The sequence below is a fragment of the Cornus florida genome, unplaced genomic scaffold (assembly GCF_030987335.1).
Source record: "Cornus florida cultivar Cherokee Brave unplaced genomic scaffold, ASM3098733v1 CherokeeBrave_3.0.0_Hap2_Chr08, whole genome shotgun sequence".
NCBI lineage: Eukaryota > Viridiplantae > Streptophyta > Magnoliopsida > Cornales > Cornaceae > Cornus > Cornus florida.
In genome coordinates this window covers 95,045,766-95,117,854 of record NW_026775578.1, presented here as the reverse complement: position 1 = coordinate 95,117,854, position 72,089 = coordinate 95,045,766, and the positions used below count along the sequence as shown (strand labels likewise).

At 36.1% G+C, this 72,089-nt stretch overlaps 2 protein-coding genes across 2 annotated transcripts; both read right to left on the bottom strand.

Annotated features, from left to right (window-relative positions):
• Positions 1 to 31,621: 31,621 nt before the first annotated feature.
• On the bottom strand, positions 31,622 to 61,621 carry LOC132268289 (uncharacterized). Its single transcript, XM_059769120.1, has 2 exons — positions 61,402 to 61,621; positions 31,622 to 31,914 (listed from the first exon to the last, which is right to left on the bottom strand). The coding sequence occupies exons 1-2, from the start codon at positions 61,569 to 61,571 to the stop codon at positions 31,788 to 31,790; spliced, it is 297 nt and encodes a 98-aa protein (XP_059625103.1). The 5' UTR covers positions 61,572 to 61,621; the 3' UTR covers positions 31,622 to 31,787.
• Positions 61,622 to 64,628: 3,007 nt separating this feature from the next.
• LOC132268288 (ABC transporter G family member 5) lies at positions 64,629 to 66,830 on the bottom strand. Its single transcript, XM_059769119.1, has one exon. The coding sequence runs from the start codon at positions 66,713 to 66,715 to the stop codon at positions 64,763 to 64,765; it is 1,953 nt and encodes a 650-aa protein (XP_059625102.1). The 5' UTR covers positions 66,716 to 66,830; the 3' UTR covers positions 64,629 to 64,762.
• Positions 66,831 to 72,089: the final 5,259 nt, after the last annotated feature.

The following is a 72,089-nucleotide window of genomic DNA, read 5'->3' as shown; positions in this document are numbered from 1 at the left end:
GGAATGTCATAGAGATGGCGGATAATGCGAGAGAAGGAGAACAGAGCGATTCGAGTGAGTGATTAGAAATAAAATTAGAGAGATGGGGAATGGTGTGTGAAAGAGAGGGATAGGGGTTTTGGTGGGAGTAACCTGAGCTTTGCAAAAATGAAATTGAAAATAAAAATAAAAAGCACGATTCTTTTTGGCAAAGGCGGGTAATAGAAATACAAATTGGGAGGTTTAATATGTTATTAACGGGAAGCAAAATATCTTGCTAAAGGTATAGTTATTAATGAGCAACTAGATTCCCCGTTTATGTAGTAATATTATTAACAAAGAGACAATGTTGTCCGTAAATATTAATATTCATGGGGTTCTCAGCAAAATCCCCGTGAAAGCAACAACAATCACGAGGTGCACAAAAAGAACCCTGTAAATGAAGATTTTTACGAGGCAATGCATAAGTAGCTCATAAATAACGTGCTGCAAAAAATGACTTTTCTTATAATGTATTACTTTCTTCAGGTTGTCATCTGTAATTGTTAAGCTTTAAATGAGCATAACCTTGTTACATAATAAGATTACCTGTAAATAGGAATTTAATTTAGTATACTGAAACTTAGTTAAAATTCCCAAAATGTTAGGAATTGACATAACAATTATTGGTAAAATTGGACCCCAGGATTGATGTTGTGTGAACCTTAGTGCCACACCGAAATTATTGATGGGAATGGTTTAATTAATTTCATGTTATTTGTGTTATAATTGATATTTATCATACTTTGTATGGTTTGATTTAGTGGCTTGATATAAAAATAAGTCTACTATGTCTATGAGCATGTGAATGTGTTATGGAATCACCGTGGGCGGACTATTAACGCAGTCTTACAAATACCTATTGGCATGGTTGAGTTGTCGGGTACGTGGTTTGGTTGCAGGCGTGGTTGAGTTGCCTATTTCCTTATGTATTTAAATGTTGTTTTCATGTTTATGTAGATGAGGTGATCTTCTAGGGGTATTGCAGTACGTAGTAGATCACTCATTGGTATCTAGGGTTCGTGTTTTGGATTATCCGTGTTGTATCATTAAAGAAGTTGGGTTTAAGGGTTCTCTATTGGGCTGCAGTAGAGGGACCTTACTCGTGAGATTAACCCACCTTTTATTGACATTTTAGGTCCCAAATAGTTTAGCTATAGGGTTTAAGACTCAACTCACCATAGTATGGTTGTGATCATCCACTATTTTCCAATTTTGTTTCAACATAGGTCATGTAACTTTTTCAAACTTTATGGATGATGGATATTATAGATTTGGATTTAGGGGTGGTCCCTGGTTAACGATTTTCCCAAGTTGTAGTAAATAAGATTATGTATTTAAGCTTCATTGAATGATAATATTTCCTTCCACCGTTATTTATTTCATTGTTGTATATTGTATTTTGTGCTTGTTTATTACTAGATGCTTGATGTCTCCTAATTTTTATGTATAAACCTGGCCAACTTATATATAGAAAGTAGGGGGTATCACAATAAGCGATCGACTAGTTGCTTTTGTGGTTTCTAGGGTTCCAATTTAATCTCTTGTGTTGACCTTAATGATTTCATCCAAGGACAATCTAAAGGTTTTGATGATAATAAACCATTAATGGTATTTAAGGACTAATGTTTACATTGAGTGTTATAGATTATTCACATTCAAAGGATGACCTCAATGAAGCACGAAAGATCATTCCAAGTATTCCATTATTCAAGATCACATCAAAGAAAGCAATGGACACAAAGAAGACATGAAGTTGCAAAGAACCAAATGCAAAGTCCATCCAAAGATAGCTTGGACTACAACGAGCAAGAAATCAACTCAAAGAAAGGAAGAAGCGAGTCTACCTAAAAGCCTACACGATCATGGACAAAGCTTGAAGAAAGGGGTAGATAAGATGGTGAGTGTTTAGGATCAAATGTCAAAGTATTTATGAATTCATTTGAAGCTCATCTCTATAGGACCATGCATATCATATCATCATTCATATACTCCTATATCCATTAGCAATAGACTATGCACTTCATTCATATACAATTGCACATGAAGTCATTGCTAAAGAGTGAATTAGTTCAAGCTTGCATAAGCTTTGAAAGAACTCATCACTTGTGCTAGAAATGCTAAGACCATGCACTTTATCATATAATGCATATTGGTCAACAATTAAGGCATGAAAAGCCTTCATTACCATGAGTTGGTAACGGACATTAGGACCCCAGAATACGCTTCATGAAAAACTGTGTTTTTGGCTAAGTGTGAAAAATAGATTTTTGAAATAATGATTATTTCAAAATAATTTTTTCCAGTAATAACTCCTTATACTTAAACTAGCCTAAACCGATTTTATCAGAATTTTTAACCAAGTCTACATTGGTCTACATGCAGATTCATTTTTACCAGAACTGTTGGAAATCCAAATTTGTACTAAAACTGAATTTCTACATTTTGATTTAGTTGGATTTCAATTTTCTAGTATTTTTTATTGAATCCAAATGGGGGGTACTTCCTTATTTACATTGTAAACTTAAAGTAAATGGATATATAAATTCAGGACCATTCTATTTCGGACTACCGAAATAAGGAATCATGACCAACCTGAATCATTTCATTTCGGTCGACCGAAACAAGTGTGGGTTTTACTTCGGTCTACCGAAACAAGAGTACTAAAAGTGACAGCCAATCCTAAATCATTTCGGACGACCGAAACACAAGGGTGTTTCATTTCGGTCGACCGAACCTTGCCCAGATCTGAATCAAACGACTATTTCCCCTCGAGCAGTGTGTATAACAGCTCTATTTTTTGAATTGGCTGCTGAAACTCTATAAATAAAGTAAGGGGACTTCGGGATTAGTTGTTGCTACCATTGAGAAACATTATATAGCATCCAAAGAGATTTTGTTCTTAATTATCATCATACTCTCTCATCCCATATCATTCATAGAGTATTGAGCTTCAATATATTCATATATACTCTAGAGTGAGCTGAAAGTTGTGAGCTTTGTTTTGCATATCTATCTTTGAGAGATATACTTGTATGCAACAAATTTGATCTTCATTTGTAAGGGCTGGTGTGGCCCAAGAAAGAAGAAGCAAGCTAGCTTCAATTTGTAAGGGTTGGTGTGACCCAAAAGAAGACTAAGAGAGGTTGTCTCTTAGCAAGGTGAAGCAAGGTGTTGCTTCATATAAAGGTTTACTCTCCACCCGTAAGGAGAAGCCATAGTGGATTGGGAAGTCTCGAGAGGGGTCTTGAGCCGAGAAGTAGGAGTTTTCGAACCTCGCTAAAATCGCCGTGTGAATGTTTGCAATCTCTCTTCCCTTATCTCCTTTATATTTATGCTATTAATTGTTTATGTTTATATCTTAATCATAGCATAATTGTTAGAAGGGTTTAGTAGAATTTGCAAATCCGAAAAATTGGCCATTGTTTGCCGAAGACTCTATTCACCCCCCCTCTAGAGTCTATACTTGGGCAACATCTTGGAATTTGGAAAAGCAACATACTGCTGCTCGATCTAGTACGGAATCAAGATATCGTGGCCTTGCTAATCCTTCAGCTAAATTGGTGTGGTTGTAATTGTAATATCGAGAGTTCGGGTACTTTTTTTTTCCCCATTCTTCTATATTATGGTATGATAACCTTAATGGAACTTATGTAACTATCAATCCCATATTCCATGTATGTAACAAGTATGTGAAACTAATTTTCATTTTGGTTCCAAAAATGTAAGTTAAAAGGATCTTGATGTTCGATTTATTCCTTCCCAATACCAAATTGGTTTTAGTATGACAAAGTGTTTAGGTGGCAAATGATTTATTTTTCTGCATGGCAAGCTCACAATGTCGAATATACCACTGAGCTTAAGTGGCATGTTAGAAATGACAATCTTGACAAATGAGAGTTAAGGATATATGGTTGTTATATACAAAAGGTTATCAGGATTTAGTATCTTGCATATATTGAATTTTAATCTAGTGTTTAAACTTGTAACAAACTACATCCGTTATGTAACGTTGTACTTATAAATATCAAGATACATAAGTCTATGTAAAGTTTCATGTAATTGTTGTTATTATTATTTCATTAAATATTAGAATATATGATATAATTGTTGTTGTTACTATTTTTGTGACATAACACACTACAACTCAATGCTAACGCCGAAGATGAACGGGGCTAAGAGATATGCGGAAGCTGTGGGATGTAAAAATACATTGGTAGGGGAGCGTTCCGCCTAGAGGGAAGCACTTGAGTGAGCAGTGATGGACGAAATGGAAGTGAGAATGTCAGCTTGAGTGACACAAACATTGGTCCGACCGGGTTTGCCAAAACCGCTTCAGTTCAACTTATGGCTAAGTTGTTCATGAGGTGAAATTAGTAAATATAGATGGAATTATTTGATCTTAAAGGAGATCTTCTATAATTTTGCACAGGAAATAAAAATTCTACTGAGTGAGGTATAGACATATATATTAGACTCCCAAAAAATAGATATTTGAGAACTATAAGAAATCTGGCAGTTTCAAACGATAAGCACGATTCCCTACACCTTTCCAAACCTCAAAGAGGAGGCGTATTACTCTGGGCTAGTATTTATTTCCAAAAATTGAAAAGAAAATAGTGGGTTAATGAGCACGACATTGAAAACATGGACCACGACTGAGTCTTGGATTGATCATCCGCTTATATCTAATTTTATCTTATCTATCACAAGTCCAATTTAGTGGCACAAACTTTTTTTGTTTTCACACCGGAATGCTCTTAACAATATTTATGTTATGAAAGAGTGCGAAAATAATACTGTAATAAAAAAGAATTCACAGGGTTCAACAAGCAATTGATATTTCACGATCAAGGGTACAACGATCTTTCTATATTGTATTAACAATCGAGCAATATTGGGCAAAGCAAAAGGTGTCGCGAGGAAGAAAGGTTCAACGCCTACAGGAACAGGTTACCTGTTGGAATGAAAGAGCCTTTGGACATAGGGATGTGGTAAAGCTTGACACATTTCAATAATTTATGATGATCTCTCCCAACAACTGCAAGCTTATCACCAAATGTCACTTCTATTACGCTGACCGCTTAGTCGCAAAGCTTATCCAGAGGATGTTTTTTATTTGCATTCACGCCTTTTGAAAAGAGTCGTCCCATGAAGATGTTATAGGGAAAAATTGGAGTGAGACATAGGTTAACACATCTCTACTATAAGAAACCCTAGTTACCTTTGACCCAGATTAATCATGTTAGAAGATCCTCCACGATCTATGTGTGTTGGAGATAGACTTTCCTGCACCATTGACACTACATGATTGTGCCATCAACCAATTATATCTTGTAACATATGTAAAAAGTGTGTATTTTTTCTGTGATAGATTAATTAGTGAAAATTTTAAGAGTTGGATTTTAAGAACTGAAGTTTTTATGTGGTAATTAAAAATTAAAGATATTTTGATATCTTTTTTAATTTTTAGTATTCGGTGATAAGAGAGTCACTTAAAATTTTATTCTATTTTAAGTGGTGCTTACGTTTTGAGTGATTTTCAAATTGCGTTATCAAACGCACTTAATTGAATAAGTAGTTAATCTGTTCAGAATTAAGTGTTGAATTAAATTATCAAATAACTACATGTCGGTATTTGATTAGTTGGTGATATATATCACCAATACAACCGGTTGTCAGTATTTGATCGGCTGGTGATATATATCACCAATACAACCGGATGAATAAATATTTCTTTTAATTTTGAGTCAACAAACTTGATCCCACCAGTACGTTCTCATTGCTCAATCTTTGATCCATATTAATTTGCCCATTGATTTGTGGTTTGATTGACTTTGGCTCATTGCTTTGAATCTCTCAACCATACATATATTAAGGTCAAGTATAAAAAAGCACCCCTAAAATATACTTATAGTGCATATTATACCCCTCAAGTGCAAAAAATACCCCTAAAGTTTCAATTTGGTGCAAAAAGTCCCTCTGACAAATTTAAACCATAAGTTGACTAAACTACCCTAACTGAACCATTTTATAAAATATATAAAAATATATGATTTTGTAAAATGACCGGAAAGGATAATATTAGAGGATACCCCTCTCGTACAAAAAATACCTTTAAAGTTTTAATCTGGTGCAAATAAGTCCCTCTGACAAATTTAAACCTTAAATTGACTAAATTAGTCTTACTGACCAATTTTATAAAATATATAAAAAATAATAATTTTATAAAATGACCAAAAATGACACTATTGGAGGACGCCAACAATGGACAAGTAAAGATAAAAAAAAGAAAAGTATAAAAGAAAAGTAAAGATAAAAATAGAAAACAAAAAACAAAAATAAAGTGCAAACAAAATTTTTGCAAACTCTGAAAACCAATTGACGCCGATATTGGGATTTTTTTTTTTTTTTATTTTTTAAGAGTGTTAGTACTAAAAATAAAAAATAAAGAAAAAAAATTAATAGAAAAGAATAAACTGGAATCTCAAAAAATTCAAATCCTTGTTATACAAATTCTCAAAGTTTAAAAAAAAAAAAAAAAAAATTTGTTTAGAGATATATGTAGAGTAAAAAATTTCAAAATATATATATATATATATATATATATCTAAGGTAATGTGCACATAATACCCCTATATTATGAGATTAGTAACATATATACTCCCTTGGGCATATTCGGAAGAGTAAAATAGCAAAATGGGTATTATAATGGGGTAAATGCAAAAAGCACCCTTTAGTTTCAAAAATGTGCAAATAACACCCCTGTTGTTCAAACGTCACCCCTGTAATTTATAGTGCGCTTTTTGTCGGAAGGGTAGTTAAAAATACGAAAATACCCCCAATATTATTTATTTAATAATAATAAAAAATTTAGAGAAGTTGAAATTACCCTAATAGACATAGAGCTAAACTAGGTCGTTTTTGGTAATGAAGCAAAGCTAGACTATGTTGTTTGGGTAATTGGTGGCGGAGGTAATTGGGGGCGGAGGAGTTGGCGGAGAAGTTTGAAGAACCATCTGACTGTGCCACCAACAGTGTGGTTGGTGTATGTGGTTGCAGAGGTGTACGATGCAACTGCAGTGATCAATAGAGCGATGACCGTCAGGTACACCATGGTCGCCGATGCAATGGCCGGCCAACGTTTTTCTTACATAAAAAATTGGGAACTGCTTACCCTCTGCACATCGTAACAGTACACCACTGGTTACAATGTTAGAAACTCTATGGTACAAGAAAAGCTTTTCACCTAGTTCTGGGGCATTCAAGACTGGTGGTGTAATACCCCGTAATTTTAAAGAATGTATTTAAATTAATTTTGTGTTAGGTTAATTAATTTTATTTATTTGTGCATACTACATTATTATATTATGTTCATTTAATTGTGCATGTAAAGTGATTGTGTATGTTAAAATAGTAAATTTATTTATGCATGTATTATTAATAATAATTTTATTTGTTGGTTATGCTTATATTAATCATTATTAGTTAATTAAAGTATTATATTTGTGTTATATAGTATTATGATGATATAATGTATTATTTTGTAATAATAATAATTATATTAGTTTAATAATAATTATATTAGTTTAATAATAATAATAATAATAATAATATAATAATAATAATAATTATTATAAAAGTTTATTAATAATAATATTAGTAATAATAATAATAATATTTATAATAATAATAATAGTATTAAACCAAAGTCATGATGAAATTAGAGATTAGGATAGGATTGCATCAATGGTTATGGTTGGAATTAAAGCCATATAGGTAGGAATATGAGAAATGGGTGAGAAGTTATTATAAATTAGATATTTGTAATATTTATATTATATATTTTGTCTATAAATTAACTAGCTTGCCTTAGAAAAAAAAATAAAGGGAGTTAGAAGCAAAGTATAAATTCTAGAGAGCTATTTTATAAGAGTGAAAGGAAAAGAGAAAGAGAAAGAAGCTTGGACCGGTGTAGGCAATTTTACCCGACTACGCGCAGACCGGCGGATTTATTTTAAATCCAAAAAGGCAAGTTATTATCTACTTTTCCCCTTTGAATTAATAAATTAATTGTTTAGCTTATTTTTATGCATAGAGCCAAGGTTTGGGGGTTAATAAATTATTAATTTTATTTTATTAAATTAATGGAATTTTAATTATATAGGATGGTATATATTTATTTAATGTCCTATGAAATTAATAATGGCTAAAAATAATTAAATAAGACTTTAGGGATTTTTCTAGAATTTTCTAGATTTTTCCGGGCATTTTCTGCAATTTCCGGCGACCTTCCGGCGAGTTTTCCGGTCGCCGGCAGTGGGGGAGACGACCGGAGTGATCCGGTGCGACGCGGCACACCATAGGAGGGTGTACGCGCGCATCCTGGCCATTAGTGGAGTCTGATTGATCCGGTGCATCGCGGTCCATGATACCGCGGTACACCCGGATCTGTGGGCGTTGGATGGAGGGAAGATAGGGTGAGATGATCCGGTGTGACGCGAGTACGGAATCCGGATGCAGCCAACCAACCAGGAAGTGACACGTCAGCAAGGCACCCTTAGTGCGCGCGTGGCAGCGCGTGCGCGCGCGTGGGAGCGCGTGGCTGATGCCAGACGCGCGTGGAGGCGCGTGGGAGAGTGGGGAAGGTTGGGCTGCGCGTGGGGAGGCTCTGGGAGGCGCGTGAGGGCGCGTGTGGGGTCCCTACAGCTGCTGGAAATTACCAGAATACCCCTAGGGCCTGTTTTGTAAATTCCAGAACCTTAAACTTGGATTTTTAGGTACTGTGTTGGTAATTACGGGTTTAACGGGCCACGAAATTATTATTTTAACACCCGTTACTCATTTTTATGGCCGATTAATCTTTTCTAAGCATTTATTGGCTCGTTCGCAGTACGGATACTAATGTGATTTATTTAACGACATTGTTAAATATAAATAGTGTTATTATCGTATTTAATGGTATCAAACATTACTGTTAAATTAAATAAGGCCATGGTTTTAGTCAGATAAATTATCCATGATATCTTATAGGATGTTTATACTGTTAATTGATATATAAACCATGATTATTATGCTGTGTGCATTTCAGGGAATAAATGGACTGTTTATTATGTCGCATTTATATTATATGGATGTGTTGCCATATAGAACCATGTGAGCTGACTAATAAGTTTAGACTCATTTATACCTTATGCATTCGTTGCGATAGACAGATGTGTGGCTGTCGGGGTATGTGGTTTAATATTATTGGCATGTGTTGCCTAATTGACATACTCGGTATATTTATTAATATTATTGGCATGTGTTGCCTAAATTGACATTCTCGGTACATTTATTAATATTGTTGGCATGTGTTGCCTAATTTATATGCTCAGTATATTCATCAGTACTTTGCGAGGTGTTATCACTGTGTAGTTCGTTATAGTCTGTGTTGTCAGTACCGTGCACCATGTATAATAGCTGATTTCCCGGGTAGGGAAAGGCGACACTTGACCACCTAGTGTGAGTCTAAGTGATCTCCGTCTATTCTGGTTGAGGTCATGTTATACATCGGATAGTTCCCGTAGGATGTATACAGATATAGTACTCATCCGATTCATAATGATTAATTTATTTGATTCTCTGATTTGGGTCATAGTAGAGAGGACTTGCTCGTGGGGTTGACCCACCATTGTTGTTATTTCAGGATACGGTCAGTATCCGTTTCAAGGCTGAGGTTAGCAGTGTGGGACCATCATCCGAACTCATCTACTCCTACGATCCAGTGCAGGGTAGAAGTTTTATGTAGTATTTCAGTTTCAGTTTTTATCTACTTTTGACGTTGAACTCTCAGGGTTATATTTAGGGATCCCTGACGTAGGATTTCCAAGTTGTAATGAAGTACTGTATCAAATAAAGGATGGATGGATGTTGTATTATTTAATGTTTCTTTCCTGTCTAAATTCTTTTATTTCCATCATTTTGTATTCCATGCTTGTATATTGCCAATTGTTTTTGATATCCCTCGTTTTTCGTGTATAAGCCTGATCAACTTATGCGTGGGAAATGTGGGGGTGTTACAGTTGGTATCAGAGCATTCCAGGTTCGAGTGTCTTAGGGATCTGTGATTACTATACTTCCGCGTTGTGTATTCTGATAATTAGAGCCTAAGTATTAGGGTTCTTTGTATTCTTTTAGTCGGTCCATGATAATGTACTGACGTTAGATTCTTTCTGAATGTAATAGAAGGATGTCTCGGCGTGGGACAAGGAATGCGAACCGTCATCGCAGTATTTCCCCAACTCAAAATGAGAATCAGGAATTTTCTCCTCAAGTTGCTGATATCATTGCACGAGCGGTGGCAGCAGGAGTAGCATCTGCTCTACGAAACCAGCAACCTCCTCCGATAGTACCTGTTCCTGAACCAGTGGCACAGCCAATGTCATGGGACAAAGTTCGTCACTCGTTCATCCGGGGAAATCCACCGACATTTGCGGGGTCCACAGATGTCTTGTTAGCATATCAGTGGAAACAGGAGAGCGAGCGTCATCTTCGGATGGTAATCTGTACCGAAGTGCAGAAACAGATGCTGGCTACGTTTATGCTGATAGGCAATGCATTGCAGTGGTGGGAGTCTATTACTACTGTCGATGAGAGGACCAGATTGACATATGCTGAATTTCAGACTCGCTTTGACGGCAAGTATTTTCCTATGTCAGTAAGATCAGCGATGAAGACCGAATTTCTGGATCTGCAACAGGAAGATCTGACTGTGGCTGAGTATGAACAGAAGTTCATAAATTTGTCATTATTTGCACCAGAGGAGGTCAATACGGAAGAAAAGAAGAGAGACCGCTTTGTGAAGGGGTTGATATGGCCGATTAAAGTGGTGATCTTAGGTAGTCCGGCATATACTACTTATATCCAGGTGGTTAATGCCGCCTTACAGCACTGCCAGATGAGGAGTGATTACCGGAAGTCCAAGGGAGATAAGCGGACTAACCGAGACTACCAGACAGTGGAGAAAGGAAGCGGCAGTGGTGCCAAGTCCAATGATCGGGGCAGATTTCAAGGACATCAACCTTGGAAGAAAAACAAAGGAAACCTAGATGTGCAGAGGGATGGAGTCCCTAATCAGGGTAGACAAGGTGGGATACCTCAGACCGGACAGGAACAGTGGTCGGGAAATCAACAGAGAAGGCAGGCAGGTCCTTTTACGGGACGTTGTTATCACTGTAGAGAGATTGGGCATCCGGCCAAGATGTGTCCCAAAGCTAAGCAGGGACAGTATGGGCAGCCGAGACCTAATCAGCCGTTACCTCTACCGGCCCCACCGATGCCACGTGGGCAAGTTCAGAATTTTCCGGCACTTCCAGCACCACCATTTCCTCCGGGACAACCTCCACAGCAGTTGCACCATGGCAGAGTTTATAACTTCATGCCACATAATACGCAGGCTCCTCAGGCTATTGAGGGTATGTTTTCTATACATGGTAGAACTGCTCGTATACTGTTTGACACTGGTGCATCACATTCTTTTGTGTCTAGATCTTTTGTTATCTTATCTGGTATGACGACTCAGTTATGTGACCAACCTCTTAATATTTATACACCATTGGGAGTTGGCGCAATTTTACGAGAGTATAGCGGTGATATCCTTATAGATATGGGCCGACTTCGATTTCTTGCAAATTTGTTAGTGTTAGATATGCATTCGTATGATGTTATACTTGGGATGGACTGGTTATCTCAGTACCATGCTCAGGTTAACTGTTACGAAAAGTCTATTGGATTTTCTATACCAGGACAGGAGATGTATCTTCTTGTTGTACCACAACCTGATAGAGGGCCTAGCACTTATTTATTCGTTCTTGAGGAGGACTCACAGGAAGCGACTGCGGTATCTCTTGACAGCATCCCGGTAGTACAGGAATTCCAGGATGTATTCCAGGAAATTCCAGGCTTGCCACCGAGTCGAGAGATAGATTTCGTTATTGATTTAGCTCCAGGCACTACGCCTATTGCTAAGGCGCCGTACCGAATGGCACCAGTAGAGATGCGAGAGTTGAAGGATCAAATTCAGCAGCTGCTCAGCCAGGGATTTATTCGTAGGAGTACTTCACCATGGGGAGCACCAGTACTGTTTGTCAAGAAGAAGGATGGATCTCTTCGTCTTTGTATTGATTACAGAGAACTGAACAAGGTCACTATTCGCAACAAGTACCCGTTGCCCAGAATTGATGACCTGTTTGATCAGTTGAAGGGAGCTACTTACTTCTCAAAGATCGATTTGAGGTCTGGTTATCATCAGCTACGAGTCAGAGAACAAGATGTTCCAAAGACAGCATTTCTCACGAGGTACGGATCTTATGAGTTTCGTGTTATGCCTTTCGGTTTAACGAACGCTCCAGCTGTCTTTATGGACTTGATGAATAGAGTATTCAGAGAATACTTAGATCAGTTTGTCATTGTTTTCATTGATGATATTCTGGTTTACTCTAAGTCGGAGAAGGACCATGCCAGACATTTACGCACAGTATTGCAGACACTTCGAGAACATCAGTTGTTTGCGAAGTTTGAGAAGTGTGAATTTTGGCAGAAAGAGGTCAAATTTCTGGGACATGTAGTGTCAGAAGAAGGGTTAGCAGTAGATCCAGCCAAGGTTGCGGCCGTTATGGAGTGGGGACGGCCTACCTCACCGACAGACATTCGCAGTTTTCTGGGATTGGCGGGGTATTATCGCCGGTTCATCCAGGGATTTTCCAAAATTGCGGGTCCACTTACTCATCTGACTAAGAAGAATGTACCATTTGTATGGGATGATTCTTGTCAGGCTGCTTTTGCTGAATTGAAGAGTAAGTTAACTTCTGCACCTGTCTTAGCCACACCTCAGAGTGGAATCGAGTATTTAGTATTTACCGACGCTTCTCTGAAGGGTTTGGGTTGTGTGTTGATGCAAGACGAGCGACCAGTTTCTTATGGGTCTAGGAAGCTTAAGCCTCATGAGCTTAATTACCCGACTCACGACCTAGAGCTCGCCGCAGTGGTTTTTGCCTTGCGTATTTGGAGACATTATCTTTTGGGGGAGACTTTTCGATTGTTTAGCGATCATAAGAGTCTACAGTATTTGTTCACACAGAGGGAACTGAATATGAGACAGCGCAGATGGTTGGAGTTCGTGAAAGACTATCATTTCTCTATTCAGTATCATCCAGGGAAGGCGAATGTTGTAGCAGACGCACTCAGCCGCCGACCCTATGTCAGCCTTTCAGCTTTGTTTACAACAGAGTGGGATGCTTTGAAGACTGTTGATGAGTTAGTAGACGCTTTTATGGCATGTGTGGTAGTAACTCCTTCTATCATTCATCAGGTCATTCAAGCGCAACTCTCAGATCAACAGTGTATTGATCGGGTTTCGGAGTTAGCCTCCGGAGATGTTCCTTTTTATTCTATAGGGACTGATGGAGGATTGAGGTACAAGGGACGTTTAATTGTGCCTTCAGCTGATAATTTGAGAAATGTTGTGATGAGAGAGACACACACTTCTCAGTTCTCTGTACATCCAGGGGGAGACAAGATGTATCAGGACATGAAACGCCAGTTTTGGTGGGCCGGCATGAAAAGAGATATAGCTATCTTTGTCTCTAAATGTAGCACCTGTCAGATGATTAAGATTGATCATCAGAGACCGCCAGGGTCGTTACAGCCACTTCCCATACCAGAGTGGAAATGGGAAAGTATTTCCATGGACTTTATAGAGGGATTACCTACTTCACAGCACAATCACAACTCTATTTGGGTCATTGTTGATAGATTGACCAAGTCCGCTCACTTTCTGCCTGTTCGTTCAAACTTTACGTCAGAACAGTATGCTAAGCTGTATATTGCAGAAATGGTGAAACTTCATGGTGTACCATTGTCCATCGTATCAGATAGAGATCCGAAGTTTGTATCAGGATTTTGGAGGAGCTTTCAGCAGGCTTTGGGTACAGAACTATATCTTAGCACTGCTTATCATCCTCAAACAGATGGACAGACTGAGCGAGTTAATCAGATTTTAGAAGACATGTTGCGGGCATGTGTTCTTGATTTTAAGGGCAATTGGGAGGAATATTTGCCGCTTTCAGAGTTTGCTTATAACAATAGTTATCAGAAAACTATTGGTATGGCACCATTTGAGGCTTTGTACGGCAGACCGTGTAGGTCTCCTGTCTGTTGGCTTGGAGTTGGTGAGAACAACTTTCTGGGTCCTGAATTTATTAAGGACACGTCAGAAAAGATCGCTATTATTAGCGATCGGATGCGTACAGCTCAAAGCAGACAGAAAAGTTATGCTAACCGTCGAACTCGTGCTTTGGAGTTTAAGGTTGGTGATCAGGTTTTGCTTAAGGTTTCTCCTATGAAGGGAGTAATGCGGTTTGGGTCAAAGGGTAAGTTATCGCCTCGTTTTGTGGGTCCTTTTATGATTACAGATCGGATTGGGGCAGTAGCTTATCGTCTGGCTCTACCAGATAATCTTCATAGGGTACATAATGTTTTTCATGTATCTATGCTGCGAAAATTTCTACGGGATGAAGATCGATACCAACACATTGATGTGGGTGAGATTGAGTTGCAACCCGATGCAACCTATTTGGAACAACCTTACTGTATTCTCGATCGTAGGAATCAGATACTGCGCACGAAGACTATTCCATTAGTACGTGTACAGTGGAGCCATCATAGTGCTACAGAGTCTACTTGGGAACGGGAAGATATTATCCGGGCCAAGTATCCAGAACTTTTTAAGACAGGTATGTAGTGAATTTCGGGGACGAAATTCCTTTATTAGGGGGGGAGAATGTAATACCCCGTAATTTTAAAGAATGTATTTAAATTAATTTTGTGTTAGGTTAATTAATTTTATTTATTTGTGCATACTACATTATTATATTATGTTCATTTAATTGTGCATGTAAAGTGATTGTGTATGTTAAAATAGTAAATTTATTTATGCATGTATTATTAATAATAATTTTATTTGTTGGTTATGCTTATATTAATCATTATTAGTTAATTAAAGTATTATATTTGTGTTATATAGTATTATGATGATATAATGTATTATTTTGTAATAATAATAATTATATTAGTTTAATAATAATTATATTAGTTTAATAATAATAATAATAATAATAATATAATAATAATAATAATTATTATAAAAGTTTATTAATAATAATATTAGTAATAATAATAATAATATTTATAATAATAATAATAGTATTAAACCAAAGTCATGATGAAATTAGAGATTAGGATAGGATTGCATCAATGGTTATGGTTGGAATTAAAGCCATATAGGTAGGAATATGAGAAATGGGTGAGAAGTTATTATAAATTAGATATTTGTAATATTTATATTATATATTTTGTCTATAAATTAACTAGCTTGCCTTAGAAAAAAAAATAAAGGGAGTTAGAAGCAAAGTATAAATTCTAGAGAGCTATTTTATAAGAGTGAAAGGAAAAGAGAAAGAGAAAGAAGCTTGGACCGGTGTAGGCAATTTTACCCGACTACGCGCAGACCGGCGGATTTATTTTAAATCCAAAAAGGCAAGTTATTATCTACTTTTCCCCTTTGAATTAATAAATTAATTGTTTAGCTTATTTTTATGCATAGAGCCAAGGTTTGGGGGTTAATAAATTATTAATTTTATTTTATTAAATTAATGGAATTTTAATTATATAGGATGGTATATATTTATTTAATGTCCTATGAAATTAATAATGGCTAAAAATAATTAAATAAGACTTTAGGGATTTTTCTAGAATTTTCTAGATTTTTCCGGGCATTTTCTGCAATTTCCGGCGACCTTCCGGCGAGTTTTCCGGTCGCCGGCAGTGGGGGAGACGACCGGAGTGATCCGGTGCGACGCGGCACACCATAGGAGGGTGTACGCGCGCATCCTGGCCATTAGTGGAGTCTGATTGATCCGGTGCATCGCGGTCCATGATACCGCGGTACACCCGGATCTGTGGGCGTTGGATGGAGGGAAGATAGGGTGAGATGATCCGGTGTGACGCGAGTACGGAATCCGGATGCAGCCAACCAACCAGGAAGTGACACGTCAGCAAGGCACCCTTAGTGCGCGCGTGGCAGCGCGTGCGCGCGCGTGGGAGCGCGTGGCTGATGCCAGACGCGCGTGGAGGCGCGTGGGAGAGTGGGGAAGGTTGGGCTGCGCGTGGGGAGGCTCTGGGAGGCGCGTGAGGGCGCGTGTGGGGTCCCTACAGCTGCTGGAAATTACCAGAATACCCCTAGGGCCTGTTTTGTAAATTCCAGAACCTTAAACTTGGATTTTTAGGTACTGTGTTGGTAATTACGGGTTTAACGGGCCACGAAATTATTATTTTAACACCCGTTACTCATTTTTATGGCCGATTAATCTTTTCTAAGCATTTATTGGCTCGTTCGCAGTACGGATACTAATGTGATTTATTTAACGACATTGTTAAATATAAATAGTGTTATTATCGTATTTAATGGTATCAAACATTACTGTTAAATTAAATAAGGCCATGGTTTTAGTCAGATAAATTATCCATGATATCTTATAGGATGTTTATACTGTTAATTGATATATAAACCATGATTATTATGCTGTGTGCATTTCAGGGAATAAATGGACTGTTTATTATGTCGCATTTATATTATATGGATGTGTTGCCATATAGAACCATGTGAGCTGACTAATAAGTTTAGACTCATTTATACCTTATGCATTCGTTGCGATAGACAGATGTGTGGCTGTCGGGGTATGTGGTTTAATATTATTGGCATGTGTTGCCTAATTGACATACTCGGTATATTTATTAATATTATTGGCATGTGTTGCCTAAATTGACATTCTCGGTACATTTATTAATATTGTTGGCATGTGTTGCCTAATTTATATGCTCAGTATATTCATCAGTACTTTGCGAGGTGTTATCACTGTGTAGTTCGTTATAGTCTGTGTTGTCAGTACCGTGCACCATGTATAATAGCTGATTTCCCGGGTAGGGAAAGGCGACACTTGACCACCTAGTGTGAGTCTAAGTGATCTCCGTCTATTCTGGTTGAGGTCATGTTATACATCGGATAGTTCCCGTAGGATGTATACAGATATAGTACTCATCCGATTCATAATGATTAATTTATTTGATTCTCTGATTTGGGTCATAGTAGAGAGGACTTGCTCGTGGGGTTGACCCACCATTGTTGTTATTTCAGGATACGGTCAGTATCCGTTTCAAGGCTGAGGTTAGCAGTGTGGGACCATCATCCGAACTCATCTACTCCTACGATCCAGTGCAGGGTAGAAGTTTTATGTAGTATTTCAGTTTCAGTTTTTATCTACTTTTGACGTTGAACTCTCAGGGTTATATTTAGGGATCCCTGACGTAGGATTTCCAAGTTGTAATGAAGTACTGTATCAAATAAAGGATGGATGGATGTTGTATTATTTAATGTTTCTTTCCTGTCTAAATTCTTTTATTTCCATCATTTTGTATTCCATGCTTGTATATTGCCAATTGTTTTTGATATCCCTCGTTTTTCGTGTATAAGCCTGATCAACTTATGCGTGGGAAATGTGGGGGTGTTACAGGTGGGTTCCGCATATATTCTTTCAACTTGGTCAGCACTTGCCTCTATTCATCCCCCCAGGACTATTTTCTGTGACTCCTGATTGTATCAAAGAATGGCTTGCATCGGTTGGATAACTTAGAGATGAATCGACTCAGTGCCGCTATGCGTCCGATGAGAGCTTGGACTTCCTTAGCAGTGCTTGGTTCTGCATTTTTTAGCAACGCTTCTGCTTAGGCTGGGCTGACCTTAATCCCTCTGTTGTTGACCACGTGGCCAAGGAATTTCCCGGATCCCACGCCGAACAAGCACTTAGTTAGATTAAGCCTCATTTCATACCTTCGTAGTACGCCAAACACCTCCTGTAAATGCTTCAAGTGATGGTCCTTCTGTTTGCTTTTTATCACCATGTCGTCGATGTAAGCCTCCACCGTCTTGCCCATTTGATCCTTAAAAATCTTGCTAGCCAACCTTTGGTACGTAGCTCTGGCATTCTTCAGTTCGAACGGCATGACCTTGTAGCAATAGATCCCTCGTTCAGTGACAAAAGAGGTCTTTTCCTCATCGCTTGGGTCCATTGGGATTTGATTATAGCCTGAATAAGCATCTAGAAAGGTCAGTCGCTCATACCCAGTTGTTGCGTCCACCATTTGATCAATCTTTGGAAGTGGAAAACTATTCTTCAGGCAGGCTTTATTCAGATTGGTGAAATCAATGCAAACTCTCCATTTTTAGTTCTTCTTTTGCACTACAACCACGTTCGACAACCAGATCGGGTACTGTACTTCTCTGATGAACCCAGCCTCTAACAATCGATTAACTTCGTCTGTAATGATCTGGTTGAACTCCGGGGCGAACATTCTCTGTTTCTGCCTCATAAGCTTGACGCTCAAATCTACATTAAGGGAATAACAAGAGACAGAGGGATCGATCCTTGGCATGTCCGAATGGCTCCAAGCGAATACATCTGCGTTCTGGGAAAGGAAATCAATCAATTGACATTTTTCTTCCTCGATAAGCCCTGAACCTACCTTTGTGGTTCGGTCTGGCCTTAAATGATCAATTTGAACTTCAACTAGGGGTTCCTCGGTTAGCACCGGAAGCTCCTCCTCCCCGTTCGTGCTGGTGGAAGGTTTCTTTAATTACTATTGTGTGCTAACAAATCATATGGGAGCTTTTCCCTTCCCTGCAACTTTCAGAGTCACTGAGTAACATACATTTGCTGTAACCTGATCCCAATGGATGCCAATCACCTTGCTCCCGTCCGGACTCAAGCATCTCATCACTTGGTGCAGGGTCGATGGGACCCTTTGTACCCTATAAATCCACCTTCTCTCCATCAACAGATTGTAAAAGGGATGGATCTCCACCACCACAAAGCTTTCGACAAGCTCCCTTTCAGCTGCCTGGACCAACAATTCTATTGTGCCAATCAGTTCAACTCGTTTTCTATCAAATCCCAACAACGGTTTCCCAGTAGATTTGAGCTCCTCTGGCTTGATTTCCAGCCGATCGAAGGTGACTCTAGGCATGATATTGGCACTGCTCCCTGGATCAATTAGCATCCTTCGTACCAAACACTCTGCCACTGTCAAACTAATGACCAAGGGGTCTTCATGAGGAATCTAAACTCGCATCAGGTCTGTTTTATCGAATCTTATCTACGTTGATGCACTCTGCTGGTGCAGAGTGTTGACACTGCCTATTCTCCTCTTCATTTGTGCTTGGCGAAGACGCGTTCGGAGCAATTCTTCAAATTCTTCGGTCCGTTCAGGTCAACCATAAATTGTATTTATAATCCAAACGGGCTGAGAGTTATGGTGGTTCGGCTTTTGATTTCTCTTGACTTGCTCTATTGGTCGATTCTGCTTTTGTGCTGCCCTTGAACATATCTTGCAAACTCTCCCCTGATGATCAGCATCTCTACTTACCTCTTTAAGTTCCTGCATTCATTAGTCTAGTGACCAAAATCACTATGAAAAGCACAATGTTTAGATTGATCTCTCTGTTCGAGAGGTTGCCTGATTGGCAAAGGAGGGTGAAACTTATCTTTGTTTTCTTGGTCTAGCCTTGCCAGCGTAACCTTGAGTGGAGTAATCAACTCATCCACTCTGGGCCTCTTCTCTGCCTTCCAGGAGGTCTGACGCTACGACTGAGCTTATTTTTGCCGAATCTTGGCTTTGGACTTCTCTTCTGTGGAGATAATAGATGTCTTCCTAGCGTTAGTTGCTTCTTCTTCTTTCAAACGCACGAAACCGTCAGCTCTCTCGTTCAGTTCGTCCATGGTCTGTGGTGTGTTCACCACCAGGCTTGTGTGGAACGATGTTCCACGAGTCATTGCTAATTTGAACGCTTGAACTGCTGTGGAAGGATGACACTCTATCACCATGCTCTTGGTTAGGTTGAACCTGGTACGAAAGTCTTGGAGACGCTCATCCTCATGCTGCTTCATAGTGAACCAACTAGAGATGTCTTTTGCCGGGCGCTTATTCCCATAGTACTAGCTTATGAACCGATTACACAAATTACGGAAACTGTCTACTGAGCCCCTTGGCAGGTTCTTGAACCAGTTGAGCGCCGGTCCAGCTAAGCTCGTAGGAAAACACTTGCACATCAAGGGATCATTCTCCATGTTCAGTGCCATCTTCAACTGAATGTGATATATGTGATCAATCGGATTGGTTGTTCCATCGAACAAAATGAAAACAGGCATATTGTCATCCTATAGTAGTTGTGAATTTAAAGCATGTATTATGTGATTTCAACCTACTTGTGCATGAAGGTAGTTTCGTGTATTATTTAATACGCATATAAGTTGTTAACTTATTTATTTTAGAGTCACTTGGGATATTGTTACTTTGACATGGCTAGAGTTTGGCTCTGGTGAGGGAGGTATGAGTTCTCCCCATTTAAGATAGTGTGCACTAAGGTGGTCTTCCCAGTGGGTTCATGCCCGGAATAACCGTTTTGATCTTGGTTCATTCCGAGACGTGATGTTTAAGTCTTCCACTATTTGTTTTCGCATTTAATTCCAAGTTGACAACCAATGTTTAATTGTGACTTGTGATTTTGGTTATTGGCTATTTAATGTTGTTAAGTACATTTATGCATTATGATTTCTAATGAATCATTGTAGGTTTTTAATGTTATTAAGTACATTTGTGCATTATGATTTTTAAGGAATTATCGCATGTTTTTAATGTTGTTAAGTATATTTGTGCATTATGATTTTTAAGGAATCATCGCATGTTTTTAATGTTGTTAAGTACATTTGTGCATTATGGTTTTTAAGGAATCATCGCATGTTTTTAAGGTTGTTAAGTACATTATACTTTAAATGTTCAAATGTAACTTAGGAATGATCCTATAGGTTCATTTGGAACATAGACGTTAGGTGGCATGACCCACTTTAGTTGTTTTTGTATTTTAGATTTCAAGTTGATGACTTTGAGAATCAATATCTTGTTGCTTTGTGTAGCATGTTCTTATGTTGTTTGGAATTGCATGAAGGATGTGATTTATTCTAGAATTGATCTAAGGTACCTTAAGATGCTCCCTGAGTCTCACCTTTGACATAGACATTAGGTGGCATAACCTTTTGAATTGTTTCACATTAATGTGATAATCTTGTAAAATGTTAGGTCTTTGCATACTCATCTCATACGAGTAACTTTATGTTGTTCACCCCAAAGTTATCGGGGTTATTTTTCAGGTACTGGAATCAAGATTGAGATTCTCATTATGCTTGGATGATTTGTGGACTTAAAGGTTTCCATTCTTATGAAGTTTGGCTTGAAACGCCACTTGTAACCTTATATGTCAAAATATGTGTATTTGATTTTAAACATGTAATGTATGCCTAATCATACCTTTTGACATTCATTTTATATGTATGACATGAAGCCAAGGGCCATTAATTTTAAAAGTTCATAAGTATGCTTTAAACTTGTTCCGGATCATTTGGGATGCATGTATAGTCTTAAGGTTAGCCTTAAATTTGCATTATGTTTTGTCGTTCAGCTGATATTTGCATTTTGTTTTGTCGCTCTGTTGATATTTGCATTCTGTTTTGTCGTTCAGCTGTTTTCTTGCCTTCTGTTTTGTCGTTCGGCTGGGATTTGCCTTCTGTTTTGTCGTTCAGCTGATAAAACCTTCTGTTTTGTCGTTCAGCTGGTTGTTTCTTTCTGTTTCGTCGTTCGGCAGTCCGAACGCTTGACCCTTTCGTCAGAGCGCCTGACCATATAAGTCAGAATGCCTGACTATGCAAGTCCAAACGCTTGACCATTTAGTCAGAACGTTTGGCCATGTAGGTCAGAACGTCTGACCATGTAAGTCTGAATGCTTAATCCTTTTATCAGAACGTTTGACCATATTGGTCAGAACGCCTGACCATGCAAGTCCGAACGCTTCATCCTTTCGTCAGAACGTTTGGCCATGTTGGTCAGAACGCCTGACCATGCAAGTCCGAATGCTTGATCCTTTCGTCAGAACGTTTGGCCATGTAGGTCAAAACGCCTGACCTTGCAAGTCCGAACGCTTGATCCTTTCGTCAGAGCGCCTGACCATGTAGGTCAGAACGTCTAACCATGTGAGTGCCGAATGGGTACTTAGCCTTGAAGAGTGCCGAACGGGCACTCAGTGTTAAAAAGTGCCGAACGGGCGCTCAGTGCTTTAGCATTGGACAAGTGCTCGTCCATGCCTCAGAACCTTCCCTTTCTTTCATTTTGATCACCTTTTGTTTTCGCATTTCGGATCCGTTAACGGGTCATCTTTTGGTCATCACTGACGTACTGGGTTTATAAAACTTGGACCGTCACATTTGCACTATATCTATAGTATAGGGTGGTTTTTTGCACTTAATCCTGTATATATAAAATATACATATATATTATATTGTATTGAAATAAATATATATAATTTTAATAAGATCATATTACTAACCGATCAAATTACTTTTAATTTAGATTCTATTAGTTAAAATAAAAGATTATCGAATTAAAATTTATTATTTAATTTCTATTCAGATTGGATTTGAATTAAAGTTCAATTCATTGACAAATTTATCTATGTTGTCATAAAATTTGAGACATCCGATTGTTTCTCATCATGTATGTTGTTTTAGAGAGAGAGAGGATATTCAATACCTTCCTTCTCGTGCGTTTGAGAGAGCGTGTAAAACAAGATGATTAAGTAAGAAGCATTAGCATGGTCCATCCATCATTGATCGTAGAAAGTTGGTTGAGTTAGATTACTTACAATGACAGATTTGAACCTAAACTGTGGTCTACTTGCTATTTACGTGAATATGAAAAACAACCAAATTGGTGTAACGATCAAATGAAAGAAAAATATTTGTGTTGAGTATCAAATTAAGATAAAACACATGAAACAACGTGAAGACAAATTAAATGCCACGAAAGAAAGACATTTGAGATGGTACAATTTTTTTTTTTTTTTAAAATAAATAAATTGTATGGATTATAAGAAAGCAAGAACTGTCATTCACGTGGGGATGTGGGATCTAATGGGCCCACAGTGTGGTGGGCCAGCCGAGGTTAAGACAAAGCTGAAGAATTAATAGGAGTTGCTGGTACCTAATTATTTATATGCATGCATGGTGATGATGATGCTCTTTGCAGGACCAACACATCGCAACCCAACTCTGTTCCTTTGACAGCCTGACTTTTCTTTTTTTTGTTTTTTTTTTTTTATCCCTCGAACCTAACCAGAAAGTGCAAATCTCTACCACGCCAACCTACCAAGTCAAATCTTTCTAAATTGAGCAGGGCCGTATGGATGCAGGGTGCCAGCGTTTTATTCCATGTCTATATCCATATTTAACACACAAATTTAGGGTGTTTAGTAAAAGGAAAATATTTTTATTTTTCATTGTCAATTCATAAAAAAAAAGAAACAAATATAAAAATTAGGTTTAATAATTTTTTTTATTTTTTTATAATAAAAAATATTTCTCATTTTTATAAAAGAAAGAGAAAACATCAAAATAATATTTCTTATGTACTGCAGAGAAAACGTTTTCATCACTGTTTGTCTCGTTTTTTACGCACCAACTTACACTACTCCTCTTTACTATTTCATTAATCTCTTTACTCTTCCATTAATACTTTTTTCACTGTTCTCTCTTCTCTCTTCGACTCTTCATCACAGGGGCTCATTTTCTACAACCAAACAACACGTCTCTCTCTATCTCTCTCTCTCTCACTCAGAAAGTCCTTACTACTATCTCAGTCTCTCTCCTCAATTCAACAGATCTAAGATGGGTTGATAATTTGTTTAAGAATAGCATTTGTTTTCAGATGTGTTATTAATATATATCTATATATAAAATCTATTTTTATATTTTATATATATACATTATACAACTTTACGCTGGTACCTTGTCCTGTATTTTATTTTATTTTATTTTTGTTTTTCTGATTGTTGTATATGTATGGGTGAATTTTTTTTTTTTTTTTTTTTTTTCAGATTTGTTGGGATTAAAAGATTCTAGGATGGTAGTTTCTTTATTGTGATTGAAAGTTAGATTTTGATAGATGAATGAAAAAATAAACTAAAAAAAATTCCAAAAAAAAAAAAAATTTGTAACAAATGTTTTACTAAACACTTTTTGTTTTTTGTTATTAAAATTGTGGCAACAACAAATGTTACTAAATGTTATTTTTGCTTTCTGTTTTTATTTTGAAAAACAAAATTTTGTTTCTATTTCTTTGCGATTGCAAAAGTAAAAGACAAAAATGTTATTAAACGCACCCTTATGTTTGTACGTATATATAAATGTTGCGAAGTTAAAATGACTCAAGTGAGAAAACAAAATTACCGGAACTTTATAATAAAGCCGTAGAAAAATAATTTTAGAGTCAAGAAGTTGGACAAAATTTCTTAATTAAATGCTTTTAATTTGTCAAATGCATATCATGTATAACAAAGTGAGACGCTTCACTTCAATACCTATTGCATTAATGACCAATTAAATATATCCGGTCAAATAATTATGCTTAATTTTTTTAACTCTTATGCACATGTCACTCGCCTTGTAACTTCGGTAGTAATTAAGTTATAATTAACGCGAAATTTAAAAACTGCAAAAGTAAAACGAGTAAAATTCACTATAACTCTAAATATATTTATATATATAAACCTGATTTCAAATGGCTCAGACCGCGTAGTAGACGATATATATATTATAGACTACACAAAAGAGTAGAAACAAATGTTGGGCTTGATTTGTAAGCACTTATGAATGTAACTGTACACCAAACAGACCCCCACTTGCGTAAGCCGTAACTAACGTTGTCTAATTGCTGATAAGTGACAAGTCGTAACTCTCATGTCACATCTCTCTACATGTCGTTGTCTTAAATTAATAGATTAATTACAACGACACCCTATAAACTTTGACACATTAACAGTCATATATAATTTAATTATTTTTTGAACAAAGACACTTCTTGTGATAATTTTGATCCAAACAAGCCCTTAAAACGTTTGAAAAGACAAAATTGCCCGTAAAATATCAGAATTTGTGAAAAGTCAAAATTGCCCTTATATATACATTATATACATTATTACCCATATATATATATATATATATATATATATATATATATATATGTGTGTGTGTGGAAGAGCGGAGAAGAAAAGAGAGTACTAGTCGCCACCATCCTCATCGACGCCGCCCCCACTACGCTACCACACCCAATTCCACACCCTCCGCCTGCCAACTCAAACCTCCCATCATCATCTTCAAGGTTTAACAGATACTCGACCGTGGTGGTGATGAGTAGTGGTTCAGAGTGGTGGTAAGAGGAGGAGCAATCCAACGACATCAATGGTGTCATGGTGGAAGAGACCAAGAATCGACAATGTTTTCGGATCTGTCGGCAGCTTTGATGAGGGAGAGGTCGACTGTAATACCCCTAATTTTAAAAGGATAGTCTCGGTATTTATTTATTTATTTTAATTGTATTTTTAATTATTTAATTAATTATTTGACTAATTGCTTATATGTTTAATTGAATTAGGTATTACTTGATTATTTGATTATGTGTCTATGTACTATTTGTATTTGTCTATGTGTTAATTGTTTAATTAGATTATGTGCTTAAATGGTGTTTTAATTAATTATAAATTAAATGTTTTCTTTTCTTTTATTATTTTATTTTATTTTTCTTTTATAGTTATGGTTAGTAGTAATGGGCCAACCAATTAGGTCCCATGGACTATTTGGATAGGAGGTTGGATGTGTATGGATTATTACCCATGGATAGTGTATGTATATATATAGATATATATTATATACATATATAAAAGGGAAAGTAATTTATTAATTACTTTTATAGTAACTTGGGTAATAATATTTAATCTGATGTATATGTTTGATATTTAAATAATAAAAATATACATAGATTTGATACGTGTTATGTTTTAAATTACTTTATAATATTATGGTAACTTAAGTATTATTGGATAATCCATTAATAAATAATGGAATGTGTATAATTTATTTATTTAATAAACATATACATAAATTATATACGTAACATATTTTACTTACCTTTTTAATATATAAAAGGGAAAATAATTTATTAATTACTTTTATGGTAACTTGGTTAGTAATATTTAATCAGATGTATATGTTTTATATTTAAATAATAAAAGTATACATAGTTTTGATACGTGTTATGTTTTAAGTTACTTTATAATATTATGGTAACTTAAGTATTATTAAATAATCCATTAATAAATAATAGGATATGTATAATTTATTTATTTAATAAAGATATACATAAATTATATACCGGTCGCTTTCCTCGAATGAAGAGTGAACGGCAACTAGCAATGATAGGGCACAAGATAGAGCTCGCAACCATGGATATGATAGAGAAGAACAGGAATAGCTCATCCATCTGCTAACCCTATTTATTATGTATGTGGATTCATGGAACAACGGAATATCGGTCAGAAAAGGGGATTCGTAACATATTTTACTTACCTTTTTAATATTTTAATATTTATTTTTTTTTAAATTGAGTTGGATTGGGAAAAGGGTTAGGGTTATTTTATTTAGCCTATAAATATATAACTATAGGTTGTAAAAGGGGGTTAGAAATATTTACGTGATATATTCTAAAGGGAGAGAGTTAGAGAGGGAAGGAGGAAAAGGAAAGAAGGAGGAAAAAAACCTTGTAGAGAGAAGATCAAGGAATAAGAAGTTAAACTTTCGATCCGAAAGTTTAAGGCAAGTTCTTCTTCTATCTCTTTTCCTTTGATTCGTGTTTCTGTACATGCCTAGGAAATTCCAGAATTTATTAAACACATAAAATTAAATAATTATGCATGTTTAATTGGATTAAAACATAGGCTTTTATGAAATTGGTTCATATCTGTTCTTGTGTTATGAATTGATAAATGTATGATTTTGATTTGGTTTCTGGTGTGAATTTTTACATGTTTGAATTATGTATTTTTCATATCTATGGAATAATGGAACGTAGAAACATGCCTAGGATTCCTGAACATTAAATAGGGATTAGGTTTGGGTTTAAATAAATTTAAATACACTCAATCATAACGATGTTTGCTATTTGAATGGTTTAAACAAACGAATGGATTTAATCTTTTAAAATGCTTTAACAATTGAGATTAAATGTGTATGATGAATTGGATATGGAGAATGCTTATTTGACGATATAATAAAATATCATCATGTATAATATTCAGTTTGTGTAGGACATATGATATAGAAAGCTTAAATAAATAATAAGTCATTCATATTATGTGATAACTTGATATCATATTATCATAGTTATTTCTGGAATGTTTGATGTATTTCTTTAATTGTTACATCAATTGTTGGATTGTGTGGTTTAATGCACCGATATGGGACGGTGGCATTCTAGGGACGGATTAACTTATCAGTTAAGTCCTACCTATTTTATATAAGGGAATGGATTAACTAAAATGTTAAGTCCTACTTATATTCAGGTCAGTTCAGCTGAACAAGTTGAATGACTTATGGATGATTAATTTATTATATAAGGGAATGGATTAACTAAAATGTTAAGTCCTACTTATATTCAAGTCAGGTTAGCTGAACAAGTTGAATGACTTATAAAGGATTAATTTATTATATAAAGGAATGGATTAACTAAAATGTTAAGTCCTACTTATATTCAAGTCAGGTCAACTGAACAAGTTGAATGACTTATGGAGGATTAATTTATACTGGATAGGATGGTTACTAGATTATATATATATAAGTATGGTGTTATGATATGAGCTTGAGTCTCAGGATCAGTGGTTAGGGTGCGTATATCGCCAGGGATGTGTAGCTAGATATAGTGTAGTTGTATACCCTGGTAAATCTAGGTACTCATGCCCACTATATGTGCGTTTTGCATGTTGCCTACTATTCAGGTTGAGACAACCCTATAGTCTAGTGAAGTTCCTTTAGTGTGTGTATATATATATATACGGACTACTAGTTACTGTTGGATTGACTAGGATGTATACGTGTATCGGATCTCTGCTTGGACTGTAGTAGAGTAGAACTTGTTTGTGGGCCTGACCCACCATTATTTTGCAGGTGTTCGTCAGGAGTAGAGGTTGTTCGTGCTGAACGGGGATCAGTCTACTTCATTCTTTCGATGCTACATAGAAGTTCCTTTATGATTCAGTTTCCTGATTTAGACAGTTATTGTTGTTATTTGTTTAGTTTGGATTTTCTAGGGGTCCACACAGTATGGATTCCCGAGTTGTATTTTGGAGGATCAGTTGTATCAGAAGGGTTTATTAATTAATGGAAATATATTCTGAGGTTTATTATTAGATTATCATTTTAGTTTCTTGTCAGCATTTTATTTATTCTTCTTTATTCTTTTGCACTCTGTGTTCGTTTATTATCAATTTGTTTTGATATCCTCGGGTATTCGGGCGTGGGCTTGGCCAACCCGCATTCAAAAATCCGGGGGTATCACATCGACGCCGTTGTTTAGGGCATCGAGTGGTGGTGGCTGTCGGAGGAAGGTTGAGTCGTCGTCGTCGTCAAATTGGCTGACTGCTGATTCCAAGTCCAGTGAGCCGATGTAAGTTGTCGAATTTGGAGTTCTGGGTACCGAAGCGGTGACTGAGTCGCCGAAAGAAGCCGTGTTAAAGTCGAGAGAGTCGAAGAGGATGTGGAATCGCTGTCCACGAGGCTGTGCGAGACAACGATGATTTGATTTGAGAAAAAATTAAAGTGTGCCGCTGTCGATTGTGTGGGAATACAGATCCGAGTTGCTTACCACCGATTATAATAATGTGCCAGTGCAAAACTCTTGACACAATTGGTGGTTTGAAGATTCGTTGGGGTGAGGTTTTTTTTTGTTTTTCTAAAGGTTGATTTGGTGTGGGTTTCTGGTAATGTTGATGGATATGGATATGATTTTGAAGCTTTGTTACTGTGAAATTGGCATTAATGGCGGATACATTAAAAAAATGTTCAACTTGATAATTTAACTACTGAAATGAAATTGGCATTAATGGCGGATACATTAAAAAAATATACAACTTGACAATTTAACTACTGAAATTTTGTTATATGTGTGTTTGTATTATATATATATATATATATATATATATATATATATATATATTACTTTTTTGAAGAATTTTGGATTGCTTTCATTCCTGTTTTGTTGTAATTTTTTTTACGAACCCACCCAAGTTCTATAAAAAAAAAATCAAATTTGAAAAGGATATCCCATTTAGTTTGCTAAAATTTATATTTTCTCTGCTGAATCAATTTTTTTTCCCTTTGGATGCACTTGAGTAATGATGGAGATCCATTATAATTTTCTCTCTCTATGTGCGCTTATATTATACTATATGTGTGTGTGTGTGTGTATGTTGTGCTGATGAACTGTGATAATGGTGGTGGATATGGTGGTAAGGTGAAGACAGAGAGGAGGGAGAGAGAGTGAGGATTTTGGTTTTTTATGGATATTTTGGTCAATAAAAAAATAATTGTATTGGATAAATTGGTAATTGAATGTCTCAAAGGGCAATAATGTCAATTTAGGACAATTGGGTGTCTTTGTTAAATGCTTCAAACTTAAGGGGGTGCCATCGTTCAAAAATGGCCCAACTTATATATCGCTGTCATTATATCAAATCTCAGGGGTGTCGTTATAATTAACCCTAAATTAATTGTCAATTTCAAAAAATTTAATTCACTATCACCTTTTATTTTTAAATTATTTAAGATTATTTTTAATTATATTTTTTTTATATATTTATAAGTCAAATTTTTTGAAGTGGACAATTAATATAAAAATAAAGTAGTATATATAAGGATCAAATTCGGTAATTTCGTTCAATTTAATTTATGAGTTTGTTAGTGGGTTCACTATATATTACAAGAAGAACTATTATATATGACCAGAAAAATCATGAAGTGGTTAGTTACACAAGACAAATTGAACCTTCACACATTTTTTTTTTTCTTTCTAATCACATTTTTTATTTTCTAATTCTCACATGTTATATAAAATATGCTTTTCATTTATTTCATAATTGAGTTTACTTTAGTAATTAATTTTGCTAAAAGTATAACATAGATATGCTTTTTATTTATTTCATAATTGAGTTTACTTTATTAATTAATTTTGTAAAAAATATAACATCGAAGACATCCGCCATTATTAATGAATATGTTATTATTTATGTTAAATGATCTTCAAAAATTAAATAAAAATTTCTAAAGTTTATTCAAAATCCATCTCTATTAAATTATGTTATAAAATGTTTAGATACTGATCACCTTAACTGGACCCAATTCGATTACACCGTGTTAAGGCCCCAATTCTATTACACCCCAATTCTGTTACACCGTAATCGCCACCACCGCAACCACAACTGTGAACCATGCTACAAATAAAAGTTGAACATTTGTATTATACTACAATTAATATACATATATATGTTAGATGGTTCTTTTTTAGTAAATCGAAACGGAACGGTTATAAACAATTCTTTAATTTTTAGAAACCGGAACCGGACCAAACCATACAAATTTGTTCAGTCCGACGAGGTTTGTTTTGCCGATTTCAACAGTTTTTTATGCACACCGAATCACAAGCATCACAATTCATTGCACACAGAGCAAACAAGCAAGCAATGCACGCCCAAGTAAAACAACCATATTGCTCAATCCACAATATGGCAGCACATCGCTCATTTACAAGCCTAATAATAGCACTCAGTGTCAAACCACTTGTACACACAACTTAGTACCATTTGTCGATTGGATGTTGCCTCATAAGTAAAAAAACGATTGACGACACTAGGGTTACCCCATCACAGCAGTGGGTCGATACAACTTTTTGCCCAACCTATACACAAACTAAATCTTTTTGCCTAAAACTTCACCCAAACTTGAGGAACATAACTGAAAATAACTAATTTACCATATTTTTCACACACACACACATATACATATATATAAAAGGAGGAATAACCCTATACGCATGAAAATGCCAATGACATGCAACCACAAGAGTCGCAAAATATGGCACACGACATCTCTCAAACCATGACAAGCACGTGGAAGGCCAACTAGCGTGCCCCCGCGGAAGCAATTATCAGCTGAGACCTCACAACCTAGGCTCCCAACTAAGACTACAAATTACACCCTTTAGCAGCAAAGAAATGGTAAAGAAAGAAACAGAGAGGAAATTCCATATAACCTAAGACAACCAGTCATTATTTTGAGTGCTATGCATAAAATTTACCCGAGGGGATAGAGCCAGGTTTTCTATGAGTGAACATATTATTGTACCGAGGCCCAGGCACAGCAGAAATGCAGTCAATGGTAGCCAAGATAGATCGCGCAGATATAGTTTCACCGATCCATGGTGTCACTCTCACTATGATTTGATCATTCAACCACGGGACCACACAAAGCTAGAGTGGGCCCACAAATGCTTAAATCATCCTAATACTTCAATACCGGGAAAATGAAGCATCTAAAATGCATAACAAGTCCTCCAATGTTACATATAATAAACAAAAAGACTACCAATTACAAAAGAAGAAAAATATTTATATTCAGGAGAGAGTATAGTCGTATCTTTGTAAATATTTAATCTACAGTAAAGATTGAGTTGTGAAGAAGAGGAATACTTCATAAGTCATCATCATAAGAAACATGGAAACTGGTAGTGCAGCCAGATGCATCAGGCTCCTCCGCTCCACAACAATCATAGAACTTGGCAGCATAGGGAGGATCATCAGGTCCCAATTCGTAGTACCTTCAACAGGAAAAGAAAAGTTGCAAAAAGCATCAACTAGCAAAAACTCTGGTTCTGTAAATTTGTAAGAACATATCAACGAACAAGGTGCAAAAGCATCAACTAGCATAACAAGAAAGACTGGTAAAATTTTATGGTGTTATCTATGCACATAATTTCATGCTATTGTGGAACAAAGCAAACCTACCTGAATATAGTAACAGAACAAACTTCAAGGAAAATATTTTCATGAGAAAATATACAGTTTAAGATAACATCTCCAATTTCAAATTAGTTTCCAAATAAAGAACTGCACAGATGACAAATTTGTGACCTAAAATTTCATCATCTTTGTTGCAGCCATAGATAAATCTGTTAGCCGAGAAATGATAGGCTACAATCATGGCTGTAACTTATTATATTGGCCGAGATCTGATGAGCTAGAATTATGGGATTTGACTTTATTTACGCATATGTCTAGACATAGAATATGCAATAATTTGACTTTATTTACCATGTGCTCTTTTTTAGTATATAAATACCACATCTATGAATGAGTGTCTAAGCCTTATTCAAGCCTTTACATAGTATTAATCTCATTCAAGCCTTCACATATTTCTCTTTATTTCTTCTATCATGTATTTCTTCTTGGTATCGGAGTCAAGGTTGCAAATTCGGCACCAACCATTTAGGAACAGTCTAAGGAGACATTGCAAATGGCTTGTGGTCTAAGGAGACATTGGTGATTCTTCCATCTATATATTTTTTAACATGTGTATGAAGGTTAATGGTCTGAGGAGATACTATTGATTATTTATGGTCTAAGGGGACATTGATTCTTTCATCTACATATTTTAAACATGTGTATTAAGGGGAATGGTCTAAAGGAGATATTGTTTATTCTTCCATCTACATATTTCAAACATGTTTACGAAGGGAAATGGTCTGAAACAAGTAATGGTTGTTCACAGTCTGAGGAGACGTCGTTGGTTACTTGGTTGCTTGTGGTCTGAGGATACATTGTTAATGGTTTATGGTTTGAGAAGACACCGATCGATTGAGTCAGACAAGACATATCCACGGTGGTTTGGAGAAAACACCAAGGCTATGTCTTGGCTAGTCAATTTAATGCAGCTTAACATAGTCGTTGGCTATATATTTATAAGGGTTACAATCATAAAACCCCCTTCTTCTTTTCAAATATAGTCTGATAACCCTCTGTACAAAATAAACTATCATATCACCCCTATTAGTTTTCAAAAATATATCATATCACCCCATTCCATTTGTTTGGCATCTAAAACTAATAGGAGACAAGCACGTGACGGTCACGTGCAACCTTATTAACTATAATATGACCAAACTATCATTCTAATTGCTTGATGACAATTGTACGATCTCTGTGCAACCAATTTTTAAAAGGTAACCAAATGAGTGTTCTGTGTATTCTGGGTTTGATTGGGTTGTATATATATTATAACCAAATGGGTATTCTACATATATACACAAAAACATATCATTTGACAACCCATAAAAAAATAAAACTCTTTTGAAATTCTTCTCTCATAACTTCTCAACTACAATCACTACTTAAACCCAAATCAATCACAATAATTTAAAACCCAAGTCAATCACCAATTAAAAACGATCAACAAAGAATCGAAACCCCGAATTACATATAAAGATGATTCAAACTAGTATATGGTAGAAAGACTTGTTCTTTTCGATCGAATCACATAGAGATGTTGTCGGCATTGTCGGAGATTGAACTGAAAAGGGGGGGCATGGTGGGGTTGGTTTGGGTTGAAGAAGAAAGAGTGGGTTGGGGTGTGAATGGAGGTGGGGTTGAGAGAGTAGTGACACCACATGGAAGAAGAGTTGGAGATAAAAGAAAGATGGTTTTGTGTAGCTTAGTTCAGGGGGTGGCCGTGATCGGAGTCTGTCGTCGGAATCACGACAAGGACGAACAAGGTGAGAGAGAGAACCAACACACACACATATGTATCTGTTAAGGTAAATGCATGTGCAAAAATTTGTTCAACTTGGAAAAGTCAAAGAACCTTGCAATACTCTCAAGAATAAGATGATTAATGAAACAATACTAGCAGAAAAATTGCTCTTTATTGGGAGGGCTACGCCTCTATTTATAATGATTTACAGAGGTTGAATATGTGCAGGACTCGCATTGCTTGTCCCTCGAGAATATTCCTTACAGTATTTGTTTCCTTATAGTACAAGTTTGCATAAGGGGATTACAATGAATAGTACTCCTCCTATTTGAATTACACAGTGAGGATGGGCCCGGCCCATGCATGTAGGGGTTGGCCAACACTGCTGGACCCAGGTCCCTTTAGCAAGCCCAGACCGTGGCTCTTGGCGAATTAGGCCCCGACCTTCGGCTTTGATCCATGTGGGTTGTTGACTAGTCAACTTACTCCTTGGTGGTCCCTAGCTCTGACATGTCACTCCACAGTAAAATACATAAAAAGGATTTTAAATTAATATTTTACATGGAGCTCAAATTTGTCATTTCACGTGTCACTTAACAGTTCCATCAAGGAGGGGGGTAAATTTATCATTTTTGTTAGTTGCGGGGGTTATTTGTTAGGACAGGGGGTTATAAGAATGTTTTTGAAAATAAGGGGTTTTTATAATTTTAACCCTATTTATAAAGACCGTGTTTGAGGATGAATTATCCAAGTTGGGCGTCTCAGATATTCAAACACCAACTTGAAGGGGAGTGTTAGCCGAGATATATTAGGGTAGAATAATAGGATTTGACTTCATTTACGCATATGCCTAGGCATAGAATATGTAATGATTTTATTCAGTTTCCTTTCTTGTGATATTAACATGTGCTGTTCTTAGTACATAAATACCAAACCTGTGAACGAGTGTTTAAGCCTTCACATATTATCAATCTCATTCAAGCCTTTACATATTTCTTCTATCTCATATTTCTCCAGTCTCGCTCTCTTCAAATTTCTCACACAAACCCTTGAGCGCTCTGTCTCTGTGAAGCGCTTTCACTCTAGAATTCTCAACCACTGTTTCTCTACTACACCTAATCCCTCTCTCTAAGCATCGATGGCATTCACACTTTGGATCTTAGCTATTGTTGCAATCATGACCGACACTAGAGTCGGTGGTAGCAAGAACACAAAACCGGCATAATAGCCGAGGTTGATGGAGAAGGCACATCTTCATCTTCTACTTTCACCTCCGGTCCTCTTCACAAAAAATAAAAATAAAAATAAAAATAAAAAATCAAAGTAACGCCACAAGACCTATTTTTTAAGACCACCTCTTGTTAAAGAACGGATGGTACATCATGAATCAAATTTCTCATCACGGGGTTAGTTTCCAATTTTGTGTGACATTCCAAAAAGCCATATAGTACACCCATTTGTATTTCCATGCCAACATGCACGATGTCAACACCAAGAACCTCTCCTCGAAAACCCACTATAATGGGGTTCCCAAAATGGTCAACACCGATATCATCTCTTCCATGTTTACCAACTCAAACCCCCTCGGTGGCATGATTCTGTTGTTGGCAAAATCACACAACAAATTAATGCCTTACTTTGCCAAAGACCCATTTTCGACTTTAACAAGTTTAAGGCCGTCTACTTTAAACCGAAATAACAAGTGCTGAACAAGATCCTTGCTCAAAACATTGATCAAAAGGACCATGCTGAACTCATGAACAAATGTTGGAGTATGTCTACTTTCTTGCCAACAACAACCCCATTGATCTTTTCGCCTCTCCATTGTTTGACTCATGACCATGAATGGTATGTAGTCTGCTAAGGGGGAAGTCCCTTCCTTCTCCTAAGCTTATTAGTTGAATTTTACAAGATTATTCCGATCCCTTCTTTGACGATATTGAGAAAGTTGCAAAGGAAAAGGGTGACACTGATAGCTCTTTGATTAACAAATCCATCTTACATCTCCCTAGATACAATGTCAATCTCACATGGACATTGGTTCAAGTGATGAAAGTGGAGACGAAGACAAAGGTGAAGAGGAAGAAAGGGATGAAGCACCACCTCAATGTTTTCCCATTGAACCATGAGGACAATCTATGCCGAATGACATTAGTCGTCTTGAGCAAACCACGACTAAATTCTGGCTGAATATGGACACACTGACACACGACAAACTTTGACGCCATTGAAAAGACTAATTCATCTAGACACCACAGAAATGTGTCTCACCTCTCATGATGATGACTTTACCGCCTGTCAACCCGTTTCCCAATGAGCTAAGAGCATTCGTTGCACACAAACATCTCAACGAACTGAACCTTTTTATTTCCACAAGGTCTAATCAATCGACCAAGCAGCTCTCCTCCATGCTATGTATGCTGTGGCTTTATTTGATACTTTGCGCTCGATGCTTCTGGGGTTTTGGTTCGCATCTGGGTCTTTTCTTCTCTCCTAATTGAGCGCAAACATCGTCAGCTTTCTCAGGGCCCTTACATTGTGGCCGAACATACAGTCTTCTTCACAAACACGTCCTCCATTGTAGCCAATCACAAAGTCGTCTTCTTCACAAATTGAAGCTACAAATCATTTCATTGCTATCAAACTCTGATATTATTAAGGAATTTAAATTGATTTAAACTCAAATTAGTTACCAGACCATGGCCCCTTGAAGCTAGTGCTTCGCCAGCTCTGAAAAGGTATTTTTCAGTAACTCTCCTTGCTTATCCTGCTAACCTCCATGTTTCCGATGACTTCTTCTCCTAACACCTAGCTGCTCTAATGAAATTGTCAAAAGGATTGACCGGAACAAGCCTAAGAGCCAACCATGGATCCACCGATGGCAGCACACCTTTAATTGTTCACTGCATTTGTTTAATGTCAACCATCCATCATCTCCAATCCATCTATCCATCCATCACACAAAAAGGGATAAAATAATAATAATAATAATTCAACACAATCCAATACATTAGAACACCTATTCTCTCTCTCTACATATATGCACACAAACGTATATACATATGAGCTAAATAGATGTTCTGGGTTTGATTGGGTGTATTAATTGGGTTGTATATATATATAAATCAAATAGGTCAAGTACATGCAAAACTTACATTGCGATGTGTGTTGGGTTAAAGAACAACTTCGTCGTCTTGGTGGTGGTGATGGTGGTAGCACAACTAGTAGTGGCGGAGGAAATTAGGATAATCTCTAAGGTTAATTTCAGTGACACCCTCCTTAGGTTTGGACAAATATCACCTTGAAACATCTTTCGAAAATTACTATCACTTAGGTCCAATTTTGCTTTTCTGTCACTGAAACCGTTGAGAACTTAAAAAAAGACAATTTTACCCTTAATTTTTTATTTCAAAATATGAGCACCATAAAATAACTATTTTACCCTCAATATTTAAACCCCAAAAGTCAAAACTCTTCATTTCTCTCACCTCACTAAAAACATGAGCTTCCTGTATTCATATATACAACAATTATATATATATATATATATATATATATATATATATATATATATATCTATATATATACATAGATTTATAATTAAGTAAGTCACAGCCAATTTAAAGAAGAAAAAAAAATGTAAACTCGTGGGAAATTCCCAAAAGGTAAAGAACAAAAAAAAAAAAGAAAAAAAAAAGCAACAGAGTGGTTACTGTTTGGATGGATCGATGCCCGCAGCCTGTCGGGGACTTTTCACTAGATCGGATCGGATCGAGGACGATCTCTTCTGCACTTACATGCGCTGGTGGTGAAGGGGAGAATGTAATGATCCTGATTTTTCCTATTTTCCATTTTCTGGATTTTTTTGATTTTTCGGGGTTATTTCTATCTTGTCTCGTTTTGCGTGCTGGACACCGTAAAGTATGTCGGGTGTGTTCCAAGAGTTGGTTGGGACATTTCCTTAAATTCAGGACTCTTGGAAATGCATTGGTTGCCATTTCGGCATTTTTCTGTTTTTCAGGCCAGGAGGTTCCAAGTGGGACCCGTGGTACCCGAACTAGAGTTGTTGAGCACGGGGATTGTGTTTTGGGTTGGTTGCATTTCATTCATTTTTATTGGATGCTTATATTTATATGATTATGTTTAAATGTATGGTGGTATTATGTTTAGTGTATATGTAATTTTAATGTTATAAAGTGAGATATTTTATAAGCTAAGGGACCCACCACCATTATAAGCTTTACCAAATGACCTTTACTTATTACATACTCCACTTCTTTCCCATTTTCACGTCAGTATCTCTTCTCCTCTATATACTTTTTTTTCCCTTCCATTTAAGCTTAGATCTAAGCTACATTATTGGGAATTAGACTCTGTCACTGAAGACAAAGTTGACGAGCACGACGAGGGCTCTGTTTTGATCGGGGCAAATTTTAGTTTGGAGCACCTTTGGGATTTCGAATTTTGGGGTTCTTGGGGCTGTTTTGGGGCTTTGCTTGGTTTGTTCTCCATTTGAGGTAGGGGTCTTCCTAACATCTCAAGCTTTGTCTTTATTTGAGAAATTCTATATTTTCTTTCTTTAAAGTTTTGAAATTTGTATATATGAAATGATATTGTTGCCTTGTTGGTGTTAATAACATGTTTAAGTGTTAAAGTATGATTTAATTTCTATTTTGTGAAAAAGGCATGTATGACTTTGTTATGTGGAAATTATATTGATGTGTAAGTTGATAACATGCTATTGTGTTATTATGATTACTTGATGAGCATGATTATTGAAAATTTGTGTTAAAATACTTTGTCTACACCCATGGAATTGTAAATGCCATGTTGGTATTATTAGTGTTGCTCTAATGACTTTGCGGTTAATAGTATGAATAATGTTGCATCTCATGGCATAGCAAGGAAAGGGGTTTTGAAATGGTTTTGGAAAGGGAAGTTTTGCAAAAGAAAAGTTTTTATTTGAAATGGGAAGTTTTTCTAAAATGAACCAGATTTTGCGAGTCCGGAGCTAGTTTGACCTAGAGGGAGCGCGGCCTGGTGTAGGGCGTGAAAAAGTTGCTACTAGGCCCAAAACGGTTGCCGGATTTGGAACCAGAGATGGCTATCAATCTCGTCTCGGTAAAGTCAGTTAACAATTTTCGAAAATTGGAAGTTAGGTCGGTAGAGACCAAGCACGGGAAGGGGTGCATTGCATTCATATCATACATGATATATTGTTGAAATGCATTGTGGTGTTGTTCAGATAAATGCATGTTCGTAATGCAAATATTATTATATAGACTCCCAATGCATGTTCCCAGTTTCTTTATTCCCTTTATGTGTTACGTGACTCAAGGGAGTCCAAAGCTGACGCCTTAGGCGACTTCTACTGAGCCGTTGTGCTCACCCCATTATATTATTATATTTTTCAGGTCTTGGAAAGGAAGTGGCGGTCGACGTAGCCTTATCCACCTGCATTTGTAAGTCTTTTGTGATGTTAGAGATATGAGGTACTGTGAGTCTTGGGGTGACGTATATGTATTATGTATTGATATTAGATGGGACGGTAATGCCCTTAGATGACCTCGGGTTCGGGTAAGGACCCAAATAGCGATTCGGACCCCTGGTTTCGGGTCGTTACAGAGAAGCCCGTAAGGCCTCGGCACCGGCTGACTGGCGTACATATATATATATATACATACACGTGCATGTATATCACTGATTTGAAGTAATTGTTGAAGATTAGTGTAAAAATTCCATTGAAGTAGATGACTCGGTCCGTGAGTAAATTGCGAGTCCGAGCTCGTCTAGTATTTTCTTCTCTTATTCAGGTATGCGCATGGGTGGATTTTGGTGGTGGAGTTTGGTGAGAGAAACCAAGGCCGGCGATTCTGGAATGAATTTGGAATTCTCAATTCTATTACCATCCCGCCCTCATCTATCCAATTTCACAATTCCAGCACTATATGAGAAGTTCGATGACCATATTGATAGATATGTATTAACGGGGTATAGGAATTTGCAACTGTATGTGAGATTTAATAAGGAGCGTTCGCGAGGTTCCAAGATGGATTTTGGAGAAAAAGAAATTAAGGTTTTTTATTTTCGGGCTCGCTTGTTTTTGTAAGACATCAAAGAATGCTCAAGTTGAGTGTGATAAAGCTCTTCCTGAGCTTTTTTGGGGTGGATTGCAAAAAATTTAGCTTGTGTCATAATTTTCATGTACAACGAAATTGCTTCTGAATTATGATAAGGAGATGTTAGGTGCTTGTAACTGATTTTAACACAGGTTTTTTTTTCTTCTTTTGTAATATAATTGAACTAAAATATATCATTATAATAGCTTATCATTGAATTTAGATGTCAAAATAACTTGGGAGATTTGAGATTTCAAAACCCATGCTTCTTGGGGTGTTTTGGATTATACGCAGAAGAGGGAGAAAGGGATATTTGCTCAACATATTTCACCGGTTCAATAGGGGCATAAATGTCATTTTATACATTAAAAAATCCTTTAATAAGTCAACACAAAGTCAAAAGGGTAACAATGTCATTTTACATGTCAAAAGTGCTCTGACACTCCTGAAAAGTGACGCTTGGGGTGTGAGTGAAAGACGGACCAAGCGATTGTAATGTGAGTGATAGTAATTTCGAAAGGTGTTTCAGTGTGAGATTTGTCCAAACCTAAGGGAGTGCCATTGAAATTAATCCTAATTTCTACTATTATATGTTTATCAGCATAGTATTATGTTTTAAAGTTTGTGTTATATACATGTTTCTTTAATCATGCTCCTAGTTTTGCAAATCAATAGAATTTAGTAAACGTAACGGACTAAATTTTGATTATTCAAATTGTGCACGTATTTAAATTTCATACCAATGAACTATCTATTTAGTAATTCACCCCAAGAAAATTATCTATTTAGTCCATCCTTATTGTATTCTCATGCTTATTGTCATTTCTATGACAAAAAGGAGGAGAAGGCAAAGTATTCAAAGTAGTTTTGTATGTTATTTAGATAGTTGATATATGCATGAGTTATGGGTGAGCACATTAACAATTTTTTAATGTGGGATAGGAGATAGATGGCAAGGGTGGAGGTGTGGAGAGGGAGATTCTCCATCTCATGTGCTTTTGTGATGGAGGAGGATGGTTTTAAATGGGCATTATCCGGTGTCTATGGGTCGGTGGAGGATAATGAGAGTTTTTTTTTTTTTTTTTAAATAATTGGTGTTGTATACATGGAAAAATCAAATACAGGTGCACAGAGGGCATACCCTCAGAATGGAGCCAAACAAATAGCGATTAGCCATTACAAGAAACATATAAGGAGTAAACCCATTTCGAGTACAAAAAGAACACCAAAATCCAGAACCTACTGAAGCAAATCTTGGAGTGAAACATTAGTAACATCAATGATCTCAAATAAACTCTATCTAGCTACCTCCTGGGGAGATCTTGAAGTTGAACCATGTAGCCTACCATTTCTCTCTTGCCATATACCCCACAATGCAGCCACCAATATACACCGGAAAGGCTTATTAGAGTGTTGTCTGAACCACACCACCAAATCAAAAAAACACAGACTTGCAGAAAAATGATTCACATCCCAACCTAAGGCATAGTTGTTAAAGGCTCAAGGCGCACAAAAGCGCAAATGCCTCCTGGAGCCTGAGGCGCAAGGCGAGGCGCGCGCCCGACTGAAGTAAGGCGCACGTTGAAAAAAAAAAAAAAAAAAAAAAAAAACCCACCTAATAAAGTATTAAAGATGCAATAGTATATATAAAGATTGCAATAATGTTTGGATGCTAGAAAATTTGAGTTCATCTTGCAAAAATCACATGGATGTGCTATTACTTCTTTTAAATCAAATCTAATTTTCCTTAAGCACTAATTAAGCACGAATAAAACATTTTTGCAAGTTGCAAGCACCATGTTTGGATGCATTAAATAGAAATTATGAATTTATCTTGCAAAAACCACAAGGATCAAGGATGTGCTATATTTTCAAATCAAATCAATCTAATTTTTTATAAGCACCATGATTGATTGATTAGGTATATCTCTATTATCTGTTTTAATCTGTCTTAATAAGGAGTAAACAAAATCAATCAGGCGCATCACCAAACACATGCAAGGCAGTAAGGCACTAATCTACAGAAACAACAACTACGCAAAAACCCTCAAAAAAACAGAGGACCAACATCATCCAGATTCTAGACAAGCATAAAAATAAATTAAAAAAATCTGCCAAAAGCAAAAGGAAAGAACTCAAAGAAGAAAGAGCCGAGAGAAGAAGAACTGAAAGAAGAGAGAGCCGAGAGAAGAAGAAGAAAAAAAAAAAAAGAAAAAAAGAAAAAACAATCTGACATTCTGACGAGAGAAGATAAGAGAGAAGAAGAAGAGAGGAGGAGGAGAAGAAGAAGAAGAAGAAAAGAATAAGAGAGTAGAAAAAAAAAAATCTGACATTCTGACGAGAGAAGAGAAGAGAGAATAAGAAGAGAGAGAAGGAGGAGAAGAAGAGAGAAGAAGAAGAAGAAGAAGAAGAAGAAGAAGAAGAGAAGAAGAAAAGAAGAAGAGAGAAAAAAAAAATCTGACAAAGATTCGATGAGAAGAGAAGAGAGAGAAGGAGGAGAGGAGGAAAGGAGAGAGAGAAGGTGAACTGACCGGCAGATCCGAGAGGACCGAGACTGAGAGAGCCAGCAGATCCGAGAGCTTCGCAGATATCGCCTTCGCTGCCGGCAGATCTGTCTCTTTCCACTTTTACTTTTGGTTTTCTTTTTATTTTTTCGTTTTGTAACTCGTAAGTTGTGTAATAAACAAATAAAAAGTAATAATAAACAAATAATAAAGAATACAAAACCGGAAAAAAAACAAAACAACTATAAAAAAGTTCCCTTTTTCAAGAGGCGCGCCTTCTGTGCGCCTGTGGCCTTGCGCCTGTTATACAAAGGCGGCCGCCCTATTCAACCCCAGCGCCTTAAGCCATTGGAGGCGACATGGAGGCGCCTGGAGGCTCCTTGCGACTCAGGCGCGCGCCTCCGGCGCCTTTAACAACTATGACCTAAGGTATCTCCCAACCAACACCACAATTCCCTAGCAAATGGACAAGTAACAAAAACACGATCCCTAGTATCACTCAGCTTTACAATTAGTACATATCGAAGCTAGTAGAATATCTCTCTGCAGAATGACCATAGTGGGAAGTCTATCTTGGAAGACAAAGACCCCATGAACAGACCACCGAGGTCTAGCCTTACCCCACATAAATTATACGAGTTCACTTCTTTAATAGGTCCTTGGCAACTAAACCAGGCTTTCTTGAAAGAAAAGGTGCCCCCATCCCATAACAACCTGTCTTCTCTATTAGGTAGAAGAATATTAGAAACATATTGCTTGAGAGGATTGAAAATTTCATCGCGCAACCACTTCAAATTCCAACTCCCATTAAGTATAAGATTATTGAGAGTTGAGTCCGAGAACAGGAAAAATGTGGTCTGAAAACCTTAACACGCTTTTACCTGCTCCAATGACACAGAGTGACCCTGATTTCAAATTTACCTCTTCTGGAAACATGGTAACCCCAAATTTAAGCATATTATTCCTACCAAAACTGTTGGGATTTATATGCCCTGGCATAGCAAATTCCCATCTGGATTATAGTGACATATGTTCCTGACATATCTGAAATATTTATGATTTATATAATTGGTGAATTCAATGTATTATGTTTCGATTCACTATGAAATTGATAGTGTTCCTGTGATTACAAGAAATATTTATATATATATGTAAGTGATGGCAATCAATGCATAATATATAAATAGTAATCATAAATTGTTCATAGTCAGTAATTATGGATGGACTCATAATTAATTAAGACTTGAACTGGATCCGCGTTAGGTTGAGATATATTGCGAGAGCCGTCGTATGCAATTACTCCCTATCATCGTCATGGCATTTGACTCTTAAGCATGAGAAAATTATAGACTCTTTTATTAATTAATAATTACTTTGATTTGTTCGGCGGATTCTTCGGGATCCTTAGACCGACACTTTGGGTAGTTATGTGATTAATAGTTAGAGGGTTATATTTTCAATATTTGCATCATTGCTACTTGTATTTATTTTGTATTGATTATGGTTGATCACAAAATAAATTCGAAGGCCTTCGTGTGGTTTTAAACAAAATAATTTATTATATATTTATTTATTAAATTATTATTTTTGTCAAACAAATGTTTTATTGTGATCGAGCCAGAAATAATCAATGGTACCAAAAGAAATATATTAATTAAGTAGTCGGATTGATGGCTTTATTTATCCGATAACTAATTATGCATAGAGGGGTCAAAGTGCAATATTGATTTAGAGGTTATTTATTATTTAATTGGAGTTCAATTAATTTCTTTTAGTGGAGTAGAAATTAATTTATGAATTAATTGAATTGGGTCCATGGACCGGACCAATTATTAATTCATTGTAGCCAATAAAATAATAGGCCCAATGGATTCTCACTCATAGCCCAACTTGATATTGGATTCATATTAGATTTGAGACATATGAATTAGAGATTGAGAAGGATTTGTTATTTTCTTTTCTTTATTTTTATGTTGCCTATAAATATGCATAGTCTATGTATATTTTAGGTGTGATTTTGATGAGAAGGAAAAAAGAATAAATTTTCTCTCTCTAAAAAAATTAGGGTTAATGTTCTCATCTAATGGAGGCTCCCACAAGCCTATTTTTCCAAAGTCATTCATGGAGGCTTATGAGTGACTCCTAAAGGCATAACAATTACCAAGAAGATGGAGATCCAAGGAGAAGGCATCTTGCTAAGGGATCTACAATAAGTGAGAACATTCACTTTAGAGGAAAGATTTAAAGGTTTACTCAGACCTTTGATATAAGTATTCAATCCATTAATTGAATGATTCATCATATTTTATTTTTGCATAAAACTTGTCTCTATGTGATGAATCAAGATCTGTGAAAGAAAATCCCTCGAAAAGTTTTTAAAACTTGCACGTTTTCCAACAGTGGTATCAGAGCATGGTTTGATTCATTACTAGAGATCATGTTTTTATCAAAATTCATCATTCATGGATCCAATTTTGATATGCATATATATTTATTTATTAATGTATGTTGATGTATGAATTAATATATTGATATATATTGATATATAATGATGTATGTATAATTGTGAATGGATGATGATGTGTGTTTGGGCCATAGATGAAGCTTATAGGATTATTGGAATGTAATTTTATCTTTGGATGAATGTAATTAAGGCTTTGATTTAGCCGTTTGAAAGTTCAATGATGTAATTTAATTTTTCCCATTGTATTTCAAATTGTAAATATTTTTAAAGCCATGTAATCTTCGTCAAAGGATGCTATGAAGCTTCAAGAAGGTCCAAGAGGGTTAAATTAGGCTTCAAGAATTTTCTGGAATTTTTCTAAATTTTTCTGGAATTTTTTGGGCTTAAATTTAATTTCTGAAAATTTTTATTAATTTTTCTGGATTTTTCGGCGGTTTTCCGGTGAAATTCCGGCAACCTGAGGTTCGCCGCCAGCGAGGGCATTGCCGGAGGGAGAGGGACTGATCCGGTGCGGCGCGCTCCACATGCGCGCGCACCAGTGACCACTAGATTTGCATCAGCGGCATGAGATGATTCTACGCGGCAGGGTTCATGGTAGGCATGGAGGAGACCATTCATGGAGCACGTGAGGTGCACGCGCCAATGGAGTTAGGAAAAGTGCATTCTAGCGCGTGTATATCACGCGCCAGACAAGGGCAACATTCCGGCGCGTGTTAAACACGCGCCGGACAAAAGGAACCTTATCCAGGCGAGTGCAGGCGCGTGACGCGCCTGTACACCACCCCAGCGCGTGCGAGCGCGTGGGGCATTGCTGTTGACTTCTCCAGCGCATGATGGCGCGTGGAGACACCCTGTCCACTCCTCTAGCGCGTGCCAGCGCCTGGGGACATGCCAGACACAATCCGGGCGCGTTTCAAGTCTCGTTTTGCTTCTCCTAGCATGTATCAATCTCCTACGGGTGTTTACAAGCTGATGGAAGACCCTCATGCAGTTATTAGAGCAATTAAATGTTAAAAGCTGAATCCATTGGCCATTTAAATTGCTTCTGTCTGTTATTTATTTATTTAACTGATGCATGGAATAATTAATTGTTTATTATTATTATTCATGCATTGGATCCATAATATTTAATTAAATGACTTGATTTATATTAATTAAATTATGAAAATTAATTGGATTTGATTACTCATTAATTTGAGTGCACTTATTGGGAAACGACAAATTATTTTTGTAAATTATTTTTAATGTGTGCCTCAAATTAAATATTAGTGAATCGTTTAAAGTCCAAATATTTTCTAAATTTAATTGGATTAAAATCAAGACGTTTTGCATGCATTATATCATGTAAATGAATAAATTGAAAACCCTAATAATGAATGATTAAAAATTGAGTGGGAGCGGGGATTTTTATACATTGCCCCATGGCCTTCGTTATTAACACCATTGTAATTAGATCTTCAAAAATAAGGCCTCACGCATGATTTGAAGAGTCTTAATATTACAAGAATAGTTATCTCATGAAAATAATAATATTAAATGTTCATTGTAATTAGATCTTTAAAAATAAGGCCATACGCATGATTTAAAGAGTCTAGATTATAATGACAAGATATTTAATATATATATATATTTTTTCATTAGAGCTTTAATAACGTTATACACTCAATCTAAAATCAATAGTGTTAGCTCCCCAACAGAGTGGTCTACACTAGGTGATTTTAGAAAGGCTAAACAAAATCGGGTATCATTTCATATGATAAACAAGGCATTGTCTTAAGAGATATGGAAATGATGGGATTTGCCCGCCAATAGCGATAATGAACTTCGCCAACCGAATAAGTTATTGGCGTATTGGTTATCCGATTTTTCATGCAGTGGTTAAGGGACCCACATATTATTATGGAAGTGCTTATCAAATAGCAAATGAATCCCAACAATAGTAATAATGAACTTCTCCATCAGGATAAGTTATTGACATATTGATTGGTTGATTTATTATGCTACAGGGTTGAGGGACTCGCATTACTTAAAAGGGATTGTTTACTAATAATAATAATGATCTCTTGTTCCTGAGATTTATTATATTATGTGGTTAACAAGCTCATTTTAATTTTAAATATGCATGACAGTATTAATAATTCACCTTGCATATTGTATGAATGCATTTATATTCAGATTAATTATGTCTAATCCAGTTTATCTGCTTGCTTACATATTCAATGTAACTGGACCTCATTAATATTGATTGGGAAAGGAACTTAGATATTTTATTCACAACGTAAGGGTACAAATGTATTTATTACTCCTAAACCTAATCCTTTTACTTTAAGATACCCAAGAAAACATTAATGCTTTGAATAAGTGAAATAAGGCAAATGAGATGACTTGGTGTAATATTCTAGAGATTACCTCGAATATGCTCCAAAGTTAACATTTACATTATTTTATTTTCTTCAAGCATCATTTTAAATGTCAATAAGATGTTTTGGTGAGATTAGATAGACAGTATGCCAAAGTACTATGTCAGACTTGAATAGCATCAAGATAGCCTAAGGAACTCCAGTATGAAATCGAATTTTAGAAAATGATTGTTTATTATTTAAAAATTGGCTGGAGATCAATAGGGCTGACTTGAGTGGTAAGTTTCAAGTTGACATGATTATTGCCTTGTTACCAAACTCGTTCGATTCTGTTAGAGTGAACTAAATAAGGAATCAGTTTGAGTTCACACTCGCTGATATTCTTATAGAATTGGTAACAGATGAAGGGATAATCAAGAGTATGCGCGTTCCTATTAATCTAACCTAGTCTATACCATCTTCTTCTAGGCCCAAGTGGACGGGCAAAGTAAAGAAGAAGGATGATAATAGGACTAGGCTAGCACAAAACATGGGTATCCAAAAGGTTAAAGGGAATAAGGCAGTGTATGTTGAGGGCAAATTAAATTGTTTCTTTTGCTGCTAACGAAGACACTAAAGGACGAACTGTCTAAGCAATGACGTGGTATAGGTAAATATATATTTAATCATTGAGCCATGTTATGTGGTTTTATCTATTAATTCCTGATGGATAGATTCTGGAGCCATTAAACATTTTTGCAATTCGTTGCAAGGATTTCAGGAATCCAGAAGCCTCGATGATATGGAATATATTTGTATTTGACCTGATGTCAAGGTTGTAGCTAAGTCAGTGGGAGTATTACATCTGAAATTAAAGAGTATGAGGATATTAGTATTAGAGAACTATCTTTATGCACAGAAGTTAGACGCTATCTTATTCTTGTTTCACTTGTGGTTTATAAAAACTGTGTTGTTATTTTGTAAAACTGGTTTTATAAAATTGAATAGATATGCGATTACTTCTGGTGTATTGAAAGATGGTTAATATACTATAATCACAAACTCTTAAGATTTGCAGGATGTAGAAACTAATGTTGCATCTTCTAGATTGAATGTTAAGAGAAAAATTGTTATTCCTTACTCATTGTATTTTTAGTGTCTATTTTTGGGTTGTAATCAGTCAAAATGAGATTCAAAGATTGGTCAAAGAAGGTTAATTACCTAATGAGGCAGAGGAGCCTAAACCAAACTTGTGAACCCTGTTTTAAAGGATAGATAACTCTTAGGGCTTAATCAGCCAGATGAAATAAACATAAAGGACAATTGGAGTCGGTACACACTGACATGTGTGGTCTTATGAACATCCAAGCAAGATTACTCACGTTTTGGATAAGTTTATCTGATGCAACACAAATCTTAAACTCTTGGTATATTCTGAGAAGGTCAAGACTGATGTGGAGCACATATTAGGTAAACTTATCAAGACACTTCGATCTGATCGAGGATATGAGTATTTCTTCGGATAGTGCAAAGACTATATGGTCAATGAGGGTGTTGTGTACCAGTTTTCCGCAATTGACGCTAAATGCATTTAAGTGTCAAATAGGAATAACAGAATTCTACTTAACATGGTTAGATCTATGATCAGTTATGCCACATTATCTCTTTCATTTAAGAGTTTAGCATTAATGATATCGATGCGTATTATGAACTACATTCCATCTTAGTCTGTCTCAAGGATACCGTTGAGCTGTGTTTTTGACTAAATCTTAGTTTGAATCACATGCGCATATGGGGTAGTCTTGTACATGTGCGCTTGATATGGACAAGTAAGTTGGAAACAGATCATACGCATAATAGATTTGATAGCTACTCTAAAAGTCACTAGGACGGATTATTTTATGATCTCATTGATAAAAGTTGATTGTTTACACTCACTATTTATCTATAGGAGAATCATATTATGAATCACATACCTAGAAGCATAGTGTTAGAGAATATGGTATGAGTACCAGAGGTACCACATATGAACACACTTAGTATAGAGATTTAGAATTATAGATGAATTCCCTATTGATGTGTCAGCATCATCTAGTACACAGATTCCTTCATCGGTACATTGATGTAGTGGGAGGATAATTATCCAATCCGACAGAATCATGTTTTTAGGTGAGACCGTTATGGACATCCCTGTTAAACATGAGTTGGACCCAGTAAGCTACACGGAAGCGTGAACCGATATGGATACAAATCGTTTTGGCGAATTACTATGAAATCAGAGTTGGAATCTATGTATTCTAATAAATTTTGAGATCTTGTAGAACTTTCTAGTAGGGTGATACCTATGGAAGGCAAGTTAATCTACAAAAAGATACCAGAAGATTTCTTAGTGCATAAATCATGAGTGTACAAGGGAATGTCATTATTTTTCTGATTCTATATATATTAATGACATCCTACTCATTTATAATGACGTGGAAGTTTTGTCATCAATAAAAAGGTAGTTGTTCAATTACTTTTAAATGAAGGATTCTCAAGATGTAAGCTATATTCCTAGGATTAAGCTTTTGCAAGATCAGGTTAAAAGGAAAATAGGTTTATCTTAATAATCCTACATTGATAAGTTTTGACCAGGTTTGGTATGCATAACTCAAAGAATGAGTTCTTGCTTAATTGATATGGATTGCTCTCTCTATTAAGTAGGTTTCCAAGACTAGCAGAGGAGATTGAGCAAATGAGACTGAAACTATATGCTTTGGCATATGAGAGTCTCATATATGCCATAGTTTATACCAAATAGGACATTCGATACATTGTAGGGATAGTCAGATGATATCAGTCCAATCCTGGACTTGATAACTGGTCTGTTGTGAAAAATATCATTAAGTATCTAAGGAGGACCAAGGATATCATACTCAGGTAGGATGTGATGATATGGTCCTAGTCAGGTATGCTAGTTCTGATTTTCAATCAGAAGTAGATACTATGAGGTTCATGACTTAGTGTATGTTCATTTAATGGAAGGGAAATCAGTTGGTAGATTGTTAGGCAGATTTCAACTGCTGACTCAAACCTGCAGGTGGAATACATTGCAGCCTTAAAGGCGGCAAATGAAGCCTATTGGTTTGATCTCACTGATTTAGAAGTTATGGAGTATACTAGCCTGCCTATTGAGCTATGTTGCGACAATAGTGCAGAAGTAGTCCAAACCAATGACCCAAGGTTCTATAGATGAACAAGATATACTGAGAGGAAGTATCATGTTCTACATGATATTGTCCGGCAAGAAAATGTACTTGTAGCCAGAACATTGCATTGGATCACAACTTTGTTGATCCATTATCAAAGGTGTCATTGATCAATAATTTTGATCATCATCTGGATAACATTGGTGTTAGGTGCAATTTGAATTGGCTATGAGGGCAAGTGGGAGCTGTTGGGATTTATATGCCATGGCATAGCAAATTCCCATCTGGATTATAGTGACATATGTTCCTGACATATTTGAAATATTTATGATTTATATAATTGGTGAATTCAATGTATTATGTTTCGATTCACTATGAAATTGATAGTGTCCCTGTGATTACAAGAAATATTTATATATATATGTAAGTGATGGCAATCAATGCATACTATATAAATAGTAATCATAAATTGTTCATAGTCAGTAATTATGGATGGACTCATAATTAATTAAGACTTGAACTGGATCCGCGTTAGGTTGAGATATATTGCGAGAGCCGTCGTATGCAATTACTCCCTATCATCGTCATGGCATTTGACTCTTAAGCATGAGAAAATTATAGACTCTTTTATTAATTAATAATTACTTTGATTTGTTCGGTGGATTCTTCGGGATCCTTAGACCGACACTTTGAGTAGTTATGTGATTAATAGTTAGAGGGTTATATTTTCAATATTTGCATCATTGCTACTTGTATTTATTTTGTATTGATTATGGTTGATCACAAAGTAAATTCGAAGGCCTTCGTGTGGTTTTAGACAAAATGATTTATTATATATTTATTTCTTAAATTATTATTTTTGTCAAACAAATGTTTTATTGTGATCGAGCCAGAAAGAATCAATGGTACCAAAAGAAATATATTAATTAAGTAGTCGGATTGATGGCTTTATTTATCCGATAACTAATTATGCATAGAGGAGTCAAAGTGCAATATTGATTTAGAGGTTATTTATTATTTAATTGGAGTTCAATTAATTTCTTTTAGTGGAGTAGAAATTAATTTATGAATTAATTGAATTGGGTCCATGGACCGGGCCAATTATTAATTCATTGTAGCCAATAAAATAATAGGCCCAATGGATTCTCACTCATAGCCCAACTTGATATTGGAATCATATTAGATTTGAGACATATGAATTAGAGATTGAGAAGGATTTGTTGTTTCCTTTTCTTTATTTTTATGTTGCCTATAAATATGCATGGTATATGTATATTTTAGGTGTGATTTTGATGAGAAGGAAAAAGGAATAAATTTTCTCTCTCTAAAAAAATTAGGGTTAATGTTCTCATCTAATGGAGGCTCCCACAAGCCTATTTTTCCAAGGTCATTCATGGAGGCTTATGAGTGACTCCTAAAGGCATAACAATTACCAAGAAGATGGAGATCCAAGGAGAAGGCATCTTGCTAAGGGATCTACAATAAGTGAGAACATTCACTTTAGAGGAAAGATTTAAAGGTTTACTCAGACCTTTGATATAAGTATTCAATCCATTAATTGAATGATTCATCATATTTTATTTTTGCATAAAACTTGTCTCTATGTGATGAATTAAGATCTGTGAAAGAAAATCCCTCGAAAAGTTTTTAAAACTTGCACGTTTCCCAACAAAAACACGCTTGACAGCTACTTGCTAGCTGCTAGCTGCTAGCTTTAGTGCTCAACCACACGTGGAAATTATAAACCAGTTAACGCTACAAAAAACTTCAACAACTACAGTGATCGACATTAGACTCATCACCATCTTTTCTGCACCAAGACAACCACTGAACACCACAATCACCACTCCAACATCAGTGCATCACTATAATGAAATTGACTCTACAACCACCATGATCACAATCACTGCCACATCAACACCACAACAATAATGTATTTTTTTGCATAGAGATCTATGAACCATATTTGACTTCTGTATTACTAAAATATCAAAGAAAAAAAGAAGGCAAATAAATTATTGTTATGTTAATACCATAGTTGGCAAATTTTGTTCAAAACTTGAGAGTGTATAATTTCATCTTATAGCTAGACTACTTTTTCAAAAGTTGGTTGAGGTAACTCTATCCAAGGGCAATCATTGAATCAAAATTACAAACAAGGACAAAAAGTAATTGCAACTCTCATTTATGCACTCACCAAACTAGGGTTCATGATTTATGTGCATTCATGTTTTAAACATGTCACAATTTTAAAATTACATGAAAATCTTAAAAATTCCCATTTGGAATGCACAAAAGTGCTTTTAGAAGTTTCTATTCTGAAAGACTAGGCAACTACAACCGGTCGAATCCACTTCGGATATCGCCCAGCGGTTTACTCGCTTGACATTGGAGCTTAGCAAGCCCAAGGTCTGGGATTCGAGTCCCACTGGGTGTTCTTTGTAGCTAGCCTCCGCTGCCCTAGTAGTGACTTACCTGGCCGGGTGAGGAGGCGCCCTTCTGGGTTCTCGGGGATTAGTCAGGTTGTTGAGGGGTCCTAAGGATTCATGCCTTCCCAAAAAAAAAAAAAACACTTCAACCGATCAAGGGATCAAAGGCCTCTGATGTAATTTCAATCAATCAGAACTTTATTTGATTTTTTTTTTTTTATAAGTAAAAATATATTAACAAACGCGCTCAAAGGGGAGCAAACCCTTAACAAAGCAAACAAAATACGCAAAATGCGTCATTACAACGATAAGTTGTCAACAAAATCCAGAAAACTATCTATAGATGGGTAATTTGTCCCATTAACCCAAGAATAAAGAGAATGCAAAATATTCGCCTTGATAACCCACACCGGCGACTCCTGTCATTTGAAAGATCTCCTATTTCGCTCATGCCACAACCCCCACCAAATACAAAGAGGTGCAGCCCTCCACGCCTTCCTAACCATACTTCCCACTCGTCTCCCTCTCCAAGCTTCTAAAATATCAATCATGTTACTTGACACCACCCAGTCCACCCCAAAAACATTCAAGACCAAACTCCAAACATCCGCTACCACTCTACAATGCAACAAGAGATAATTAACCGACTCGTCCGCCTTCTTACACATGCAACACCAATTAACTGTTATTTGGAGTCTTTTTCTGAGATTGTCCATAGTAAGAATGCTGCCAAGCACCGCTACTGCTATCCGTGTGAAAAAAGCCACCTTCAATGGAGCTAAAGTCCTCCAAACAGCCTTCCAAGGAAACCCGTTGCTTATCGAATTCGTAAGACTTCTATAAAACAGCCTCACCTTAAACACCCCTCTAGGATCCCCCGTCCACACCATCTCATCCCTTCCTTCCCCCTCTACTACTTGACTATAAATTAATCCCATTAATTCGGTAAACTCCAACAACTCCCAACCATTAAAATTCTTGCAAAATCTTACATCCCAACTAGCTCTCCCATTCTCTAACGTAAAATAATCTGCCACCACCACATGCTTCTCCTCAACCATCCTATAAAGTCTAGGAAACCTACTAGCCAATGCCACCTCTCCACACCAAACATGCTTCCAAAACATGAATCAGAGTTGCAGAATTGTCGATTCCAATATCAATATAAACAATTGAAACCTAAAGCCTAGCATGTTGTGGATAGACATGTTATAGTAGCAGACTATTATCGACTTGATAACGGTAGGCTTACGTGGGATGTGCGTTTTCGGCGTTCCTTTCAAGATTGGGAGCTTGATGATGTTTCTGGCCTGCTGCATTTGTTGTATAGACAGAAGGTGGATGGAAGAGGGTCTGATTCCTTGATTTGGGTGCCTTCTCCTCAGAGGAGTTTTGAGGTCCGTTCTTTGTTTTTCTTTTGCCGGGTTTCATGGTTCCAATATCCTGTGGAAGACGGTGAGGCATTCAAAGGCTCCTCTCAAAGTGGCATTTTTTGCCTAGACTGCAGTTTGGGACAAGATTTTGACATTGGACAATTTGAGAAAGCGAAGACATATCACACTCAACTGGTGTTGTGTAAGAATGATGGAGAGTCCATAAATCACCTTCTTTTGCATTGCTCTGTGGCTTAAGCCTGCTGGAGCCTTATTTTTGGTTTGTTCAGCATTCAGTGGGTCATGCCTCGGTCCTCGAGGGATTTGATTGACAATTAGAGAGGCTTCAGTGTGGGGGCCCATGCCTGGCACTTTTGGAGGGCTTCTCCCCTTTGTGTTTGGTGGTGTATTTGGAAGGAGCAGAATAGAAGATCTTTTGAGGGGGAGGAATCTTCCATTGGGGTGCTGAAATTTACTATTATTAGTTCTATTTTTAGCTAGGTGATGGGGAGAAATTATATATCTTTAGAGGAAATCATGGAGGTTTCCTTGGGTCCCTAGGACCTTTCTTTGTACATATTTCAGGATGCGCCCCGTTTGAACGCTCTCTAATATACCCTTTATTTATTAAAAATAAATAAAATGAAAGACAACTCACGCATTTACAACTAATCAACTATATTATGTGCATTCTAGCAATTTTGTTACTCTAGTCTCTTTTTGTTTTTTCGGTGGCATTAATCATCATACATCTACATAGTGAGTGTGATTTGTCTGTTGAAATTCAAAGATCCTAGTGCTTCAAAAACGTTTCAACACCAAAAGCAATCTTGCACACATCTACACGAAGAACAAAAGTTACAAGTCCATCGAGAAGGATTTATTCCAAAGAAGAGCTCTAAAGATTCCTCAAAATATTGACTTAGATGGAAAGAATTAGAAGGGCCAGATCCACTTTATCTTTTCCCTGCATCCTTTTATAAGTTTCTTAATATAGAACTTGTGCCTTTTCAAATCTCTTAGCAATTAACATCTCTTCCTAATAAATGATGAATAATCACGACTCTTTGTATTATTTGACTACCAATTGCAATTGAATTTTTAACTACCAACAATCTATGCAATGGTCGGCTAAAAGAATACAGCCGTTGGTGAAGTCCTTCTAAACAGTTATGGTTTTTCAACTCCTCTTAAATGGTATTAGTTAACCATCACGTCTCTTTGTAATATTACTTCTTCACAGTTTTTATTATTCAAAGAACACAACATTTAACTAGTCAGCCTTACATATTGTGTTGGCGTACCAATCAAGTAACTCTGGATTTGGGAGTTTATAAGTGAGTGATTGTCAATTTTATTTAATTTTCAACAATGCCAGAAAAACAATAGTTCCATCTCACGGGCCTTGAAACCACGGTACATGAGAGCAATGAAACGGATAAGTATTCTTTGTGATCACAACAAAGAATACATTAATATAGATTAATTTATAGTTTTTAGATTAATAGAAGCTTTCTCTTGATTTATACTTATAATTCTTGAAAAAAAATTCACAATAATACCCAAGCATCTCCATATTTACAAGCTTTGCACTCTTTTAGAATTCTCGCCAACATAAAAACTTCTATAAACTCTCCAATGTTCTAGAAAGAAGCAGAAAAAATAAAAATAATTGTTAAATTATTTTTAAGTAAATACATCAATATAGATGATTAACAAAGTCTAGCATTCATAAATTTATTTATCCATAGTTATATATTAAAAAAAAATTTACTCATGTGCATCGCACGTGATTTCTTGCTAGTATCCATAAAAGTAGTTTAGATTTCAAATTTCTATTAAAGTTTGTGATGTAGGGCTAGAATGCTCAATGTAGGACCAGAAAGTGTTTTGATACGACTTGGTGTATACCAAACAATCTGATGCAATAATAGTAAAATAAGAAAGAGAGAAAGAAGGGGATGAGAAGACAAAAGGGGAGACAAGACTAGAAGAAGGGGATGAGAAGAAAGACAGATTGAAACAAATAGGCTGCTTAGAGTTGACAGACTGAAGGATTGAGAAGAGTTAGAATACTGGGGGAGAAGAACACAAAGAAGTTTAAAAACCACCAATATTATTCAAATAGGAAAATAAAAAAATAATAACATATAAAATAACTTCTACTTATCAAAAAAAAAAAAAAAAAAATATATATATATATATATATATATATATATATATATATATATATAATAACTTCTAATTATTCTAATTCCTAAAATATATAAAGGAAACCTAAAATCTATCTTTCCTTGCCCCTTCTCCAATCATATGTGAGAGTCATGTACGGCTCATGCATACGGATCATGTCTTGATCTCCATAAATTAGTGCGGGCTCATGCATACGATGTAACAGAGCCCTTCGCATTCTACATCAGTTTGCTATTTGGATATCAAGACTTATTTACTGCCTCTAGGTCTAGATCAGACCTTGCACATACGCTAGGGTTATAAGCACTATTACTCCTTCAATAGTTCAATTACATTTCTTACTTATCATAAAAACTCTTAAAATCCATAAACCACACTTCTTTTTTTATTATTATTTATTAGACATTAAAAAGTATGGTCTAGATGTGAGGATGTGGTGATGATAATAGAGCCAATAATTATTGAGTGGGCTTCAGTACATGTTGTAAATTGGTGTTTTTGATAGTATGAATATGTTTATTGTGAACGTAATTGTGCCTTCAAGAGAGGAGGTAATGGAGATGATTTATCGTAGTGTGTTTGCAATAGTGAAAGTATTGGCATTAAAATACATATATTTATTCTTTCCAGAAAAAAAACAAAATAAAGAGAAGCTAAGCTTTTGTGTGAAGGAATTCTTAGTATTTGCTCCCTGCAAAAAGAAAGAAAAATTGAAGTGGAGATCCATGGATTGTTTGTAAATTGGATGTTGAAAAAGCGTATGACCATGTTTGCTGGAAATTTTTTTATGTATTTGATGGTCAGGATGGGGTTCGGGCAGAAATGGAGGACATGGATCTACCATTGCATTTCGACTATCCGCTTTTCAGTCTTGGTGAATGGGTCACCAGCAGGTTTCTTTGCTAGCTCTATAGGGTTAGGCCAGGGAGGTCCGCTCTCACCCTTCTTATTCATTATTGTTATGGAGACCTTCCGCAACTTGATGGGGAGGGCAGAACAGCTTGGCTTCATCCAAGTTTTTAAGGTGGGACGCATTCCAAATCAGTTGGCCATCTCCCATTTGCTCTTTACAGATGACATTATTGTTTTCTGCAATCCTAGTGTTGCCCAGCTGAGAAATTTGAGGTGTATCTTGGCTTGTTTTCGAGTTGCTTCGTGGCTGAAGATCAATATTGGGAAAAGTGAGATAGTTCAAGTTGGGGATGTAGAGTTTATCCATGAGTTAGCAGATATTTTGGGGTGTTGAGTTGGGTCGTTTCCAATCTCCTACTTAGGGCTACCTTTGGGAACCACGTCGAGGAGGGTTTCAGTTGGGGACCCGGTTGTTGAGCGCTTTCAGAGGGGGCTTTCAGGGTGGAAGAAACAATACTTGAGCAAAGGGGGAAAGCTTACTTTCATGAAAAGCACCCTTTCGAATCTCCCTACCTATTTTATGTCCCTTTTCCCGATGTCCATAACGGTGGTTCATAGACTGGACCAGATACAGCCAAATTTTCTGTAGGGAGGCATGGGAGACGAGTTCAAGTATCAGTTGGTCAATTGGGATGGAGTATGTACCCCTATTAGAAAAGGAGGTTTGGGGATCCAAAAGTTGGAGCTGTTTAATAAGGCACTGATGGGTAAATGGCTTTGGACAGATGGAAGGGAGAGGTCTTATCTTTGGAGGCGTGTTATTGCATGCCATTATGGGGAAGATTTTGGAGGGTGGACTCCTAGGGAGGTGAGATCACCAGCGGGCATGGGCTCTTGGAAGCTTATCCGGAAAAGATGGGATGAGTTCTCCAAACGGATCCGGTTCAAAGTTTGGAGCGGAAGTCATGTTTGCTTTTGGGAGGACCATTGGTGTGGGGATTTTGCTCTGGCTCGCAAGTTTCCTCGTATTTTCAGGATCACAGTGAATAAGCATGCTATGGCTACTGACCAGTATCAGCTTGATAATGGGAGGGCTTCTTAGGATGCGCAGTTCCGCAAAAATTTTAATGATTGGGCCTTGGAGGTTGCAAATGTTCTGGAATCGATCTATATGCAGGTGGTGGAGGGTGAGGGTATGGATGAGATGGTGTGGTTGGGCACCTCTGGAAGGGCATTTGAGGTTAGGTCGTTTTACTGCTGCCTTACAGAGCCTTGATGCCCCATCTTCCCCTGGAAAACTATGTGGAAAACTAAAGCTCCATTGAAGGTGGCCTTTTTCACTTGGACTACTGCCCTTGGAAGTATCCTCACTCTTGACAACCTTAGAAGGAGGCGTCATATTGTGGTGAATTGGTGATGCATGTGAAGAAGTCGGCAGAATCTGACAATCTGTGAAACATCTTTTGTCGCATTGCCTCGTGGCAAGGGATGTTTAGTCTATCTTGATCGTTTTTGGTGTGGATTGGGTTGTTTCAGGGTCGACGGTTGGTATGTTCCAGGCTTGGAAAGGGTGTACAGTGGAGAGCCAAGTAGCCGAGTCAGAGATGCTGGGAGTGCCACTCCCCTTTGTATTTGATGGGGGTTATGGCACGAGAGGAATAAGATATCCTTTGAGGGCGAGGAGTCCCCTATTTGGTCTCTCAAGTTTAATATTCTATCTTCTCTCTTTTTTTGGGTTAATGAGCGGAATTGTATATCTATGGATATTCTTTTGGACTTTGTAGATAGCCTGAAATTGACTTTGTCTATTCTTTTGGACTAAGGCCTCAAAGAATCCAAAAAAATAATTAAATCATCGGAAGAGGAACATCTTCATGTAATTGAAAAGAGAACGAATAATATGAAGTTCTAGCGTCGCCGTGGACGATTCCTTTCATTCGAACATTCTACTATTCCTCTCCTTCCAGATGCACCACCAAACGCAATGTGGGACAATTCTCCAATAATTACGTACACCTATACTCACACGACATCCTCTCCAAGCTTGAATCAAATCCTTCGAAGAATGTGGCATTTCCCAACGCATACCAAACAACCCAAGAATAAGATTCCAACAATCATACGCCACAGGACAATGCATGAGGATATAATCAACTGACTCACCATCTTGCTTGCATAAACAACACCAATTAATAAAATAGTTACCCCGCTTCCTCAAATTATCAATCGTCAGTATCTTAACCCATACAGCAATCCAAACAAAGAATGCCACCCTAGTTGGAGCCATAGAACACTAAATGGTCTTCCACGGGAAGTCAAGACTAACAAAATTAGATAGAGATAAGAACAAAGATCGCATTACGAAACGACCATGGGAAGAAGGAATCCATATTAGTTCGTCACTACCTTTGCCAACTGCCTTCTGCCTATACAGCAAATCCAGAAGAACACACACCTCGTCCAGCTCCCAATCCTGAAAGGAACGCCTAAAGTGCACATACCACGTAATCCCACTACTATCAAGCAGATAACAGTCAACTACGTAGGCATGTCTATCAACTGCAATACTGTATAATCTGGAAAAAGTACAAGATAATGGTTGGTCACCACACCAAAGATCCTCCCAGAAACAAACACATCTGCCATCACGAGCTTTGAACCTGATATGAGTAGAGAAAACATCCCATCCCTTCCGGATGGATTTTCACCCCGACTCCTCCCGCAAGATGAACCAGACCGGTACACTAGCCACCACTCTCTTCTCCATACCGACATGAAACTAACCTTCGCCAAGGGCGATGTCTTTCTCTCCCGTATCTCCACAACCATTTACCCAAAAGAGCTTGATTAAAAGAAACCAACCTTCTAATACCAAGACCACCCAACTTCATGGGCTTGAAAAATTTCTCCCATCTGACAAGTTAATACTTGAAGTCTTCGCCCCTTCTGCCCCAAAGGAAATCCCTTTGAATTTTTTCGATCCTATCAGCAACAGAGCATGGAATTTGGAACATAGATAAAGTTACCACCTTGTGGATTCAAGATACCCTATCTTGTGGATTCAAGAGAACCCTCGTTCCATGTGAACGTTTTTATCGCTTCTGCTACGTTAGTTGGTATCAGAGCCTAATCTGATGACGATTGCTCGTTTTGGTAGCAACAGCTCTTGCGACGATGATCGGAGAGTGCAGGTCCTTTGGGCAGCCATTGATGTTCGAGAACAGCAAATGGATCAGATGGAGCGTATGGTACTGCAAATCCGACATAGACTCGCTGAACTTGGCATTGGTGACAACCAGGATCAGTAAGTAGTTCGAGTTCGCGCCGATTATGTTCCTCGCGGCCAACCGAATATAATTGACATTCCTGTACCTTAACGTAGGCTTCCGGCCTATGACAATTACAAGAAGAAAAATAACAACAATTTTGTAGAAGCAAATGGTAATTTTCAAGAGATTGATCAGAAGAAAAATCATGTTGTTTGGCCTCTTGTAATTGAAGATGATAAAGTTAAGAAATTCAACTCAGCCAAAAAAGGAGATTGCATGTGAACGTATAATCGCTTCCGCAACGTCATTAACCCAATGTATCACTGTAAATTTAAGCAATTTATTAAGCAGAGCAAAATTGAATATCTGCATTTTGCAGAAGCAGTATATTTTACCTGTTTTAGGCGTTGAATACTGAATCCACACTTTCTGTAGTTTGTTCTTTCTATTCTTAAATTTAGCTACTACATATATTTAACATATAGTCAAATTTTCAACTGTAAGCAAGGACAAGTTTAGGATAACTAAATGATTTCTGGAAAAAAGTTGAAACAAATAAAGAAATCAGACCCAATTATCCATATTTATGAATAAATTCAGACACATAAGACAAATAAGCAAAAGGCCATAAAACAAATGAATGAATGATCAACACATAATCATAGGCTATATAGATAGGGGTCATGGGGTGGGTTGAATTAGAAGCCTAAACTTTTGTCTCAACAAAACAAGAAGAAACATTGAAATATAAAAAATTATCACCAAGGAATGATGATGTTTAAGACGATGGATAGTTTTAGAGAGAGAAAAGGGGGAGTAATTATGATACCTTTTCTGATCGTCGTGACGACGACAGACAAAGAAGGAAGGATGAAAACGGCAAGAGGATGGGCTATTGGATGAGGGACTGTATGTTTGTTTGCACCTCTTGCATACCTTCTCCTCCTTCTCCTTACTAATTTCTTCTTCTTCCACTATTCCTTTTTCGCCCTCTTTCATTTTAGTTTTAGGCTCTGCACACACGCACACTCCCCCATTGTGAGATTTGGTATCATAAATTATAAAAAGGTTAAGTGCACTTACACCCTCACTAATGCATAAATTGCACAGGGTGCTCTCATAGTTTTAAAAATGACAACGAACCCTGATATTTATTCATGTTTTGTAACACTTACACCCCAACCGTGTACGGAAGTGCTAAAATTACCATATAACCCTTGCACTTTAAATGTATTTTGAAAAAATTATACTGACTTCCCTTAAAATTTTATCAAATTACACACTGACGGACGTTTGGGGTTTTTGCACAGGGTACTCTCATAGTTTTAAAAATGACAACGAACCCTGATATTCATGTTTTGTAACACTTACACCCCAACAGTGTACGGAAGTGCTAAAATTACCATATAACCCTTGTACTTTAAATGTATTTTGGATAAATTACACTGATCTTCCTTAAAATTATATTAAATTACACACTAATGAACGTTTGGGGTTTATTATTTTATTGTTTTGACCTCTCTTGAGACTTTTAATGGACTAATTGATGTTAATTATGTATTTGAAAAGTCAATTATACCCTTATTTGCAATTTATTATTTTAATGTAAAATATTCATTTATTCTCTCTCATCTCTTCTTCCCCTCTCCACCTCGGTTCCTCATGCCACCGGAACCACCTCATCCAACCAATATTGCCACCAGTGTACCCCATCTCTCTATCAACAACAAATCATATATCTTTATCTATATTATTATTAAAATTACAAAGAGTTTAGCACATTATTACCTTTTCAGTACATTAAAAAGTTTCACTACATTATTTTATAATAAAAATATAATAAAAAAGAATATGAACAATAATATAACAATTGGAAATACTAAAATTCAATAAAATGAAATCTAACTAGATAAGGAAATATATAATATTAAAAAATTAAACTACTAAAATTTCAAAAAAGAAAATTTATTTCTAGAAGGAAATATATAATATTAAAAAAAAATAGTTATTTAATTCAATAAAATGAATCTAATTAGAGAATGAAAAATTACTAATAATAATAATAAAATAATAGTAAGAAATACTAAAATTTAATAAATAAAAATCTAATTAGAAAAGAAAATATATAATATATACTCCATTAAAATACTTATATAATAATATAGTAGTAGAAAATACTACTAATAATAATAATATAGTAGTAGGAAATCTAATTAGAGAAGTATATATATATATATATATATATATATATATATATATATTATTTAAAAATTAAATTAATGAAATTTAATAAAAAGAAATCTAATATAATTTTAAAAAATTTACTTATTTAATTCAACAAAAGAAAACCAAATTAGAGGAGAAATATGAATAATAATAATATAATAGTAGAATTTAGTGACATGATATAAAAGAAAATCTAATTAGAGAAAGAAATATATAATTTATTTCAATAAATACATAACAACAATTCTATATCAAATATATCAATTATTGGCCACCTCCAGCATAACTAGGGCAATTTCTGGACTTTTTCCTTCAACACCCGAGTCTCCCCAGCAAAGCTAGGCCAGTGTAATACCCCTAATTTATGAGATTTATTTAAGTGTTTTAATTACATTTTTATTTAATTATGTGGTTATTTTTTTATTTACTTTTATAGTTAATTGTGTGATTATTTGATTAATTGCTTTATTTAATTATTTTATTTGGTTTAATTTAAATTCATTGATTTGGCTAATTGTGTATGTACATTCTTTTAATTGATTTCATGTGTGATGTATTTATTTAATTAAATGGCTTTTAGATGCATAATTGTTTAGTTAAATTGTTTATTTATGTTATTTTTATTTTATTTTAGAAGGTTATAAATTTGGATTGTAGTGTTTGGATCAACTAGATGGGTCTTGGACTATTTAGAAGGAATCCTAAATTGCAATTTTGGGCTGCGTTTTGGCATGAATTATAGCTGCACTTTATATGTGCACAATTTTGTTTTCCTTTCCTGTATTAACTTGGTTATAATAAAAGCATGAGTGCTTACTTTCAGCTTTGCTATCTATACTTTTATACTTGGCGCTTCAGTGTTGTTTTAACAAATTTTTAGGTCCAAGTTCGAGAGAGGATATTTGGCATCTCCTCGTGGGATTGGCTACATGGCATGTGTTGCTTCCCACACTTGGTAGTGTTGCTTATTTTTCACCCTTATGCTTTTTATTTTATTTTTTTGTACTTGAGTTAAATCATCTTTGTTTTCGAGTTCATTAAAACCCTCTTCAACAACATTCTATAACTTCATTGATTTGAGCAGCACCTTTACATTATTGCTCCAATAATTATAATTGTCTCCATTGAAGCGAGGAATAAGAGAAGCCCAATTGCTTGTGTTTGCCATGAGATAATTGTGAAATTTTTTTGCTACCTTTTTGTTTTAAAATTGGCTCTGATACCAATTTATAGGAAGCACTCAACGTGAAGAAGGAAAACATATACAACTTTTATATAAAACTTTCAAATTCTGATATATTCTTTCTCACATCTTCCTTACAAAAGAACTTAAGAACATGTATTTATAGGTACCAATACATGACTCTAGAAAGATACAAATTACAAGACAATAAATAAAACAATAAGTTTAATACAAGTGTTTCATCTCTTAATGAAATAGTGCATGCATTCCACACATGAGTTGGTTCATGTATTTGGTTTATTTTTCCAACGGTAATTTTTATTATTATTATTATTATTAATTGGTACTCCCACACACATATTTAAGAATTTAATATCGCTAGGTAATTGATCCGTTGATGTTAATTTTTACTTCTAAGTGGGTTTAGGGTTTTCAGCTGGCAGAATGTTCCTTGTATAAATGTAATTGGTTTTCAACTTTTGTTGGTTGATATAAAATGATTAATTTTAATAATAATAATAACAATAATAAATAGTTGTTATAACAAAACAAACAAATTAATACTAACATGCGGAGGGAGAGAGAGAGAGAGAGAGTTGATTTGCGTGTCATGTTAACTATAACAATTATTCAGGAAGAAAAAAAAAAAAAAAAAAACTATAACAATTACAATTCTTAATTATTGAACTCTGTGAATAATATTCTTTGACATAAGTTCCAAAAAATATCAATTCAACCTGTCACTTTTCTAATAATATAGAGATAGAAGCACATGCTTTGTTCAAACCAGGGCTCGCTTGAGACCTCTCTGAGAGCATCTACATCTGAGAATGACATAAGAAATGAACCTGTATACAGCAATGAAGCAGACCATGATGACCACATTCCTCCATCTACTTTCCTCTCCATATCCTTCCTCTCTAAGCACATCCTCACCACCCATCACACATGTCCCAAATGCGTAGTCCAAACACTTCCCTGAACCAGAGAACTCATTTATCAAGAACCCCTCAAATGGGTACTTGAACAAAGATACATAATGCATGAAAATCCAATAATTAGGTATCCCATGTTTGGATATGAAGTAACCGGAGAACAAAAAGAATGACCCCATCACACCAGAAATCACCGAGTTTCCGACAATGAAATTGGGAACAAGAGCACTGAAACACACCACAACTGAATTGGCGGTGTAGAGAATCAACCAAATCAACAACAAGAAGTGCATGAAAGCGCTAAAACTCCTATTGAGACCCACAAGCCAATACAATGGTACTGCAAATAACAATGCCAGGATGAGTAGAAATGGCAAGTAAACAAGACCATTGGCTATGGCATATGATGAGACCCTGTAGCTCCCACAAGATGTCTCCTTCATTAGTATCTCCCTCTCTTGCAAGAATATGGGTAGAGCTTCAATGGTGCTCGATAATAAAAAGGTCAGAATGAAGGCAAATAAGCCTACCCTTTCTTCAGCTCCGACTATATTGTCCTTAAGATCATAGAAGATGGACCCCAATACTAATCCCGTGATCAACATTTGCAGCGTCCGGCATGCGAACAGCTCCTTGGTTCGAAAGATGTTTTTTGAGAACCTATGAGTGAGTATCATGGTCTCTTTCAGTCTAGAATTTGCGAAACCGGTAGGAAGATCGATCCCATCAGTATCATCGATGATGATGATTTCTTCGTCAATAACCTTAGATTGTTGGAAGAGTTGTTGTAGGGTGAACTTACCACTTGTACTCTCACCTTGTTTTTTAGATGATGGTAACTGTGCTGCAGGTACCATTTCTTGGTGCTGGTGCTGGTGATGTATTGCTTCCTGTTGTTTGATTGTTTCGATTGACTCAATCGCGAACTCCACTAAGTTGACATGAAGAGGAAGTTGTAACCCCATTAACTTCAACTGCACACCAAGCTGATCAACAGTGCCATGATGCAAAACTGATCCATTTGCCAACAGAAGAATGGAATTGAACAACTTCACAATCCGAAACCCGGGTTGATGTATACTGAGAATTATTGTACGACCTCCGGTTTCAGCCATGTCTTTCACAATGTCAATAACTTGTAAAGCCGATGTACTGTCAAGTCCTGAAGTGGGTTCATCGAGAATTAGAACTTTTGGATCATGAATGACCTCCACACCGATCGACACGCGCCTCCGTTCACCGCCGGAGATCCCACGGACTCTGTCGTCGCCAACCCGTGTCCCGGCTACGTGACCTAGCCCCAGTTCGTAGATCAAGGACTTAACCCTTGAGGTCAGCTGTGATTGAGGAAGCCTCAACCGGAGCTTTGCACTGAACATTAGGGTTTCTTCTACTGTGAGGAGTGGAAACAATGTGTCCTTCTGTGTGACATACCCGGATATTTTCTTGAACCGCGCTTTGTCAATGGGCTTCTGATTGACAAAAATTGATGCACTTGCCGGCGAGAGTTTTCCGGCGAGGATCTCGAGTAGCGACGACTTTCCCGCACCACTGGGGCCGATGATGGCCAGGATTTCCCAGGGTTTCGCCCGGCAATTGACATCCGTTAGGACGTGCCTTACTCTTGATCTTGAAGTACTGTTCTTAATGTAGTCATTGGGTGGTTCTTCTAACTCTTGGTGATCTTGTAGTTGTTGGTTTTGTAATTTGCTGAAAATCTTAAAAGGGTGTTCTCTGTTTTGTGTATGGATTTTGTAGTTGATTCCTATGGCTTCAATCTCACAGCCTTGTTTCTTCATTGAAGAATTGTCCCTCTTTCTCTCTTTGGCTACTCAAGTTCAAGTTGTGTATACTTCCAGTACTACCATTTTTCTCTCTCTATATTTGAAGTTGGAAGTGATTACCTGTAATTTCAATTATGTTCTCAATATTATTACACGGTTCACGTGAACCTGTTCTTGCCACATCTCTGCTGTCATTTTGTCATATGCAAACTTTTCCGGTTGTTCACGTGACGTGGTACATTCAAGTGTTTTTTATTTTATTAATTTATTTACAAAATATATTTACACGGTTCACGTGAACCTGTTCCTGCCACATCTGTGCTGTTCATTTTGTCATATGCAAACTTTTCCCCTAGTTCCCGTGACATGGTAGATTCTAGTGTTTTTTATTTTATTAATTGTAGTAGCTTTGTTAATAGCTTTTATTTATATTTATATATATATTTATATTTATTTATTTATTTTTGGATGGAGAGAGAAGGGAAGTGTAAAAAAAACACAAAGAACTATTGAAATATTATAACATGTCCCCTTGAATTATTTTTTTTTGGAGCAAGTCAATTTTTAACTATACAAATATTGCATATTGCTCCTTTTATGTCACTTGGATAACACACTCGAGCAGTTGAAGCGTCACCTAACTTAATTCTTGCTTTTAATGGCCAAAATGCCCTTGCATATGACCATTGTACCCTCATTCCTCTCTGTAAGAAGCCATATGTTGTTTAACGGAATTCTGTCTCGTTCTTACAATTCTACTGAATTAAAGTCTTTTTTTATTTTTTATTTTTATCCAACAGATAATAAAACACCACACAAGGAAGATTATCAATAACAGCTAAGGACATAATATGCCCAGGGATAAACTCCAATTCAACATTGCAAAAGGGACGGCTTTTGTAAGGTTTTGTTGTAATAACCCTGTCATTTTTCTTCATTTTATTTTTTTCAAATTTTTAAGGATATTTTTTTTTCGTTGATCTTTTCTTTTCTGAGTTCGGTTTCTCGCCACTTAGTATCGTCTTGAGTGCTCTGGAATGGTTTCCGAGACTCTTTTCTTGAATTGACAACTTTCTTTGAGGACCGCTTTAATTTCACATTTTCATTTTTTTTGACACTATTCACTTTTTTTTTTTTTTCCCTGTGCACTATTCATTTTTCGTCCTTTCCCCGTTGGTCACTTTGTTGGCATAGCCTCATCTTTTGTGTTTGGAATTGGTTTTTGACTTCACGTACCTTCATTCCTTGTGGTTTCCACGAAATACGTATCTTTACTTTTGCAAAAAAGTACTCTGGTTACTCCCGGTGTCCATAGGAGCATAGATGTATAGCTCTTTGGAAACATTTTTTTTTCTTGGCGTGTTTTTCATAAATATCTTTTGAAGATATTTTATTTCAGGGGTTTTTAAGAAAATATTTTTGGAAGATATTTTCATTCTAGGTCATTAGTGCAGTTTTCACTTTTTGGATAGCCATTGTGCAATTAATGAAAGTTATTGCAAAATACCTTATTTTGAGCCTGAGTCCTCGTACGGGATTCATTTTCACTTTTTGTCGAGTCGTGTACTTTTAGAATTTCCTCCTAGTCATTTTTCTTCAGTTTCAGAGTTTCTGACCCCGGTTGCTGCCAAACTTGTTTGGGGCATATCTATCTGCTCGGGACTCGGTTTTTAATGCCGTTTCTTCCGTTATTCATCTTTTCTCATTTCGGTTCTTTTTCGTTCACAGAGTTTTGCCATTTGAGTGCGTCTGCTCAAATTCCACTTTTCTGGACCCGGCGGGGCCCTTTCTGAGTTTTTCTATAAATAGGGGATGAGCTAAGGGAAATCAGATATTTTATCTCTCTCTCCTCTCTCTTGGCCGGATTCCATGGCAGCCATGGCTGTCACCTTCTCTCTCCTCTTTTGGGCCTCTTCCCTTCAATAAAAAGTCATAGTGCCTTAGTGTTTTATGTTCGCCTTGACGAGGCCTTCGATTCCACCGATTGGAATCTCGTTTTGGCCAATTTTTGAGTTTGGGTTTGAGGTCAAGTTTGGATTTTGGTATGTCCTTTTTAGAGTTTAATGTTCACCGTGTTGTCTACGACAAAACCCAAGAGTATCGTTGGATTCGAAACCATTTCATTTCGGTGGGGATTTGAGATTTCATCTCAAATGGAGGTAGGGGATGTTATAGTTTATATTTTTGTTATCTTGCATGCTATTGATGCTTATATGACATGTATGCATGCTTTAGTTCAAGTTCTAGAATTTAATTTAGTTATTTTCTATGTTTAAGATTTAATTCTCATGATGGTGTACAACTTAGAATTAAATTGTGGCATGCTAGGAAATTAGGTTTTGATATGTTTGTTAACATATATTAAATTCGAATTATTTAAATAAGAATTACATTTTTTATTTAATAATTATCTTTTGTAAAAGTTTAATTCCCATGTATGTACTTTGCATGAAATTAACTTGTGACATGCTTTTAAATTAAGTCTTGGCATGTTCTTTAATATACTTTGATTTGAGAGTATTTGGACAAGTTTGAAAATCTAAAGATTTTAATTAAAAGAATTTATTAAAATTTATTTAAAGGTTTCATTGGCTTAATTGAGTTTTTAACTTGATATTTGTAATGACTAGGACTTGTTTACTAGTATTTATTAAATTGAGACCATTTGAAGTTACTTTAAAAGTTAGAGATTTAGTTATCATGATTTAATTAAATTCTACCTTATTGTTCCATTGGCCTAATTGAGATTTTGAATGGATATATGTAATGACCATGCTATGTCCTTTAACATATATTAATTTGATGTCATTTGGAAATGATTTGAAATCTAGAGAATTTAATCATCTTTATTTAATTAAATTCTATCTCGTTGTTCCATGGATTTAATTATGTTGTAGATATTGTTTCCATATTTAGATCGTGGATTTGGACTTGTTATGCATTCACGTGGTTATGCTTTAAGCATTGAGTAACATTGTTGTTAAAATTATATTCATGAGAACATGTTTCTAATATTGAATATATTATTGTCTTGTGTAGTGAATTGCACACTTCGTATTTGACATTATATATATGCCATTTTAGAATTAAAGTTCTAAGGTATGGATTGTGTAGTTTCAACCTACTTGTACATGGAAGGTGGTTTCGTGCATTATATAAATTACGTATAAGTTGTGGACTTATTTAATTATTTTGGAGTCACTTAGGACATTGTTACAGAGATATGGCTAGAGTTTGACTTTAGTACGGGAGGTATGAGTTCTCCCTATTTTATAGTGCGCACTAGGGTGGTCTTCCCAGCAGGTTAATGCCCGAAATAATCGTTTAGGTCTTAGTTTTATCCGAGATTTGATGTCCAAGTATCCACTATTTGATTTCGCATTCAATTCCAAGTTGACAATCAATGTTTAATTGTGACTTGCGGTTTTGGGTTATTGGCGATTTAATGTTGTTAAGTACATTTATGCATTATGATTTTTAAGGAATCATCATATGCCTTTGATATTGTTAAGTACATCTATGTTAAAATATTCAAATGCAGCTTAGGAATGATCCTATAGATTCATTTGGAACATAGATGTTAGGTGGCATGACCCACTTTACTTGTTTTCGCATTTTAGATTTCAAGTTGATAACTTTGGGAATCTATGTCTTGATGTGTTGTATTAGAAATTCTAATTATATTAAATTGTTATATTTAGTTGTTTTCGTACTTTAGATTTCAAGTTGATAACTTTGAGAATCTATATCTTGTTGCTTTGTATAGCATGCTTCTATGTTGGTTAAATTGCGTAGATATTGTGATTTGTGTTTTGTTGTTCAAATGTAACTTAGGAATGATCCTATAGATTCATTTGGAACATAGACGTTAGGTGGCATGACCCACTTTGTCGTTTTCGTATTTTAGAATTCAAGTTGATGGCTTTAATAATCTATATCTTGTTGCTTTGTATAGCATTAACTTATGTTGTCTGGGATTGCATGAATAATGTGATTTATGTTAAAAATGTTTTAAGGTAACTTAGGATGCTCTCTGAGTCTCACATTTGACATAGACATTAGGTGGCATGACCTTTTGACTTGTTTCACCTTAAGGTGATAATCTTGTAAAACGTTAAGTCTATGCATGCTCATCTCCTACGAGTAGCTTTATGTTACTCACCCCAAAGTTACCGAGGTTATTTTTCAGGTACAGTCAAGATATGAGGATTTGCATTGCCTTGGATGAATTATAGTTTTGAAGTTCATCTTAAATCATTCTTGTTCATATGCAAGTGTTAACATGTTTAAGTTTTACTTTTGAAGTTGTAATACTTAGTTAGGTTCAATATGCCGTTTTTGCCTTATGATATGTAAAGTGTACTTGGATATACTATTTGGAACCTATTTGATATGTATGATTTATGGCTAAGGACCACCAATATTTAAGTTCAAGTGTTTGTATTTAAATTCCAAGTTTTGCCCTTGAAAATGTAATTTTTCTAACTTGGAGGTTTGGCATGTGATTTGGAGTAAATGATATGCAATAAGGCCATGGGCCATTGTAACACACTTCATTTTGTAAAGTACACTTGTTGGCATGCTTGTATAACTTTAAATCTTGTTTTTGGACCAAATTCATGTTGGGGTTTGAGGCTTGGGCGAAGCCTCAACAATTCTTGTTCATAACAGGTCTTTCATCACCATTTCGAGTCATTTCGGTCGACCATTTCTTCATTTCGGTTGACCGATGGCCTTTGGAATTCATTTGAACATTAAAAACACACTTTTCAGTAGCCATTTTCACTGTTCAGGCTCATTTCGGTCGACTGACGCCTTATTTCGGTTTACCGAAATGACTTTTCTTCAAAATTCAGTTTTCTGGGGAGTTTTTAGACATTTCAGTTGACCAAAATGGCTATTCACTTAGCTGCCTCTCAGTTTGTTTCAGCACTATTGTTCCAATTTCAAACGGTCATATCTCCTTTATTTCTAACTCAAATGGGGTGATTCTTGAGCCTAAATTCAAGGATTTTGAGTCAGATTTCCAATGGTACTAATGCCATTCTCAGATTCCACTCACAGTGAGAGTTATTCATGTTTTAGTGTGATAGTGTCAGATTTTATTCGAACCGGGAATGGGCATTTTGTAGGATTCTTGTCCAAAGTTCTTAGAACCTCTTGGAATGTTGTGAAATGATTAGTTTAGGTTGTGTGGACCTCATTTGACTTGTTTGGAGTCAAATTTCCCTTATTACTTGTAAATTGACCATTTTGCCCTCGGTTGACTGATTTTGCCCATTTTGACCTGTGCTTCCGTTTTTGTTCTCTTTGAGTTTCATGATTTCATGGAAAGTCACTTGGGTGTCTTAGGGATGATTTATATCTCTATAGACTTTGGTTTTATCTT

Excerpts from the sequence above, each read along its gene's own strand:
- LOC132268289 (XM_059769120.1), bottom strand. The coding sequence starts at position 61,571 with ATGAAAGAGGGCGAAAAAGGAATAGTGGAAGAAGAAGAAATTAGTAAG. Across the intron at positions 31,915-61,401 it reads CGTCACGACGATCAGAAAAG|GTACTACGAATTGGGACCTG; the intron begins GTATCATAATTA and ends TTCCTGTTGAAG.
- LOC132268288 (XM_059769119.1), bottom strand. The coding sequence starts at position 66,715 with ATGAAGAAACAAGGCTGTGAGATTGAAGCCATAGGAATCAACTACAAA.